The 72,089-nt window shown below is 45.8% G+C and overlaps 3 protein-coding genes and 2 non-coding genes across 5 annotated transcripts; 1 reads left to right on the forward strand and 4 right to left on the reverse strand.

Moving 5' to 3' along the window:
* The first annotated feature begins 2,568 nt into the window (after positions 1-2,568).
* On the forward strand, positions 2,569-5,573 carry LOC141020734 (uncharacterized). The gene is made up of 6 exons (XM_073495674.1): positions 2,569-3,415; positions 3,893-4,087; positions 4,331-4,918; positions 5,003-5,174; positions 5,263-5,343; positions 5,504-5,573. The coding sequence occupies exons 1-6, from the start codon at positions 2,569-2,571 to the stop codon at positions 5,571-5,573; spliced, it is 1,953 nt and encodes a 650-aa protein (XP_073351775.1).
* Positions 5,574-11,832: 6,259 nt separating this feature from the next.
* LOC141020735 (F-box protein At2g34280-like) lies at positions 11,833-13,518 on the reverse strand. The gene is made up of 2 exons (XM_073495675.1): positions 13,383-13,518; positions 11,833-12,323 (listed from the first exon to the last, which is right to left on the reverse strand). Exons 1-2 carry the CDS (start codon positions 13,516-13,518, stop codon positions 11,833-11,835), a joined length of 627 nt encoding a protein of 208 aa, XP_073351776.1.
* Positions 13,519-19,593: 6,075 nt separating this feature from the next.
* Positions 19,594-19,673, reverse strand: TRNAL-CAG (transfer RNA leucine (anticodon CAG)). The gene has a single exon. It is a non-coding gene; the product is annotated as a tRNA-Leu (tRNA).
* Positions 19,674-36,981: 17,308 nt separating this feature from the next.
* Positions 36,982-38,673, reverse strand: LOC141020736 (F-box protein At5g49610-like). The gene is made up of 2 exons (XM_073495676.1): positions 38,538-38,673; positions 36,982-37,505 (listed from the first exon to the last, which is right to left on the reverse strand). The coding sequence occupies exons 1-2, from the start codon at positions 38,671-38,673 to the stop codon at positions 36,982-36,984; spliced, it is 660 nt and encodes a 219-aa protein (XP_073351777.1).
* Positions 38,674-44,752: 6,079 nt separating this feature from the next.
* Positions 44,753-44,832, reverse strand: TRNAL-CAG (transfer RNA leucine (anticodon CAG)). Its single transcript has one exon. It is a non-coding gene; the product is annotated as a tRNA-Leu (tRNA).
* Between the last annotated feature and the right edge of the window lie 27,257 nt (positions 44,833-72,089).

A 72,089-nucleotide genomic window follows, 5' to 3' on the forward strand; every position in this document is an offset into this window, starting at 1 on the left:
ACTCCTCCGCTACGACCTACTTCAATAAGATGAAGGTGCTAGCGTACACGCTCACCTCTACTGGTCGGCCGCTTAGTGACGAGGAGTTCGCCGGCTTCGTCATCAAAGGCCTCGACGCCGACTACGACAATGTCGCCGAGGCCGTCCACAACGCCAAGCCAGCGATGCCTCCTCACGAGCTCTACTCACGCCTCCTCTTCATCGAGCAACGCGTCGAGGCTCGTCGCTCCTCCACCATCATCACCGCCCAGCCGGCGGCCTTCTGGGCCTCTCGTGGCCAGCGCCCACCTGCCCCGTCACCTGGCAAGGCAGCCTCGCCCCTGCATCAACCCTGGGTGGGGGCCCTAACACTAGGATCGTGTGCCAGCTATGTGGTCGTGAACGCCATGTCGCCTCCAAGTGTCACCGCCGCTTTTAGAGGAGCTTCCTTGGCATCGGCAATGACGGCAAGGGCAACGAGCGCCAGTTTGCCATGGCAGACTTTGTTCCTCCCGCCGCCGCCCTGGCTGCCCACATCACTGCTGCCCCGTCTGCCCACATCGCCGCTAAGGGCAAGGACCCGCGCGTCGAGCAGGGATACACACCTTCCTTCCTGTTGATTCAGCCTGGTACATGGACCCGGCGCCACGGATCACATGACAAACGAGCTCAACAAACTCTCCACCTACCAGCCCTACTACGGGCACGATCAGGTTCACACCGCCAATGGTGTAGGTATGCCCATCTCTCATATTGGCCAAGCATCTCTTTTAACTAGTCATCCCTCTAGGCAGCTCCATCTTCGTAATGTTTTACGGGTACCCTCGGTAACTCATAATCTTTTATCTGTCCATAAGCTCACCCTTGATAATCATGTCCTATGTGAATTTCACCCTTTTAATCTTTTTGTTAAGGATCGAGCAACCCGGGACGTTCTGCTTAGTGGCCGGTTGAGCCAAGGCTTGTACCGTTTGGAGGATCCATCCGCCCCGTGCGTCTTCAGCGGTGTTCGTGTGTCGCCTTCCCGGTGGCACTCTCGCTTTGGTCACCCTGCCACACCCATTGTTCGCCACATAATCCACCGTCATGAGCTGCCATTAGTGTCTAGCAATAAAGAGATGTCCGTGTGTGATGCCTGTCAGCAAGGCAAGAGTCATCAGCTACCTTTTGTTTCATCTACTAGAGAAGTAAAGAACCCTCTTGAAATTGTGTTTTCTGATGTGTGGGGTCCGGCACAAACATCTGTTAGTGGTCACAACTATTATGTCAGTTTTGTTGATGCCTATAGTCGCTTCACTTGGCTTTATCTTCTTAAGCGCAAATCTGATGTGTTTGATATATTCATACAGTTCCAACTGCATGTTGAATGTCTACTCAAGCATAAAATTATCCATGTTCAATCAGATTGGGGGGGGGGGCGAATATCGCAACCTCAAAACCTTCTTTAATAAGCTTGGGATCTCTCATCGTATATCACGCCCGCATACACAACAGCAGAATGGCACCGTTGAGCGCAAACATCGCCATATAGTTGAGACCGGCCTCACACTTCTTGCTCACGGTTCTGTACCCTTTCGTTTTTGGAGTGATGCTTTTGCTACCACGTGTTTTCTCATTAACAGATTACCTACGCGTGTTCTTAATATGAAAACTCCGATTGAGCTTCTCTTAGGTGAAACTCCTGACTATACATTTTTTAAGGTGTTCGGGTGTGCCTGCTGGCCTCATCTTCGTCCTTATAATGATCGCAAACTTGAATTTCGCTCCAAAAAGTGTGTGTTCTTAGGGTATAGTTCTCTCCATAAAGGCTACAGCTGTCTCCATGTCCCAACCAATCGAGTCTATATATCTCGGGATGTTGTTTTTGATGAGACCGTCTTCCCCTTTTCTGCCATGCCTCAGTCATCCACCACAACACCTTCTATGCATTCATCTCCTCTTATGCCTGGCCAATTTGAAAATGTTGCATATTCGCCTGTGTTGTTACCTAATCATGGTGCAGGAATTGGACGTGGAGCTCGCCTGGAACTCCTCCCTGACGGACCCGCTACGTCGCCTGTGGTGCACGTCGATCGGCCGGTGCATGCACCGCCTCCCGCCCTCGACCCCGCACCGGGCGCCCCGTCTCCAACCGCGCCTGGGCCGGAGCCCATGCTGGCTACTGCGACCGGGCCAGAGCCTGCGACGGCCTCCTCTGAGCAGTCTCCGTAGCCACCTCCTCGCCCGGACTCCCCTCCATCGTCGCCCTCGCCATCCACGCGGGCGTCCTTGGTGCCTACATCGCCCGGGTCTGCAGCGGCTCACACGCCGCTGGGGCCTACGTCGCCTGGCCTGCTGTCGCCTGGTCCGCCGTCGCCCGGCCCGACGTCACACGGACCTTCTTCGCCGGAGTCCCCTGGACCAGCCTCACCTGCTCCGGACATCCAGCCGGCCCCGGTGTTTGCTCCCCCGCGGCGTCCACACACTCACAGCCGCAGTGGCATTGTTTGTCCCAAGGAGCGCATCGATGGCACGGTCACCTATCTTGCTGCTTGCCTGGCTCATGCTGTGGATGATCCAACCGCCGAACCACACAGTTATGAAGCCGCTATGAGTATTCCACACTGGAGGGCTGCTATGGAACAAGAATACCATGCTCTTATGAAGAATAAGACCTGGACACTTGTTCCCCCTCCGTCTCGTGTCAACATCATTGATTCGAAGTGGGTGTTCAAGGTGAAGAAACATGCAGATGGTTCCATGGAGCGCTACAAAGCGCGTCTCGTGGCTAAGGGCTTTAAACAGCGTCAGGGCCTGGATTATGAGGATACATTCAGCCCAGTTGTCAAGCCTACCACTATTCGACTTCTTCTATCTCTGGCAGTTTCTCGCGGATGGTCTCTCCGCCAGCTTGATGTGCAGAACGCTTTTCTTCATGGATTGCTTGAAGAAGAGGTTTCCATGCGGCAGCCACCTGGATTTTTTGATCACACTCAGCCTCATCATCTCTGTCATCTGACAAAGGCCATATATGGACTGAAGCAGGCTCCCCGTGCCTGGCATGCTCGCCTGGCTTCAGCTCTACGTACTCATGGGTTCATTCTTTCAAGGGTTGATACTTCACTGTTCTTGTTTCAGCGACCGAGTGTGACCATGTACCTCCTTGTGTATGTGGATGATATTGTCCCGGTGAGCTCATCTCCGACGGCTGCTGATGCTCTTGTGACTGCACTTGGTCGTGATTTTGCAGTTAAGGATTTGGGACAGCTTCATTTCTTCCTGGGTATTGAGGTCGCTCATCAGTCTCGTGGCAGTTTGGCTCTCACCCCGAAGAAGTACTCTCTTGATCTCTTGCACCATGCTGGTATGCTCAAGTGCAAGCCATCACCTACGCCCATATCCTCCACTGACACCCTTTCTGCTGCTGATGGTGCTCTTCTCTCTCCTGAGGATGCTACTGAGTACAGGAGTATTGTTGGTGCCCCGCAGTATCTGACGATCACGCGTCCTGATCTCTCATTTGCGGTTAACTGGGTGTGCCAGTATCTTCATGCTCCCACTGATGTACACTGGTCTGCTGTGAAGCGCATATTCCGTTATGTGCGTCTCACTATCTCCTTTGGTCTTCACCTGCGCCCCAGTTCCTCCGGAGTTCTTTCTGCATTCTTTAATGCTGATTGGGCTGGGTGTCCAGATGACAGGCGATCCACGGGGGGACATGCTGTGTTCTTGGGTCCTAATCTGATCGCCTGGAGTGCACGCAAGCAAGCCACTGTTTCCCGCGGCAGCACAGAAGCTGAGTACAAGTCGGTTGCCAATGCAACTGCTGAACTTATATGGATTGAGTCCCTACTTCGAGAGCTAGGAGTTGCTCAGCCACATCCTTCGGTCCTTTGGTGTGACAACATCGGTGCTACGTTTATGTCTTCAAACCCGGTGTTCCATGCACGGACTAAACACATTGAGATTGACTATCATTTTGTGAGGGAACGTGTTGCACAGAAGCTACTACAAGTCAGGTTTATCTCTTCAAAAGATCAACTTGCGGACATCTTCACCAAGCCTCTACCATCTCCCATGTTTGAGGTCCGTAGGCGCAATCTCAACCTCCTAGATACTTCAGGAGTGAGTTGAGATTGAGGGAGGGTGTTAGACTTCGTATTGTAGCCCTACCGTGTAAACCATACCTTATTGGTATTGGACTTGTATGTCATCATTATATATGTGTGATAGGCCACCCCTTTGAGCGTTGAGCCAGTTCCCCCAAAACCTATGTTTTACACACACAAGCAGAGCAGGATGAGCTCCCAGCCGGCGACCACGGCGGCGGCCGCATGAGCAGCAGTGACGCATCTCCTCCCTGGCCTCCCAGATGAGGTCGTGATCTGGAAGATCCTGGTCCGCCTGCCCCCCAAAGCCATCCTCCGCTGCCGCGCCGTCCGCCGCGCCTGGCGCCTCGCCACATCCACCTGCGACTTCCTCCTCGCCCACCACGCCCGCCAGCCCACCACCCCCCTCGTCTACGGCTACAACTGCGCCAGCGACGTCGTCGAGTCCCTAGACATCATTCCGTTGGACAACGTGGCAGGGTCGATCAGCTCCAGTACAGCGCGCGACTTGGCATTCGCAGCGTTTATGGCCACGGCCTCCTACGATGGACTCCTTCCCCGCTCCCTCTACAACACGCACTTCTCCATCTACAACCCGTCAACTCGTCAGTATGCTCCCCTCCAGCAGCTTCGTGGCTTTTTGCCCTTGGGGATGTATCGGCACGACCCTACCGGCGAGTATCGACTGCTTCTGCGCTCGTTCACAAGGTCGACGTGTGATGGACCGCTGCCAGACGCTCAACATGGCGCCTATGTCTTCTCGTTAGGCTCCGGCCAGCAGCCAAGGTGCATCGGGTGCTCTGATGCGGAGGATTTGATATACCTTTCATCTGGATCTGTCCTGCTTCATGGTAGCCTGCATTAGTACGTAAACAATTACATAACGGTATTTGACACCATTGTTGAGTCGTTCCGGTTGATGCGATGTCCAACAGTTATTGGCTGCGGTGACCTGTTTGAGATGGGTAGCATGCTTGGCATGTTTGGTCTTAATTATGAAGGGACAAGCGTTGAAATATGGGTGATGCAGGACTACGAAGCCGAGATCTGGGCCTTAAAGTATCGGGTCGAATTGCCGGTGGCGGACATCAGCTTGCAATGTGGAAAGTTTGACCATCGTTGGGAGGTGATTGTCACGTCGTCTTGGGACGGTGATGTGCTTGTGCTGGTCCATTTTGATGGTTGGCTACTTCAGGTTGGCATGGAAGGCCAGTTGGTTGCCAGTTTCCATCGCAAAGGCCTCCGTCCTACTCGACTTCGACTCAAAGAAAGTCTAGTTTCACATGCCTTCTGTCCGACACTAGAGGGTTATGTTGTCAACGACTCACCTTTCATCAGATGATAATGTGGTGAGCACACATATCCATTCATCTGAGGCTTGTTGAGTGTGGTGGTGCTTCTTACATCCTAACTCTCTGTATTCACATTAGCTGCAGTATTTGGGGCCAGTTTGTTTCAGCTGCAGATTCTGCAGGAGTGGATTTAGCTGAACTGGACGCACTATGAGCCTGCTGCTTGCTAGCTTCTTTGTTGAAGGATAAAAACTTATGATCAAGAAGCTCTGACTCTTACATGGATGAGTTATATTTCTTTGAATATCCTGATGTGTCTGCCATCAATGTTGAAGCCAAAATTACAAGTCATTTGGGTAAGTAGTTAAAGGTTTCCTGTTTCTGTGTTTTATTTTAGCTGAAGAAGAAATGAGGTAGATTACCCTCCTTGTTGACTAGCAAGTGGCACCTTAGTTTGAACCAGAACTCTGAGCACTAGACCACTAGTTAACCTGAAAGATTGCATTATAATTATGGTTAAGTATTGATATTATAAATCTACCTTTGCTTTGCATCATTTGGAATTGTATTTATTATTCATGTTAGCTGCTGACCATTTCAAGGAATTAAACACTTCTTGTGATGTCCAATCTTAACAGAAGCTTGTGAAATGATACTTGCACTGATAAGAAGAAGTATTTATCATTGCTCAGCTCAGGTTCCAAATTCCCCTTCAGATTCTGTAACTGCAATGTTCATTTTTATTTATTTTTTGTAAGTGGAGCAAGACCATCTTGAGTACCATTAGCCGAAATCAGATTTGCCTCAAACAGAACATCACCAGGAACTGTGTCTCAACCAGATTGTCTCAACTTCACTCCAATCATATGCTCTGGATGTACTATGTGACATTGGTGATTGCTCAGCTACCCACATTCAGTTTTCTGTACCATGCACATTTGCATCTGTGTATCTGAGTTTTTTGTGTGTGTGGGTGACATGTTATAGTTTACACTGTCCCTGGAATATACAACACCCATATTGTTAATGGGGTCTGAAACCGGTGAAAAGTATCTTGGATCTCAAACTGTATTCTCAGCAGGGCTCCTTCTATGTTCTTTTAGCTGACGATGAAATGAAGCGGATAATCCTCCTTGTTTAGCAAGTTGCACCCGATTTTGTTAAAGAGTTCAGAACACTAGTTAAACTGAAAGAAATATTGCATTATAACTCTGGCTAAGTATTGAAACATAATACAATTCTGCTTATGTGTTGCATCTTTTGGAACTATATTTATCATTACCATTTCAAGGAATCCGCACTTCATGTGATGTTCGATCTCAACTTCGGCTTGAGAAAATGTACTGATAAGCAAATTATCATGGTCCGACTCATGTTGAAGATTGTGCACCCCGGTTGAAAGCAGATTGCCTCAAGCAGGAAATCACTAGGAATGTGCTTCTGGATGTAGTATGCGCCATTGGTAATTGCTCAGCTACCTACATTCAGTTTTGTGTGGCATGCGCGTTGGCATCTGCGTGTGTGTGAGTTCCTTTTCCTGTGATGAATGTACATACTGGCGAATTGTGTGTGTTTGGGGTTACAATTTACACTTCGATGGAATATAGTACTCCAGCCCACATCAGATCCCACAACATTAGTGTTTCTACAGTCTGCGGCAAAAAGTATCTTGATCTCAGACTATATTCCCTGCTTTTTCGTTGGAGGGTTTCAGTTTTTCTACCTGAGATGATCGACTGATTGCACACGGCCAATGCAGGAGTAACCATGAAGAAAACTAGCATGTGCATGTAAGCAGGATACCAACCAGCTTTTGATTTGACCATGAGCAACTTGTTCCATCTATCGCCTTGAGTTTTTTTTGAACTTATCTATCGCCTTGAGTTAATTAACAACAGGATCATTAGCGCTGGAGAGTTAACTTTTACTCCAGGTTGCACGCTCAGTAATCCATGCATAAATTGTATTGTTTCGAAACAGGGATATACAATAACGTCAGCTGAGATATATTACATCCTTGGGAATACATACTCATATACATATTATTTTTGTCAATTACGCTGCTCCATTTCATCCGAACGGTGAAGCCCTTTATTGAAAGTACAAACACATGAGGTTATACACACAACAAGTTGGGCTCCATATTTAGTTTAACACATGACGAAGACAATTAAGGTTTGGCATTGCCAAACCCGGACCCAGAGCCGCTGCCACCACCGCTACCACCATTTGCGCCATATCCACCGCCACCGCCGCCACCATTATAATTTGCATTTGCAGTACCTTGTGCATAGCGGTAGTTACTAACTGCATCACTAGAGCCAGATCCACAACCATTACCAGATCCATAATATAAATTTCAAATGACAGTTGCTTTTTATAATGTAAATCTTCATGCATGCCCAAGGTCTTGTAACAATACAGCGCATGCCTTAGTTGCGCATTGAACTAGTTTAGGGAATGGCACTTATGAATTCTGGTTAGGCAAATTCCTTGATGTTGTAATGAACTCTGTAGCTAGTGATTTAACCAGCAGGTTACTGTAATGGAATAGTATGTGTTCCTTTCAAAAAAAATGGAAACTGTTATTTTACTATATGTTTGAAATCTGCAGTGGCATCTATCTATAACCGTGGATGGCTCGCAAGTACAGAGGTGCATTGAAATAACCCAGAAATGTGTGTCTTTTAACATGGGGCACAGCCAGGACATTTTGTCAATTGATTCACTATGAATTTGGGTATGAACTAACTATTGTATGCAGTGGCAGAGCTCGCTAAAAAATCCAACCTAAGCTGGCCGCAAAAAAATTCCTTCACAACTTGATTTAAGGCTGGGGTCCAATGCCCCTCCCCCCCCCCCCCCCCCCCCCCCGATATGTGCATAGCTCTACCTTGGTTGTTTGTACATGCTCATACTATCTCGCAAATTACAACACATAGAACACAGAAATAAGGAACCAAATACTTATAATTTTTCCTTTGTTGCAGATAAGTCTCATAAATATGACTGGAAAACACAGTACCAAATGATTAGGGGAATTTGTCAGGCTTTGAACTGTGTAGACAACCACCGCATTAATCAATTGGACTTAAAACCCGACAATATTGTATTGGATGCTTGTTTGGAGCTTAAAATTACGAACTTCGGGATATCAAGATGCTTTGATAAAGGAATATCAAGATTTACACTAAAATCGTTCGTTGGAAACTATACGCTAAGATTATCAAAGTTTTTCCTTGATCCTACTCGGTATGTCATATTGCTTTACGAAAACATATTAAAATTTGCCCTCATATTGTCATACAGGGGGAGCATTGCACCAAAGATCATCAGCAATGGAGAAATAACATTCAAGTCAGACATGTATGGTTTGGGTATCATAATCATAAAAATATTAACAGGGGATAACAATTATGATTTTGAAAATGTAAGAACAATTTAATTTTTCATTTCAGTCATTTTTTTAGCAAACTTAAATTTTGTAGTTCCAGACTATATAGTTCAAGTTCTAACATAATTGCCGTCGTTAAAATTGCAGTCGTCGTTATTTCACACAAAGCAGTTTTACCATATTTGTCCCTAATGATGTATGGTTTAGTAGGTATCCCTGGATCGACAGGTACTCGGTCAAATGTAACGGTGAGCTACTTGAGGCTTTTACACCGTCGAGAGGCCTACAACAGGGGGACCCGCTCAATCCCTATCTCTTTCTCTTTGTGGCTGGCGGTCTGGTTAGTCTAATGAAGGAGATAGAGGATGGTAACCTGACCCCCATCAAAATCGCTAGAAATAGCCCAGGCATATCCAACCTTCTCTTTGCTGATGACAGCTTAATTTTCTTCAAGGCTACGGTAAAGGAAGCTGAGATGGTGAACAGGATCTTGGCCTCTTTCCATAGCTGTACGGGCCAGTTGCTGAGTGAAAGTAAATGTTCCCTCCTCTTTAGAGAAGCTTGCCCGCAGGAAACCAGAGAAAACATCAGAAGGACTCTAGGGGTGGTCCCATCATCGTTTGGAAGTAAGTATTTGGGACGGCCTGAAGGAAGAATGAAAGATGACAACTTCCAACCAATCATGGACAGATTCCGGAAAAGGTGCAGCGATTGGTCGGAGAGGTTCATGTCGTACGCAGCCAAAGAGGTGCATGTCAAGTCTGTGGTACAAGCTCTTCCATGTTTCACCATGGGTGTTTTCTCGCTATCGAAGGGATACTGTGAGAAGTATGAGAAAATGATTCGGGATTTTCGGTAGGGCGATGAGGAGGGGCATCGTAAGGAACATTGGATGTCGTGGGAGCACATGATCCGCCCCAAACGTGCGGGAGGTATAGGATTCAGAGATATGCATCTTTTCAATATCGCACTTCTTGCAAAACAATGTTGGAGACTTTTGCAGAAACCGAAGAGTTTGTGTGCGAGAGTGCTCAAGTCAAAATACTACCGGCATGGAAACTTGCTTGATACGGTGTTTGCATCGGATGCATCACCTGTTTGGAGAGGCATTGAGGCGGGACTAGAACTAATAAAAAAAGGCGTCATCTGGAGAGTTGGGGACGGCCGGAAAATCCAAATCCAAAGAGATCAATGGATCCCGCGTAATGAAGGGCTTAGGATAACAGCCCTTGTGAGAAGGTCAAGACTCTTCTAGGTGAATCAGCTTATGCGTGCAGACAGCAAAGAATGGAACACAAATCTGATTAAGCAAATTTTTCATAGTTTTGATGCAGATGAGATTTGCAAAATCCCCATTCCATCCTCAGCAGCAGAGGACCGCCTGGCATGGCACTATGAGAGGAATGGCATCTTCACTGTGAGAAGTGCCTATAAATTGGCCGCCTCTATCCATGGACAAGTGCGGCAGATCCCGTCCAGCTCCTCTAGTGAGCCAAATGAGAGGAGCATATGGGATATCATCTGGAAGTCTAGCGCCCCGCCCACCAAAAGTAAAGATTTTTGGCTGGCGGGTTGCGACTAACACCCTGGCCACAAAGCAGAACAAATTTAGGCGCACCCTTGAGCTTGACTCTACCTGCAATATATGTGGAAATGGTGAGGAAACGGAATTCCATGCGGTAGTTGAGTGTACCAAAAGCAAGGCCCTCAGGAACTCAATGAGAGAAGTTTGGGAGCTCCCCGAAGAACTTTCTTTCAGGTACACCGGCGCTGATTGGCGGCAGATGCTCCTCAGCACTGAATGTGAGGACATTTTTTCGACAAAGTGAATGTGAGGACATGAGGAGAAGAATTTTATTGCTGCTCTGGAGATGTTGGTATCTCCGTGATGATTGTGCTCACAGCCTTGGGAAAGAATCGGTCCATCAGTCTGTTAGTTACCTGATGCGGCTCGAGGAAGATGCTGCAGATGCTGGCCTGCAGGGGAGTTCATGGAAGGGGAAAGAAAAGCTGGCACCGTCGATACCCATGGAATCAATCGAGCCAGCATTAACATCCGTGCAGTCGGTTCCTCCGGCTCAAGGGATGGTTAAATTGAATATGGATGCTAGTTTTCAACAGGACAGCGGACGGGGTTGGGCAGGCGCTGTGGCCAGAGATCACCTGGGCAGAGTGTACCTGTCGAAGTGCCCTGACTTGGGCAGTGTGCAAGAAGCTTGGCCAAAGTTTACAGGGACCAGTGACACTGGAGATGGATTGCAAATGGGTGAATGAGTACTTGAACTCGGATATAACCAGCCTTGCCACATGCTATGGAGTGATCCAAGACATCAAGGAGGCCCTATCTGTTTTCTCCTCAGCCAAAGTTGTTTTTGCCGGGAGGAGATGCAACGCTCTGGCCCATGAGATGGCTGCCGAGGCGAGACAAAACGGAGAAGTGCTGCTAATTGCAAGGGTCCCAGACAGATTAAGATAACTGATGCAGGCTGGGTGTAGCCTTCCTACTTGAGTATCTATATATACTGTTGTATTCTCAAAAAATAAAAGTATTCAATAGTGTAGCGCTGCGGTATGCCTCGCACCCACAGTTTAGGATGAAGAGAATGTTCGCTGGTTTCAAATCGCAGACACACTGAGATACATTTATCCAAGTGTTAAACTTCATACTGAATCGACAATGTAAACTGTAACACGCACTCTGGTTTATTTTGGTCTTCAGTACGAATATTTATCACAAACACAGGGCAGAAGTCCGAAGGGGCATGCACACAGAGATAATTAACCATGAGTAGCCTACAAGTGAAGTGAGCGGCTGAGCAGATTACCATGCAGAAATGGCACATCACATGTGCTGTACTCAACATGGCCTTCCAACAGTTACAGAGAAAAAAGGAACATGATCGTGCAGTTAAGAGTGACTGAGGAGTGTGTGATCTGGGACCTAAGCCTGACCATTAAAGAGATACGGAGTACTTTCAAACAATGCAACAGCAATGATGGATTTATAACAGAAGAATTAAAATACCTAACCAGATGCAATGAACACACACGGAAGAATGAATTGCAACATAACATTACACTAATGAGTTGACAATGTGTAGACATAGCAGCCATCTTGAGCTTCAGGTCCTAGCAATAACCGGTACTCGCCCGTAGGGCCGTGCGGGTACATACCCAAGAAAATGAAGTCAGAAAGCAGAGGAAGTGGAGCATACTGACGAGTTGTCGGATTGCAGACGATGAAGCGGGCGTAGTTCATGGTGAGGACGACCAAGCCGTCGCAGGAGGCCAACGGACGGAAGAAGGCGCGTCGAAGTTGTGCGACGGACCGGAGCTGGTCGGTGGGGGCGATCCCTGCCCGGTGGTCGAAGGGGATGATGTCTAGGGACCCGATTTTGTCGCCGACAAAGTTGTAGCCATAGAGGAGGGGGAGGCTGGGCTGCCGGCCATGGTGGGCGAGGAGGAAGTCGCGGTTGGAGGTGGCGCGACGCCAGGCGTGGCAGACGGCGCGGCAGCGGAGGAGGGCTATGGGGGCCAGGCGGACGAGGATCTCCCAGATGACGATCTCATCTGGGAGGCCATGGTGTGGAGGAGGCGATGCTGCTGCACTTGCGGCTCAAGATGGCAATGGGGCCCCGAAACCCGCGTCCCCGTGGGTTTTTACCCTATTAGGGGACGGGGATGGGCACCTTTTCATCCCCGCGGGGCTGTTATTGGGCACATTTTACAACCCGACACGTTTCATGGGTTTACACCCGTTTCGATAGTCTCCGTCCCCGAAACCCGACAAAACCCGGTAAAATACATATGCATTGATCCGGCCCAGCCCAAAGCCACACAGCCCAACCCCCTGCGTCGAGGCCAAACCAACCCCTCGCTGTGCCTCAAGATGGCAATGGGCCCCCGAAACCCGCGTCCCCGTGGGTTTTTACCCTATTAGGGGACGGGGATGGGCGTCTTTTTAACCCCGCGGGGCTGCTGTTGGGTAAACTATGAAACCCGACACGTTTCACGGGTTCAAACCCGTTTCAACAATACCTGAACCCAAAACCCGCCATCCCGTTCAAAATACTACAATAAGCATATTCGAGGAGTAAAATCTTGAGAGTGATGATGATCATGGATAACCATCTTGCTCATTCTCTTCTTTGCAAGCACCATTCCTTATGTCACTCTTCAATGAACGTGTTGCTCCAAAATGGCCAACATCTTTTAGGATGAAATCTGAGCTATACCGTTACTTGGAAGAAGAGCTAGTTCCATTGTCCAAAGATAAATTAAGTGTGTTAGATTGGTAGAAAGTTGGTGGAACACGCTATCCAACTTTGAGGCTGCTATCATGTGATATTTCTGCAACTCCGGTAAGCACGGCTGCCTCAGAATCAACATTTAGCACAAGTCGTAGAGTTCTAGTTCTAAGTGGTAGAACTCTAGTCCTTATGTTCGCTTAAATATGCCGATTTCCCCGTGGGTTTCCCGTGGGTTTAGAAAACCCGATGGGTTTAGGGGACGGGCAAAAGCCTATCGCCGCGTACGGTGACGGGGACGGGGACGGGCTTCCTAATTTTTCGTGGGGATGGGTTTGGGAAGGCAAAACCCGGTGGGTTTCGTCCCCGTTGCCATCTTGACTTGCGGCCGCCGCCATGGTCGCCGGCTGAGAGCTCTGGGTCCGCGGTGGAGCTGTGCTCTGTGTTGGTAGTGAGATGGCGGCGGCGGCGGATGGAGGTCTTTTTGCAGATGCATTTGGGCTAAGCCCATCTCCCATTCTCATTCTCAAACAAGCTGGGCCTGGCCTGGACCATGTCAGAACCATGCACGCTAGAGATTTGTGATCAGCTTTGAATTTTGAGCAGTTTTTAGTCTTATCATACTCCTGCCAAGTTTCATTGTATTTGGTGAGTCAAAAAAAAAAGTTTCATTGCAATTACATTTGTTTTCAAATAATTTTTCCAATCTTATACAACAGGCGCCAATCTGATGCGGAAACTTTGGAATTGATATTTGTTTTTTCAGTACTTTGTCTCAAAAAAAAGTTTCATTGTAGTTGGAGAGTAAAAAAACGTGTTATTGCATTTATATTTTTTCCAAATATTTTTTTCTCATATTGTACAACAACCGCCCGTCTGATCCAAAAAACTTTGGAATTGATATTTGCTTTTTTGTTAGTAGCTCGAATTAAATCTTCTATTGCGCTAGATTTATAATCAACAACTATGAGATTTCAGATTAAGAAAATACTAATAGGTTCACATTCGGGGTCGAGGCATCCACGGGGTAGCAGGATGAGGGCAGATAAACTAATCCTGCGCTTTAATCTTTTCTTTTTTTGGGGGGGGGGGGGGGGGGTGGATTTTTTGAGGGATATCCAAGCGGCAAGAAAGGAACACGGACCAAATTCACCTCATATACCACCCAAACAAATGCATCCGGGGCGAAAATAATTGGCAAATCTCAAATCTGATGCCCGTGAAACCCATAATTGTAACTGATGTCTGCAACTTTACCAAGGTTTATTTGCAAGTTCAAAATTATATTCATGTTTCGTGCTTTCAAAAACCCTAAAAATAAATAAATTTGCATGCAGATGCTCACAATGGACCTACACAGTATTTTACACAGAAAATAATCTTTAATATTAGCTGACACAAACTATAAATAGGTGAATCTATAATGGATTTACCACTCGCCATTATACATCCACACATTTAAGTTTTCGTGTAGCAAACAAACTAGAAAAATTATTAATTAACTTTTAAAAATATGTAGCGCATGCTCAAGTGTACATGTGGGATGTTTTTAAAATTTCTAAACTTTTATTCTTATTACTTTTGATAAATTTCAAGCATCACAGAGCCCAAGAGTCGAAAGTCTTGGTCCTCTAGGATCATTCTGAGAGGCAATACTCTCTCCGGCCAGGTTTATAAGTTTCGCAGATATTTGAATGAAAGCTTTGATCATTAATATGGTCACTAAAATATTGTGTGTATGTCTATATCATCATATTAATATTTCAACTGTATAATTTGCAACCCCGCTCCTCCCTTTGCCTCTTCCACATCTATTTCTGAATCTTGATTTGGGTGGCATATAACTCATATTTTGTTGACTAAATTAGTGGTCATACTTACAAACCAAGGTAGATGGAGTAGTAAAGATGGCTCTTTATGCTCTATAACAGAAGAAGCTCTTTGATTATTCATTGTCTAATGCATGTTTTTTTTACCATAAATTTCCCACTTCTAAAATGCCAACAACACTACTAAAAGGACAAGTGATACAAAACTATTTTGGAAGACAATTAAAGCGATATGATAGATGTCCATTCCATATTTCAAGATGGCACTGGGCCAGGTTCGTCTCGGGTTGACCAATGTCAAGTCCATCCCAAATCCATGAAGTCATTCTCTGTCTGTCCACAAAAAAACCCATGGGCGGAAAATTATGCCCATGTCAAAACCTGATGAATATCCATCGGGTTATCTCAACACGTATACATAAGACATAGCCCAGAATTCACATAAGCTCTCGAACTCTCACAAAATGACATAGCAGATGTGCACACCATCAAAAGCTCTTGGATTGTCACAAAGTGACATAGGATAAATGCACATCACCAAATAAGCTCTCAAATTCTCACAAAAATGACAAAACATCAAATAAGCATATACGTAAACAATTCTCAGCCCTCACATAATGACATAGCAATAGCACAAAATCATTTCTCGATCTTAGTTTCTTACAAAATGGCATACCATAACTTCAAACAAGCAGGGGTTGAGGTACAACCATAAGTGTGTCTCAAGATCTCATTATAACTAAAGAAAGGTATAGTTTTAGGCATCATCTTCCATTCTTCACATCAATGTTCTAAGCATCATCTTCTAGGATTTAGTTATCATGGACTCGGGCTCGTCCTTAAAGTGAACAGATCAAAAGCATAAGAGTGTGGGCCAGATGTCTGACTTACATAGAGGAGCTGATAGAGATCATTCAAGAAGAGGACTCCTTTTCAATCATGGAGATGTGGGCACATGGCCCTACAACAGATACGGACGACGCTCTCCGCATGCAAGCATGCTTGTGATGAGATGAGAGCCGTGTTTGAGGCAAAAATTGTGCAGCATTTCGGAGACATAATGGATGAGTCCCGAGGAGCAACGTTGGAGCCTGGAGGGAAACTTGCAGGACATGCTTGCCAAGGACACAATGGTGGTCGTATCACTCAACAAGGCATGACGGTCAAGTAACTAGCAGTATTGCTCGCCATGGGAATCTTTGTTGTGTTAGCCATCTCTCTAAGGTTCTTCAACTCTAGGAACATCAATGGACGTTCTACTGCAAGCTTGTTTTGTTATCTTTGTTTCATAACAAGCTTGCGAATGTAAATGTATACATTTGATGCTACTCCTGTGATCTTGCATCTGTTTGGTGTAGGCCTGATGTTGTCGTGCCTTAACATTGTGTTTGGGTCTTGTCATAATTTAGTCGTCGAAACACTTTGGGTGTTCTAATTTGTTTTATACATAACAACACGATGGTTAGTTAGCTATATTATAAATAAATATCCAAGTTTCTCTTTTCCCGTTGCCATTTTATGTTCCTTCCAACCACAATACCTGAAGGAGTTTTCTCAAAGCAGTGCGAAAAACTCAAGTTCAAGTCCTTGTTTTTTTTCCGACCAAGGGCAATATAATAATATCAAGATGACACCCCCATAGCGATCTGGCTAAAGGGAAAATGGTGGTAACTTAAGGACAACGCCGCCGACAATCCATGGTGAGAAGCACGCCGAGTTCCTGCACACGGCTGCCGGAGCGTTGGACAAAGCCTCCTGCTGGATGGATTAAAGTGAATGTTGATGGAGCTTGGAGGGAGTCAGACAGTACCGTGGGTGCTGGCAACTATCTATTCATCATGCAGGTTCATTATTTCCTGCGCTAGCCCACTTGAGGCGGATGTACAAGCATGTAGGGAGGGAATTGCCCTCGCATTGGAGTGGAGCGACAACGAACCATTCATACCGGAAACTGATATCACCACTACTACCAACATGATCAATGAGACGGACCAGAACAGATCACCTGTAGAGTATGTGATATCACATGTGAGTAGGAGTAGAAATAAAGTTAGTCATATGTTAGCCCAAATGGGACATTCAATCCCCCGTACTGCTGTTTGGTTGTGGAATGGACCAGCAGGATTGTAATGAGCTACCCTGATTAATACAATCATTACTGTTCTAAAAAAAATGACACTCATAATACCCAGACTTTGCAACAATGCATTATGAAGACTTAGTCCAGCAATTAAAGATGCAAACAACCATAAAAATAAAAATAAAGAAAGGCGGCAAAACCAACAACATGCAACAAACAAGTAACAACACAATCATTCACCATTCTCGCCAACTTGTGAACTACGAGAAAGGTTCTCCGAAAGCCACACCTGCTTCATTTTCTAAGAAAGGTTGACAGAAAGAAAAAGGAAAGGAAAAGCCACAGGGCTTATCCTATTGGGCCGAAAGCAAATAATAATGGGGCCTTGGGAAGCTGGGCGTCAAACTGAATCACTCCGACTCAACATAAGAAACAACACTGTATTACTTACAACTGGACATTAGGAACAACGAATATATTCCATGAAAATCAAAGGCAAAGACGTTTTAGAGACTAAGTTGGGCCTTAACTTTGTGTTCGAGTCTAGTCAAAATTTATCCGTAGCAATACTCTGGGTGTTCTAATTCGTTTTATCCATAGCAAAACGAGTGTACTTAGCTATATTATCAAGAAATGTCCAATTTTTTTGTTCCTTCCAATCACAATACATGAAGGAGTTTTCTCAAAGCAGTATGAAAATTCAAGTGCAAGTCCTTGTTTTTTTTTCAACAAAGGGCAATATAATAATATCAAGAGGATACCACTAATACCTAGCCTTTGCAACGATACATTATAAAGACTTAGTCGAGCCATTAAGGTTGCACACAAGCATAAAATTTAAAATAAAAAAAGGCGACGCAACCAACAACAAGCAACAAACAAGCAGCAACAACATCATTCACCATTCTCAACAACATGTGAACTACGAGAAAGGTTCTCCGAAAGCAAAGTCTGCTTTATTTTCTAAGAACTCTTTTTGTACGAAATATTTTCTAAGCAAGATTGACACTGCAGAGCTACGGCTCGCTTATAGCGAGACCATAGCTCCTCTCATCGAAGGAAATCTTCATCCCGCATAGACTTGGGCCAGCCCGTTTGCCCTCTCTTTTTCGATCAATGGCACACGACGGTCGCTCGCTCGCGAGTGTTTTCTAAATCCATTTTTTTCTCTTTCGGTTTTTTCTTTTTTCTCTATTTTCCATTGGGTTTTCTGCTTGTCCTTTTTGTTTTCATCAGTTTTCTTTCATTTATTCATGGTTTTTGTTGTTTTTTCATTTTCCTTGTGGCTTTTTTGTTTCTTTCTCAGTTTTCGTTGGTTTTCTTTGTTTCTTTCTCAGTTTTCACTGGTTTTCTTTGTTCTTTCTCAGTTGTCACTGGTTTTTTGTTGTTCTTTGTTTTTAATTGTTTCTTGCTGTTTTCACTGATATTTTTATTGCTTTTAATCGCTTTTCTTTGTTTTTCCTTATTTCTTTTTTTGGTTCTCTTGGTTTCATTCTTTTGCATTCGTTTCGTTGGTTTTCTTTGGTTTTCATTCTTTTGCTTTGTTTTATTTTTTAATTGGTAATTTTCTTTTTCTTTGTTTTTATGTCGATTTTCATCGGTCTCTTTTTTTGTTCAACACATGTTAACTATTTCAAAACACATTCAACAATTTTTTCTTAAACATCAGAAAAAATATTTCATGTAGATGCTTGACATTTTGCAAATGCATGAGTTACATTTTTTGAAAACTTATTTTTATGTCTACTTTTATTCCATATTGATTGTAATTATTTTGGTATATATGTAATACATTTTCCTAAAACATGTTCATCATCTTTCAATACTAGTTTAATATTTTTAGTACATAGCCAATATATTATCTATGGACATTCAATATTTTTAAATGCTTTATTGACATTTTTCAGGTATAAGATTAACATTTTCTTAATACATGGTCAAAAAATTCTATACACATTTAAATTTTTTCAAATGCTTGATTACATTTGTCAAATACAAGACTTATATTTTTTAATACATGGTCAACATTTTTTCTATACACATTTACCATTTTTTGAATGCTCGATTAATACTTTTCAAATACTTGTTTTTAAAAATGCTTGACTAACAGTTTTTAAATACATGATCTCTTTTTTTTCTCACCAATTCTTTTTTTGTATGCATTTTTAGTATACATGAGAAATATTTTCTCTATACGCATTTAATATTTTTCAAAGGTTTGGTCAACATTGTTTTCAATGTTTGATGTAAAGTGTTTTTGTAATATGCACCTTCCGCACTAAAATAAGGTGTACTAAAGTTGAGACACTTACTTTTGAACAGGGGGAGTATTTATTTAGAATATTTGGAAGTATAAAAAAAAGAAAGGAAAAAACAAAAACATGAGAAAACAACAAAACAAAAATGAAGTTGGGGGTTCCGCGTGCCTGGACCAGCCAATTCACTCTCGCCTTCAGCAAGGCTTCCCGATTGACAGAAAAAAAAGGAAAGGAAAAGATAGAAAGCCTTTTCTATTGTGCCGAAAGCAAATAATGGAGGCCTTGGGAAGCTGGGCCTGCAACTGAATGACTCCGGCCCAACATAAGAAACAATTTCGGATTACTTACAGCTGGACGTTTCGAACAAAGAATAATCCATCGAGGAAATGAGGATAAAAAATTATTCGAGAAAAAGAAAATTTAATTTGTTGAGAGTGGGATTTGAACCCACGACCTTACGAAACACACCCTGAATGTGCCGCCTTAGACCACTCGGCCATCCCAACAATTTTTAGGAATAAGATATTCTATTTAATAAATAATTTAGCGTAAGACGCTTCATCTATCTTGTGAACCAGAGGAAATAATAAGTTGTACCTGGAAGAAAAACTCTCCACAATGCATGAGTAGTATATAAACTGGGAGGGGCTGCAAGCACATGCGTTTTATCAGCTACTCCTAGGATCTTTGTCAATAGACACAAGCGTCTGCATCACACAATTGGCGAACGCCCCACTACTAGAAATGAAAAAACTGAACCAAGGCACGTAGTGATGAACCACACGTAGTGACGAACCAACCGACACGGTTAGTACATGTCTTGACATATTCAGCTGGAGGCCTGCGTCCATGCAACATCAGGTGCTTTCCACCCCTAAGAACTCCCATCAGGTTTCAGCTTCATTTCTCAGTTGTTGATGTTAAAGCATGCATATACTCCTATTATACCTCCTTGACCAGTCGTCTGTTCGACAAAGGAGCCAGCCCTCAATGCTGAGCTTGATCCACCCCTCACCATTTTCCATCTGGGAAACTGTCTGATGTATCCTCCGCCGCCTTGCTTCACCATACATCTTCTGCTTACCTTCCTTTTCCTTATTACGGTCACACACACATGGTAATCAGGATGTGCAGAGACGAAATAATTCTGGACAAAGGCACCAATGGTACCATTACCTTTGCTGCAAGTAAATAACGCCATTCCTCACTGTACCCACAACATAAGCAAGGCTTTGCTCATGATCACTTCCCTACAGGACGCCAACAGAACTAACAACCAGTCATGGCCTGAATTTCTGAGCATCAGCATGCTTGCTCATAGAAAGTACAAGGAATCGGTAGCCTCGTGCTCTGTGCCAAAGGGAGGTTAAATAACAAGACCAACAACTGCACGGATCATCAATTCCTTACAAACCTACTAGGAATCTGGCAACCAGTTAGGCACTTGGCCTGCGCACACGTCTCCACGAACAAAATGTCGACAACCACAACAATTGATGAGCTCACCGACACACACAGACTCAACTCATCTTCTTTCTTTCTTGCAAACTACATGCACTGTGGTGCAAGAGGAAACACATGAGTATACTGTTTTTTTCCTTGACATACCTGACAATGAACTATTTTCCTTGACATAACGGACAGTGAACTATTCTGACAAACTAGCAAGGGAAAGTTGTAGCTGAGCACTGCACCCTGTTATCCAGCCCATTCAATATCTCCAAGATTCGTGCTACTGACACTGCCTTTTGGGCCCATACGGGGTAATTAGCAGCAAGCAATAGATGTCCTCCACAGCTCAATACATAGTTTGAACTGCGAGCATACCTGGCAGTGAACTATATTTTCCTTGTGATAGATGGCAGCCGATTGCTTGCATAGCCTAATAAGAATACATCTTTTAGGTAAGTTATCTTGTGTGGGGATGGAAATCAGGTGCCATAGTTTCTTGAATACAGTGAGCAGCAAGTAATCCCTCATGGTCAAATCAATAAGCAGAAACTGCAGTTAAAAAAACACCAGTGAGAAAGGCACCACAAATACCAGCCCTACTTAGTCCATTATCATCTATACATAGGTGATCCTAATTGCCACAGGAATAGTGCCAGTATAGTATTCATTCCTTAAAATGGTTACATCCCAAGTGAAATGATAATTCCAAATGACGCAACAAGAACCTGGAATCATAACAGGATATTCCAAATGATGCAATGGATTTATGAAGAATGAAATGTGGCAGCATATTTCTGAAAAGGTGACTATAATGTAATCACTTAATATAACAAAGGTAGTGCTCCAAGCTCTTCTGAAATTGGGTGCAACTTGCTAGTCAACAAGTGGATAAACGGCCTCATTTCAGCGATGATTACAGCCAATAGACATCGTTAATTCTTCAGTTTGATAAACAGAGACACGTGGCAGCTAGATTGCTAACTATTGAGTACTGAGAAGAACATGCCCTTGGGCTAAACACAAGACGAAATTCAAAGTTTGCAAGTCTAACAAGGAATGCTGCTTCACGAAACAGTGAAGACCACAATCTCATCCTGCCATACATATATTCCATCTAAGTCCCACAATTGGTCTCGTAAATGACATGCCAAACTGTTCAGCTAAACTAATGCTGCTGTTGATTAGTGCCACTGCATCAGCATGCAAAGCAACAGCACCATCACCGCCCGAACCGCTTTTATCATAAGATAAGAGACTAACTGTCAAGATTCTCTTCACCGGGAGCAGCTGACAAATTTCTTTCATGACAAGCTGGCTAACCTTCATGATTCAGAAATAGACAAACACAAGTATGAATCCGGATGTAGAACTTCCATCCCGAATCAACAATATAAACTGTAACCACACACAATCTGGACCTCAGTCTGTCCATGATAGATCTTTCTTCTGCTCATTAGTACAAGTTTCATTGCTGGAGCATGAAGCATTGATTCCTAAAAATAATTAGCAGCTAAAGTGAAATTATAAATATAATTCCAAATTGATGCAACGACAAAGGCAAAACTATAATATGTCTCAATACCTAACCAGAACTATAATCAAGCTTTTAAATCTAAGCCGATACGACCGATATATAGGCCGATATATCACTTTTAGGGCTCCACCGATATCAACATAACATATCATTTTGCAAATATCATTTTCCAACATATCATCCGATATGGACCGAAATATCGACCGATATGGCCGATATCTAGCCCGATATGTCCAGCGATATAGAACGATACGTACATGAAAACAATTATTTATTGGATAGTACTGAAATAAGATTGTGCATTTACAACTTCATTATATATTATCGAAGTCATTCACAATGTTTCATACAAATGCATATATATCGTACTGTTTTTAATCATAGAATAAGGATTTTGTGAATCTTTCCTTAATAGTTTCTTAATAAACAAATCAATAAACTAGGAATCTAAAAGTGCTATGTTAAAGCATTGACATCATACATTTTCTTTTACTAAAAAATGTTTTGAACAAGAATAATGAAAAAAACTAGAGACCGATATATCTACATGTCGTCCGATATATCACCCGATATCCGACATCCGATATGTCAAAGCCAAAGCGATACGGACCCGATATCCGATATTTTGAAGCTTGACTATAATGCAATCTTTCAATTTAACTAGTGCCCCGAACTCTCGTAAAAATTCAGGTGCAACTTGCTAGTCGACAAGGAGGATAATCTGCCTCATTCATCATCAGCTAAAACAAAACACGGAAAGATAAAACATATGTATATTTGCAAAATTTTAGTGTTACAAGAGGACTACCCGGTAATCTCTAAATAAGGAAACCTTATAAAAGGGCATGTCAGTTCTTCAATTCAATAAACAGATACAAGAGGCAGCTAGATTGCTAACTATTGAGTGCTATAAAGACCGCCATATATATAATATAGAGAAAATAAGCATAGTCCATTCTCCAGTTCAAGAAAACAGAAACACGGGTCAGATCATCAACACTCACAGCAGATACTTCAGCCCAAAGGAATATTCCACAAAATAGAGCACAACCATGAAATAATTCTAGTTTCTTCATCATAATTTTTAATACATCAACAAAGAAGGTAGCGGGTTCATAGTGGATCGGATTAATAGATACTGCAGCTCATGTGGATATAGAGTGCTAGGCCCATAAGAAGCTCCACCACGCTCAACAACCCTTGGATGAAAGTCTAAGTGTTGACAACATAATCTTCTGGTCAGATTAAAGGTGGAGCCCGACGACAGTGCGTGACCTGCAGTGTTTGGCACAAACACTACTGAAATTTTCACGTACGCCGGGTGTAATGCTCTTCGCCGAGTGCTAAAACACGGACACTCGGCAAATCAAGCTCTGCCGAGTGTCACTCTCGGCAAACCCACCTTCACGGCAAACTGCCATCTTTGCCGTCACTGCCTCACGGCAAAGAGGCACCGCACGGCAAACCCTGCAGACGCCGAGAGCCGCTCACGGCAAAGAGGAGCCACGTGGCATGCCCGTCCGCAACAGACGGCTCCGTCACTTACTGCGTACTTTGCCGGGTGTCACTCTCGGCAAAGCATATGCAACATCCTATTTTTTTTGTGTGTGTTCTTTCTAACTGACATGTGGTCCCGCTGGTCACATTTATTAGTAAAAGTTTTAAATAACTTGCTATTTTTGTTTAAAATGACGATATCTTTGCCGAGAGCGGCTCTCGGCAATCCTTCCCACCAGTACGACAACATGGCCCACATGGGGGCCGACAGTTTACATAGCTTTGCCGAGAGCTATTCTCGGCAATGCTCGCCTTCTTTTCCGAGAGCTGCTCTCGGAAAAGTTGTGGCACAACAGTAGTGTCCCAGACGACCATGTTTCCGAGAGGAGCTCTCGGTAGTATATCGTTTTCCGAGTGTTGCTCTCGGAAATCTTTCCCATTGATTCTGCTGTCAAGCTATTTCTTTTCTGATCCCTGCAGATAAAAACAACTACAGTGCAATTTGATCATATATAGGCATAATTTGATCTAGTCCACACATATATAGGCATAATTTGATCATATATAGGCATAATTTGATGTAGTCCACACATATATAGGCATAATTAGGGATAGTCCACATATTGTCACACACAAGTCGAATGTATTATCCTAGTAGACGTCACACACAAGTCGCAAATTCATACATATTGTCACTACTTGCAAAACACGTGCACATCACAATAGAAGTACACTTGTTCATATATAGATCATCTTGAGGAGGAGAGGCCATGGGGTTAACATTCCGGAGGAGGGGCATCACTTGCACTGCGTCGAGATTGCATAAGAACCTATAAGAGTAGAGTCACGTGAGGGTGGTTCGTCCCTATGTAATGAATCTTCTACTCTAGTTTGGATAATGTGCTACCTGTAGTTGATCCTCAAGCAACTTCAACCTCTTGTTCGTGTCTTCCCGTTCCTTTTCTCTGGACTCCTGCTCATCCTGCCGCCTTTGCTCCTCTTCAATAGTCCGCTGCGCCATTAAATCTTGTAACATGGCATTAGGCTCATATAGGTTGGAACGGTGCTATTTCGAGGCATGGACATAAATGAATGGTTAGGATGCTAACCTTGAGACGCGCTATCTCACGTGATGTGGCGGTTGGGCGACTCCGTATGGATGGAGTTGAGCTGGTGCTCGACGCGCGTATCTCGTGCAGCTTGCGATGCGAGGAGGTGGCGATCGCCCCGTTCCAAAGGAGGTGGCAGCTACTTGATCGCCATCCGACTCACGCCGGACAACTACTTGTTCTGGCGCGCCAAGGTCCTACCGCTGCTACGCAGCCGGTCTCTCCTCGGGTTTGTTGATGGTTCGCTATCGTGTCCTCCGCAGGTCATCCCTACCGTCCATGGCCCGGCCATCAACCCGGAACACCGTATGTGGGTGCAGCAGGACCAGGCGATCCTCTCTGCCATCCAGGGTTCCCTCGGCGACGGGGTCGCTGGCCTTTGTCTCTTCGCCGCCACCTCCATGGACGCCTGGACGACCCTGGAGCACACCTTTGCCTAGGTCTCTACCTCCCGCTCGATGGCCCTTCACAGCGAACTCGGCGACATCAAGAAGGTGGACTCCTCCGCTACGACCTACTTCAATAAGATGAAGGTGCTGGCGGACACGCTCACCTCTATTGGTCGGCCGCTTAGTGACGAGGAGTTCGCCGGCTTCGTCATCAAAGGCCTCGACGCCGATCATCAAAGGCCTCGACGCCGACTACGACAATCTCGCCGAGGCCGTCCACAACGCCAAGCCAGCGATGCCTCCTCACGAGCTCTACTCACGCCTCCTCTTCATCGAGCAACGCGTCGAGGCTCGTCGCTCCTCCGCCATCATCACCGCCCAGCCGGCGGCCTTCTGGGCCTCTCGTGGCCAGCGCCCACCTGCCCCGTCACCTGGCAAGGCAGCCTCGCCCCTGCATCGACCCTGGGTGGGGGCCCTAACACTAGGATGGTGTGCCAGCTATGTGGTCGTGAACGCCATGTCGCCTCCAAGTGTCACCGCCGCTTTCAGAGGAGCTTCCTTGGCATCGGCAATGACGACAAGGGCAACGAGCGCCAGTTTGCCATGGCAGACTTTGTTCCTCCCGCCGCCGCCCCGGCTGCCCACATCACTGCTGCCCCGTCTGCCCACATCGCCGCCAAGGGCAAGGACCCGCACGTCGAGCAGGGATACACACCTTCCTACCCTGTTGATCCAGCCTGGTACATGGACCCGGCGCCATGGATCACATGACAAACGAGCTCAACAAACTCTCCACCTACCAGCCCTACTACGGGCACGATCAGGTTCACACCGCCAATGGTGTAGGTATGCCCATCTCTCATATTGGCCAAGCATCTCTTTTAACTAGTCATCCCTCTAGGCAGCTCCATCTTCGTAATGTTTTACGGGTACCCTCGGTAACTCATAATCTTTTATCTGTCCCTAAGCTCACCCTTGATAATCATGTCCTATGTGAATTTCACCCTTTTAATCTTTCTGTTAAGGATCGAGCAACCCGGGACGTTCTGCTTAGTGGCCGGTTGAGCCAAGGCTTGTACCGTTTGGAGGATCCATCCGCCCCGTGCGTCTTCAGCGGTGTTCGTGTGTCGCCTTCCCGGTGGCACTCTCGCTTTGGTCACCCTGCCACACCCATCGTTCGCCACATAATCCACCGTCATGAGCTGCCATTAGTGTCTAGCAATAAAGAGATGTCCGTGTGTGATGCCTGTCAGCAAGGCAAGAGTCATCAGCTACCTTTTGTTTCATCTACTAGAGAAGTAAAGAACCCTCTTGAAATTGTGTTTTCTGATGTGTGGGGTCCGGCACAAACATCTGTTAGTGGTCACAACTATTATGTCAGTTTTGTTGATGCCTATAGTCGCTTCACTTGGCTTTATCTTCTTAAGCGCAAATCTGATGTGTTTGATATATTCATACAGTTCCAACTGCATGTTGAATGTCTACTCAAGCAGATTGGGGGGGGGGGGGCGAATATCGCAACCTCAAAACCTTCTTTAATAAGCTTGGGATCTCTCATCATTTATCATGCCCGCGTACACATCAGCAGAATGGCACTGTTGAGCGCAAACATCGCCATATAGTTGAGACCGGCCTCACACTTCTTGCTCATGGTTCTGTACCCTTTCGTTTTTGGAGTGATGCTTTTGCTACCACGTGTTTTCTCATTAACAGATTACCTACACGTGTTGTTAATATGAAAATTCCGATTGAGCTTCTCTTAGGTGAAACTCCTGACTATACATTTTTTAAGGTGTTCGGGTGTGCCTGCTGGCCTCATCTTCGTCCTTATAATGATCGCAAACTTGAGTTTCGCTCCAAAAAGTGTGTGTTCTTAGGGTATAGTTCTCTCCATAAAGGCTACAAGTGTCTCCATGTCCCAACCAATCGAGTCTACATATCTCGGGATGTTGTTTTTGATGAGACCGTCTTCCCCTTTTCTGCCATGCCTCAGTCATCCACCACAACACCTTCTATGCATTCATCTCCTCTTATGCCTGGCCAATTTGAAAATGTTGCATATTCGCCTGTGTTGTTACCTAATCATGGTGCAGGAATTGGACGTGGAGCTCGCCTGGAACTCCTCCCTGACGGACCCGCTACGTCGCCTGTGGTGCACGTCGATCGGCCAGTGCATGCACCGCCTCCCGCCCTCGACCCCGCACCGGGCGCCCCGTCTCCAACCGCGCCTGGACCGGAGCCCATGCTGGCTACTGCGACCGGGCCAGAGCCTGCGACGGCCTCCTCTGAGCAGTCTCCGTAGCCACCTCCTCGCCCGGGCTCCCCTCCATCGTCGCCCTCGCCATCCATGCGGGCGTCCTTGGTGCCTACATCGCCCGGGTCTGCAGCGGCTCACACGCCGCTGGGGCCTACGTCGCCTGGCCTGCTGTCGCCTGGTCCGCCGTCGCCCGGCCCGACGTCACACGGACCTTCTTCGCCGGAGTCCCCTGGACCAGCCTCACCTGCTCCGGACATCCCGCCGGCCCCGGTGTTTGCTCGCCCGCGGCGTCCACACACTCACAGCCGCAGTGGCATTGTTTGTCCCAAGGAGCGCATCGATGGCACGGTCACCTATCTTGCTGCTTGCCTGGCTCATGCTGTGGATGATCCAACCGCCGAACCACACAGTTATGAAGCCGCTATGTGTATTCCACACTGGAGGGCTGCTATGGAACAAGAATACCATGCTCTTATGAAGAATAAGACCTGGACACTTGTTCCCCCTCCGTCTCGCGTCAACATCATTGATTCGAAGTGGGTGTTCAAGGTGAAGAAACATGCAGATGGTTCCATTGAGCACTACAAAGCGCGTCTCGTGGCTAAGGGCTTTAAACAGCGTCAGGGCCTGGATTATGAGGATACATTCAGCCAAGTTGTCAAGCCTACCACTATCCGACTTCTTCTGTCTCTGGAAGTTTCTCGCGGATGGTCTCTCCGCCAGCTTGATGTGCAGAACGCTTTTCTTCATGGATTGCTTGAAGAAGAGGTTTACATGCGGCAGCCACTTGGATTTGTTGATCACACTCAGCCTCATCATCTCTGTCATCTGACAGAGGCCATATATGGACTGAAGCAGGCTCCCCGTGCCTGGCATGCTCGCCTGGCTTCAGCTCTACGTACTCATGGGTTCATTCTTTCGACGGCTGATACTTCACTGTTCTTATTTCAGCGACCGAGTGTGACCATGTACCTCCTTGTGTATGTGGATGATATTGTCCTGGTGAGCTCATCTCCGACGGCTGCTGATGCTCTTGTGACTGCACTTGGTCGTGATTTTGCAGTTAAGGATTTGGGACAGCTTCATTTCTTCCTGGGTATTGAGGTCGCTCATCAGTCTCGTGGCAGTTTGGCTCTCACCCCGAAGAAGTACTCTCTTGATCTCTTGCGCCATGTTGGTATGCTCAAGTGTAAGCCATCGCCTACGCCCATATCCTCCACTGACACCCTTTCTGCTGCTGATGGTGCTCTTCTCTCTCCGAGGATGCTACTGAGTACAGGAGTATTGTTGGTGCCCCGCAGTATCTGACGATCACGCGTCCTGATCTCTCATTTGCGGTTAACAGGGTGTGCCAGTATCTTCATGCTCCCACTGATGTACACTGGTCTGCTGTGAAGCGCATATTGCGTTATGTGCGTCTCACTGTCTCCTTTGGTCTTCACCTGCGCCCCAGTTCCTCCGGAGTTCTTTCTGCATTCTTTAATGCTGATTGGGCTGGGTGTCCAGATGACAGGCGATCCACGGGGGGACATGCTGTGTTCTTGGGTCCTAATCTGATCGCCTGGAGTGCACGCAAGCAAGCCACTGTTTCCCGCAGCAGCACAGAAGCTGAGTACAAGTCGGTTGCCAATGCAACTGCTGAACTTATATGGATTGAGTCCCTACTTCGAGAGCTAGGAGTTGCTCAGCCACATCCTTCGGTCCTTTGGTGTGACAACATCGGTGCTACGTTTCTGTCTTCAAACCCGGTGTTCTATGCACGGACTAAACACATTGAGATTGACTATCATTTTGTGAGGGAACGTGTTGCACAGAAGCTACTACAAGTCAGGTTTATCTCTTCAAAAGATCAACTTGCGGACATCTTCACCAAGCCCTACTGTGTAAACCATACCTTATTGGTATTGGACTTGTATGTCATCATTATATATATGTGATAGGCCACCCCTTTGAGGGTTGAGCCTGTTCCCCCAAAACCTACGTTTTACACACACAAGCAGAGCAGGATGAGCTCCCAGCCGGCGACCACGGCGGCGGCCGCATGAGCAGCAGTGACGCATCTCCTCCCTGGCCTCCCAGATGAGGTCGTGATCTGGAAGATCCTGGTCCGCCTGCCCCCCAAAGCCATCCTCCGTTGCCGCGCCGTCCGCCGCGCCTGGCGCCTCGCCACATCCACCTGCGACTTCCTCCTCGCCCACCACGCCCGCCAGCCCACCCCCCCTCGTCTACGGCTACAACTGCGCCAGCGACGTCGTCGAGTCCCTAGACATCATTCCGTTGGACAACGTGGCAGGGTCGACCAGCTCCAGTACAGCGCGCGACTTGGCATTCGCAGCATTTATGGCCACGGCCTCCTACGATGGACTCCTCCTGCTCTCCCTCTACAGGACGCACTTCTCCATCTACAACCCGTCAACTCGTCAGTATGCTCCCCTCCAGCAACTTCGTGGCTTTTTGCCCTTGGGGATGTATCGGCACGACCCTACCGGCGAGTATCGACTGCTGCTGCGCTCGTTCACAAGGTCGACGTGTGATGGACCGCTGCCAGACGCTCAACATGGCGCCTATGTCTTCTCGTTAGGCTCCAGCCAGCAGCCAAGGTGCATCGGGTGCTCTGATGCGGAGGATTTGATATACCTTTCATCTGGATCTGTCCTGCTTCATGGTAGCCTGCATTAGTACGTAAACAATTACATAACGGTATTTGACACCATTGTTGAGTCGTTCCGGTTGATGCGATGTCCGACAGTTATTGGCTGCGGTGACCTGTTTGAGATGGGTAGCATGCTTGGCATGTTTGGTCTTAATTATGAAGGGACAAGCGTTGAAATATGGGTGATGCAGGACTACGAAGCTGAGATCTGGGCCTTAAAGTATCGGGTCGAATTGCCGGTGGCGGACATCAGCTTGCAATGTGGAAAGTTTGACCATCGTTGGGAGGTGATTGTCACGTCGTCTTGGGACAGTGATGTGCTTGTGCTGGTCCATTTTGATGGTTGGCTACTTCAGGTTGGCATGGAAGGCCAGTTGGTTGCCAGTTTCCATCGCAAAGGCCTCCGTCCTACTCGACTTCGACTCAAAGAATGTCTAGTTTCACATGCCTTCTGTCCGACACTAGAGGGTTATGTTGTCAACGACTCACCTTTCATCAGATGATAATGTGGTGAGCACACATATCCTTTCATCTGAGGCTTGTTGAGTGTGGTGGTGCTTCTTACATCCTAACTCTCTGTATTCACATTAGCTGCAGTATTTGGGGCCAGTTTGTTTCAGCTGCAGATTCTGCAGGAGTGGATTTAGCTGAACTGGACGCACTATGAGCCTGCTGCTTGCTAGCTTCTTTGTTGAAGGATAAAAACTTATGATCAAGAAGCTCTGACTCTTACATGGATGAGTTATATTTCTTTGAATATCCTGATGTGTCTGCCATCAATGTTGAAGCCAAAATTACAAGTCATTTGGGTAAGTAGTTAAAGGTTTCCTATTTCTGTGTTTTGTTTTAGCTGAAGAAGAAATGAGGCAGATTACCCTCCTTGTTGACTAGCAAGTGGCACCTTAGTTTGAACCAGAACTCTGAGCACTAGACCACTAGTTAACCTGAAAGATTGCATTATAATTATGGTTAAGTATTGATATTATAAATCTACCTTTGCTTTGCATCATTTGGAATTGTATTTATTATTCATGTTAGCTGCTGACCATTTCAAGGAATTAAACACTTCTTGTGATGTCCAATCTTAACAGAAGCTTGTGAAATGATACTTGCACTGATAAGAAGAAGTATTTATCATTGCTCAGCTCAGGTTCCAAATTCCCCTTCAGATTCTGTAACTGCAATGTTCATTTTTATTTATTTTTTGTAAATGGAGCAAGACCATCTTGAGTACCATTAGCCGAAATCAGATTTGCCTCAAACAGAACATCACCAGGAACTGTGTCTCAACCAGATTGTCTCAACTGCACTCCAATCATATGCTCTGGATGTACTATGTGACATTGGTGATTGCTCAGCTACCCACATTCAGTTTTCTGTACCATGCACATTTGCATCTGTGTATCTGAGTTTTTTTTGTGTGTGTGTGACATGTTATAGTTTACACTGTCCCTGGAATATACAAGTTTAACACCCATATTGTTAATGGGGTCTGAAACCGGTGAAAAGTATCTTGGATCTCAAACTGTATTCTCAGCAGGGCTCCTTCTATGTTCTTTTAGCTGACGATGAAATGAAGCGGATAATCCTCCTTGTTTAGCAAGTTGCACCCGATTTTGTTAAAGAGTTCAGAACACTAGTTAAACTGAAAGAAATATTGCATTATAACTCTGGCTAAGTATTGAAACATAATACAATTCTGCTTATGTGTTGCATCTTTTGGAACTATATTTATCATTACCATTTCAAGGAATCCGCACTTCATGTGATGTTCGATCTCAACTTCGGCTTGAGAAAATGTACTGATAAGCAAATTATCATGGTCCGACTCATGTTGAAGATTGTGCACCCCGGTTGAAAGCAGATTGCCTCAAGCAGGAAATCACTAGGAATGTGCTTCTGGATGTAGTATGCGCCATTGGTAATTGCTCAGCTACCTACATTCAGTTTTGTGTGGCATGCGCGTTGGCATCTGCGTGTGTGTGAGTTCCTTTTCCTGTGATGAATGTACATACTGGCGAATTGTGTGTGTTTGGGGTTACAATTTAAACTTCGATGGAATATAGTACTCCAGCCCACATCAGATCCCACAACATTAGTGTTTCTACAGTCTGCGGCAAAAAGTATCTTGATCTCAGACTATATTCCCTGCTTTTTCGTTGGAGGGTTTCAGTTTTTCTACCTGAGATGATCGACTGATTGCACACGGCCAATGCAGGAGTAACCATGAAGAAAACTAGCATGTGCATGTAAGCAGGATACCAACCAGCTTTTGATTTGACCATGAGCAACTTGTTCCATCTATCGCCTTGAGTTTTTTTTTGAACTTATCTATCGCCTTGAGTTAATTAACAACAGGATCATTAGCGCTGGAGAGTTAACTTTTACTCCAGGTTGCACGCTCAGTAATCCATGCATAAATTGTATTGTTTCGAAACAGGGATATACAATAACGTCAGCTGAGATACATTACATCCTTGGGAATACATAGTCATATACGTATTATTTTTGTCAGTTACGCTGCTCCATTTCATCTGAACGGTGAAGCCCTTTATTGAAAGTACAAACACATGAGGTTATACACACAACAAGTTGGGCTCCATATTTAGTTTAACACATGACGAAGACAATTAAGGTTTGGCATTGCCAAACCCGGACCCAGAGCCGCTGCCACCACCGCTACCACCATTTGCGCCATATCCACCGCCACCGCCGCCACCATTATAATTTGCATTTGCAGTACCTTGTGCATAGCGGTAGTTACTAACTGCATCACTAGAGCCAGATCCACAACCATTACCAGATCCATAATATAAATTTCAAATGACAGTTGCTTTTTATAATGTAAATCTTCATGCATGCCCAAGGTCTTGTAACAATACAGCGCATGCCTTAGTTGCGCATTGAACTAGTTTAGGGAATGGCACTTATGAATTCTGGTTAGGCAAATTCCTTGATGTTGTAATGAACTCTGTAGCTAGTGATTTAACCAGCAGGTTACTGTAATGGAATAGTATGTGTTCCTTTCAAAAAAATGGAAACTGTTATTTTACTATATGTTTGAAATCTGCAGTGGCATCTATCCATAACCGTGGATGGCCCGCAAGTACAGAGGTGCATTGAAATAACCCAGAAATGTGTGTCTTTTAACATGGGGCACAGCCAGGACATTTTGTCAATTGATTCACTATGGATTTGGGTATGAACTAACTATTGTATGCAGTGGCAGAGCTCACTAAAAAATCCAACCTAAGCTGGCCGCAAAAAAATTCCTTCACAACTTGATTTAAGGCTGGGGTCCAATGCCCCTCCCCTCCCCCCCCCCCCCCCCCCCCCCCCCCCCGATATGTGCATAGCTCTACCTTGGTTGTTTGTACATGCTCATACTATCTCGCAAATTACAACACATAGAAGACAGAAATAAGGAACCAAATACTTATAATTTTTCCTTTGTTGCAGATAAGTCTCATAAATATGACTGGAAAACACAGTACCAAATGATTAGGGGAATTTGTCAGGCTTTGAACTGTGTAGACAACCACCGCATTAATCAATTGGACTTAAAACCCGACAATATTGTATTGGATGCTTGTTTGGAGCTTAAAATTACGAACTTCGGGATATCAAGATGCTTTGATAAAGGAATATCAATATTTACACTAAAATCGTTCGTTGGAAACTATACGCTAAGATTATCAAAGTTTTTCCTTGATCCTACTCGGTATGTCATATTGCTTTACGAAAACATATTAAAATTTGCCCTCATATTGTCATACAGGGGGAGCATTGCACCAAAGATCATCAGCAATGGAGAAATAACATTCAAGTCAGACATGTATGGTTTGGGTATCATAATCATAAAAATATTAACAGGGGATAACAATTATGATTTTGAAAATGTAAGAACAATTTACTTTTTCATTTCAGTCATTTTTTTAGCAAACTTAAATTTTGTAGTTCCAGACTATATAGTTCAAGTTCTAACATAATTGCCGTCGTTAAAATTGCAGTCGTCGTTATTTCACACAAAGCAGTTTTACCATAATTGTCCCTAATGATGTATGGTTTAGTAGGTATCCCTGGATCGACAGTTACTCGGTCAAATGTAACGGTGAGCTACTTGAGGCTTTTACACCGTCGAGAGGCCTACGACAGGGGGACCCGCTCAATCCCTATCTCTTTCTCTTTGTGGCTGGCGGTCTGGTTAGTCTAATGAAGGAGATAGAGGATGGTAACCTGACCCCCATCAAAATCGCTAGAAATAGCCCAGGCATATCCAACCTTCTCTTTGCTGATGACAGCTTAATTTTCTTCAAGGCTACGGTAAAGGAAGCTGGGACGGTGAAGAGGATCTTGGCCTCTTTCCATAGCTGTACGGGCCAGTTGCTGAGTGAAAGTAAATGTTCCCTCCTCTTTAGAGAAGCTTGCCTGCAGGAAACCAGAGAAAACATCAGAAGGACTCTAGGGGTGGTCCCATCATCGTTTGGAAGTAAGTATTTGGGACAGCTTGAAGGAAGAACGAAAGATGACAACTTCCAACCAATCATGGACAGATTCCGGAAAAGGTGCAGCGATTGGTCGGAGAGGTTCATGTCGTACGCAGCCAAAGAGGTGCATGTCAAGTCTGTGGTACAAGCTCTTCCATGTTTCACCATGGGTGTTTTCTCGCTATTGAAGGGATACTGTGAGAAGTATGAGAAAATGATCCGGGATTTTCGGTAGGGCGATGAGGAGGGGCATCGTAAGGAACATTGGATGTCGTGGGAGCACATGATCCGCCCCAAACGTGCGGGAGGTATAGGATTCAGAGATATGCATCTTTTCAATATCGCACTTCTTGCAAAACAATGTTGGAGACTTTTGCAGAAACCGAAGAGTTTGTGTGCGAGAGTGCTCAAGTCAAAATACTACCGGCATGGAAACTTGCTTGATACGGTGTTTGCATCGGATGCATCACCTGTTTGGAGAGGCATTGAGGCGGGACTAGAACTAATAATAAAAGGCGTCATCTGGAGAGTTGGGGACGGCCGGAAAATCCAAATCCAAAGAGATCAATGGATCCCGCGTAATGAAGGGCTTAGGATAACAGCCCTTGTGAGAAGGTCAAGACTCTTCTAGGTGAATCAGCTTATGCGTGCAGACAGCAAAGAATGGAACACAAATCTGATTAAGCAAATTTTTCATAGTTTCGATGCAGATGAGATTTGCAAAATCCCCATTCCATCCTCAGCAGCAGAGGACCGCCTGGCATGGCACTATGAGAGGAATGGCATCTTCACTGTGAGAAGTGCCTATAAATTGGCCGCCTCTATCCATGGACAAGTGCGGCAGATCCCGTCCAGCTCCTCTAGTGAGCCAAATGAGAGGAGCATATGGGATATCATCTGGAAGTCTAGCGCCCCGCCCACCAAAAGTAAAGATTTTTGGCTGGCGGGTTGCGACTAACACCCTGGCCACAAAGCAGAACAAATTTAGGCGCACCCTTGAGCTTGACTCTACCTGCAATATATGTGGAAATGGTGAGGAAACGGAATTCCATGCGGTAGTTGAGTGTACCAATAGCAAGGCCCTCAGGAACTCAATGAGAGAAGTTTGGGAGCTCCCCGAAGAACTTTCTTTCAGGTACACCGGCGCTGATTGGCGGCAGATGCTCCTCAGCACTGAATGTGAGGACATTTTTTCGACAAAGTGAATGTGAGGACATGAGGAGAAGAATTTTATTGCTGCTCTGGAGATGTTGGTATCTCCGTGATGATTGTGCTCACAGCCTTGGGAAAGAATCGGTCCATCAGTCTGTTAGTTACCTGATGCGGCTCGAGGAAGATGCTGCAGATGCTGGCCTGCAGGGGAGTTCATGGAAGGGGAAAGAAAAGCTGGCACCGTCGAGACCCATGGAATCAATCGAGCCAGCATTAACATCCGTGCAGTCGGTTCCTCCGGCTCAAGGGATGGTTAAATCGAATATGGACGCTAGTTTTCAACAGGACAGCGGACGGGGTTGGGCAGGCGCTGTGGCCAGAGATCACCTGGGCAGAGTGTACCTGTCGAAGTGCCCTGACTTGGGCAGTGTGCAAGAAGCTTGGCCAAAGTTTACAGGGACCAATGACACTGGAGATGGATTGCAAATGGGTGAATGAGTACTTGAACTCGGATATAACCAGCCTTGCCACATGCTATGGAGTGATCCAAGACATCAAGGAGGCCCTATCTGTTTTCTCCGGGAGGAGATGCAACGCTCTGGCCCATGAGATGGCTGCCCAGGCGAGACAAAACGGAGAAGTGCTGCTAATTGCAAGGGTCCCAGACAGATTAAGATAACTGATGCAGGCTGGGTGTAGCCTTCCTACTTGAGTATCTATATATACTGTTGTATTCTCAAAAAATAAAAAAGTATTCAATAGTGTAGCGCTGCGGTATGCCTCGCACCCACAGTTTAGGATGAAGAGAATGTTCGCTGGTTTCAAATCGCAGACACACTGAGATACATTTATCCAAGTGTTAAACTTCATACTGAATCGACAATGTAAACTGTAACACGCACTCTGGTTTATTTTGGTCTTCAGTACGAATATTTATCACAAACACAGGGCAGAAGTCCGAAGGGGCATGCACACAGAGATAATTAACCATGAGTAGCCTACAAGTGAAGTGAGCGGCTGAGCAGATTACCATGCAGAAATGGCACATCACATGTGCTGTACTCAACATGGCCTTCCAACAGTTACAGAGAAAAAAGGAACATGATCGTGCAGTTAAGAGTGACTGAGGAGTGTGTGATCTGGGACCTAAGCCTGACCATTAAAGAGATACGGAGTACTTTCAAACAATGCAACAGCAATGATGGATTTATAACAGAAGAATTAAAATACCTAACCAGATGCAATGAACACACACGGAAGAATGAATTGCAACATAACATTACACTAATGAGTTGACAATGTGTAGACATAGCAGCCATCTTGAGCTTCAGGTCCCAGCAATAACCGGTACTCGCCCGTAGGGCCGTGCGGGTACATACCCAAGAAAATGAAGTCAGAAAGCAGAGGAAGTGGAGCATACTGACGAGTTGCCGGGTTGCAGATGATGAAGCGGGCGTAGTTCATGGTGAGGACGACCAGGCCGTCGCAAGAGGCCAACGGACGGAAGAAGGCGCGTCGAAGTTCTGCGACGGACCGGAGCTGGTCGGTGGGGGCGACCCCTGCCCGGTGGTCGAAGGGGATGATGTCTAGGGACCCAATTTTGTCGCCGACAAAGTTGTAGCCGTAGAGGAGGGGGAGGCTGGGCTGCCGGCCATGGTGGGCGAGGAGGAAGTCGCGGTTGGAGGTGGCGCGGCGCCAGGCGTGGCAGACGGCGCGGCAGCGGAGGAGGGCTATGGGGGCCAGGCGTACGAGGATCTCCCAGATGACGATCTCATCCGGGAGGCCATGGTGTGGAGGAGGCGATGCTGCTGCACTTGCGGCTCAAGATGGCAATGGGGCCCCGAAACCCGCGTCCCCGTGGGTTTTTACCCTATTAGGGGACGGGGATGGGCACCTTTTCATCCCCGCGGGGCTGTTATTGGGCACATTTTACAACCCGACACGTTTCATGGGTTTACACCCGTTTCGATAGTCTCCGTCCCCGAAACCCGACAAAACCCGGTAAAATACATATGCATTGACCCGGCCCAGCCCAAAGCCACACAGCCCAACCCCCAGCGTCGAGGCCAAACCAACCCCTCGCTGTGCCTAAAGATGGCAATGGGGCCCCGAAACCCGCGTCCCCGTGGGTTTTTACCCTATTAGGGGACGGGGATGGGCGTCTTTTTAACCCCGCGGGGCTGCTGTTGGGTAAACTATAAAACCCGACACGTTTCACGGGTTCAAACCCGTTTCAACAATACCTGAACCCAAAACCCGCCATCCCGTTCAAAATACTACAATAAGCATATTCGAGGAGTAAAATCTTGAGAGTGATGATGATCATGGACAACCATCTTGCTCATTCTCTTCTTTGCAAGCACCATTCCTTATGTCACTCTTCAATGAACGTGTTGCTCCAAAATGGCCAACATCTTTTAGGATGAAATCTGAGCTAGACCGTTACTTGGAAGAAGAGCTAGTTCCATTGTCCAAAGATAAATTAAGTGTGTTAGATTGGTGGAAAGTTGGTGGAACACGCTATCCAACTTTGAGGCTGCTAGCATGTGATATTTTTGCAACTCCGGTCAGCACGGCTGCCTCAGAATCAACATTTAGCACAAGTCGTAGAGTTCTAGTTCTAAGCGGTAGAACTCTAGTCCTTATGTTCGCTTAAATATGCCGATTTCCCCGTGGGTTTCCCGTGGGTTTAGAAAACCCGATGGGTTTAGGGGACGGGCAAAAGCCTATCCCCGCGTACGGTGACGGGGACGGGGACGGGGACGGGCTTCCGAATTTTTCGTGGGGATGGGTTTGGGAAGGCCAAACCCGGTGGGTTTCGTCCCCGTTGCCATCTTGACTTGCGGCCGCCGCCATGGTCGCCGGCTGAGAGCTCTGGGTCCGCGGTGGAGCTGTGCTCTGTGTTGGTAGTGAGTTGGCGGCGGCGGCGGATGGAGGTCTTTTTGCAGATGCATTTGGGCTGAGCCCATCTCCCATTCTCATTCTCAAACAAGCTGGGCTTGGCCTGGACCATGTCAGAACCATGCACGCTAGAGATTTGTGATCAGCTTTGAATTTTGAGCAGTTTTTAGTCTTATCATACTCCTGCCAAGTTTCATTGTATTTGGTGAGTCAAAAAAAAAGTTTCATTGCAATTACATTTGTTTTCAAATAATTTTTCCAATCTTATACAACAAGCACCAATCTGATGCGGAAACTTTGGAATTGATATTTGTTTTTTCAGTACTTTGTCTCAAAAAAAAGTTTCATTGTAGTTGGAGAGTAAAAAAACGTGTTATTGCATTTATATTTTTTCCAAATATTTTTTTCTCATATTGTACAACAACCGCCCGTCTGATCCAAAAAACTTTGGAATTGATATTTGCTTTTTTGTTAGTAGCTCGAATTAAATCTTCTATTGCGCTAGATTTATAATCAACAACTATGAGATTTCAGATTAAGAAAATACTAATAGGTTCACATTCGGGGTCGAGGCATCCACGGGGTAGCAGGATGAGGGCAGATAAACTAATCCTGCGCTTTAATCTTTTCCTTTTTTTTGGGGGGGGGGGGGGGGGGGGGCTGGATTTTTTGAGGGATATCCAAGCGGCAAGAAGGGAACACGGACCAAATTCACCTCATATACCACCCAAACAAATGCATCCGGGGCGAAAATAATTGGCAAATCTCAAATCTGATGCCCGTGAAACCCATAATTGTAACTGATGTCTGCAACTTTACCAAGGTTTATTTGCAAGTTCAAAATTATATTCATGTTTCGTGCTTTCAAAAACCCTAAAAATAAATAAATTTGCATGCAGATGCTCACAATGGACCTACACAGTATTTTACACAGAAAATAATCTTTAATATTAGCTGACACAAACTATAAATAGGTGAATCTATAATGGATTTACCACTCGCCATTATACATCCACACATTTAAGTTTTCGTGTAGCAAACAAACTAGAAAAATTATTAATTAACTTTTAAAAATATGTAGCGCATGCTCAAGTGTACATGTGGGATGGTTTTTAAAATTTCTAAACTTTTATTCTTATTACTTTTGATAAATTTCAAGCATCACAGAGCCCAAGAGTCGAAAGTCTTGGTCCTCTAGGATCATTCTGAGAGGCAATACTCTCTCCGGCCAGGTTTATAAGTTTCGCAGATATTTGAATGAAAGCTTTGATCATTAATATGGTCACTAAAATATTGTGTGTATGTATATATCATCATATTAACATTTCAATTGTATAATTTGCAACCCCGCTCCTCCCTTTGCCTCTTCCACATCTATTTCTGAATCTTGATTTGGGTGGCATATAACTCATATTTTGTTGACTAAATTAGTGGTCATACTTACAAACCAAGGTAGATGGAGTAGTAAAGATGGCTCTTTATGCTCTATAACAGAAGAAGCTCTTTGATTATTCATTGTCTAATGCATGTTTTTTTTACCATAAATTTCCCACTTCTAAAATGCCAACAACACTACTAAAAGGACAAGTGATACAAAACTATTTTGGAAGACAATTAAAGCGATATGATAGATGTCCATTCCATATTTCAAGATGGCACTGGGCCAGGTTCGTCTCGGGTTGACCAATCAAGTCCATACCCAAATCCATGAAGTCATTCTCTGTCTATCCACAAAAAAACCCATGGGCGGAAAATTATGCCCATGTCAAAACCTGATGAATATCCATCGGGTTATCTCAACACGTATACATAAGACATAGCCCAGAATTCACATAAGCTCTCGAACTCTCACAAAATGACATAGCAGATGTGCACACCATCAAAAGCTCTTGGATTGTCACAAAGTGACATAGGATAAATGCACATCACCAAATAAGCTCTCAAATTCTCACAAAAATGACAAAACATCAAATAAGCATATACGTAAACAATTCTCAGCCCTCACAAAATGACATAGCAATAGCACAAAATCATTTCTCGATCTTAGTTTCTTACAAAATGGCATACCATAACTTCAAACAAGCAGGGGTTGAGGTACAACCATAAGTGTGTCTCAAGATCTCATTATAACTAAAGAAAGGTATACTTTTAGGCATCATCTTCCATTCTTCACATCAATGTTCTAGGCATCATCTTCTAGGATTTAGTTATCATGGACTCGGGCTCGTCCTTAAAGTGAACAGATCAAAAGCATAAGAGTGTGGGCCAGATGTCTGACTTACATAGAGGAGCTGATATAGATCATTCAAGAAGAGGACTCCTTTTCAATCATGGAGATGTGGGCACATGGCCCTACAACAGATACGGACGATGCTCTCCGCACGCAAGCATGCTTGTGATGAGATGAGAGCCGTGTTTGAGGCAAAAATTGTGCAGCATTTCGGAGACATAATGGATGAGTCCCGAGGAGCAACGTTGGAGCCTGGAGGGAAACTTGCAGGACATGCTTGCCAAGGACACAATGGTGGTCGTATCACTCAACAAGGCATGACGGTCAAGTAACTAGCAGTATTGCTCGCCATGGGAATCTTTGTTGTGTTAGCCATCTCTCTAAGGTTCTTCAACTCTAGGAACATCAATGGACGTTCTACTGCAAGCTTGTTTTGTTATCTTTGTTCCATAACAAGCTTGCGAATGTAAATGTATACATTTTATGTCCTGTGATCTTGCATCTGTTTGGTGTAGGCCTGATGTTGTCGTGCCTTAACATTGTGTTTGGGTCTTGTCATAATTTAGTTGTCGAAACACTTTGGGTGTTCTAATTTGTTTTATACATAACAACACGATGGTTAGTTAGCTATATTATAAATAAATATCCAAGTTTCTCTTTTCCCGTTGCCATTTTATGTTCCTTCCAACCACAATACCTGAAGGAGTTTTCTCAAAGCAGTACGAAAAACTCAAGTTCAAGTCCTTGTTTTTTTTTCCGACCAAGGGCAATATAATAATATCAAGATGAGACCCCCATAGCGATCTGGCTAAAGGGAAAATGGTGGTAACTTAAGGACAACGCCGCCGACAATCCATGGTGAGAAGCACGCCGAGTTCCTGCACACGGCTGCCGGAGCGTTGGACAAAGCCTCCTGCTGGATGGATTAAAGTGAATGTTGATGGAGCTTGGAGGGAGTCAGACGGTACCGTGGGTGCTGGCAACTATCTATTCATCATGCAGGTTCATTATTTCCTGCGCTAGCCCACTTGAGGCGGATGTACAAGCATGTAGGGAGGGAATTGCCCTTGCATTGGAGTGGAGCGACAACGAACCATTGATACCGGAAACTGATATCACCACTACTACCAACATGATCAATGAGACGGACCAGAACAGATCACCTGTAGAGCATGTGATATCACATGTGAGTAGGAGTAGAAATAAAGTTAATCATATGTTAGCCCAAATGGGACATTCGATCCCCCGTACTGCTGTTTGGTTGTGGAATGGACCAGCAGGATTGTAATGAGCTACCCTGATTAATACAATCATTACTGTTCTAAAAAAAATGACACTCATAATACCCAGACTTGGCAACAATGCATTATGAAGACTTAGTCCAGCAATTAAAGATGCAAACAACCATAAAAATAAAAATAAAGAAAGGCGGCGCAACCAACAACATGCAACAAACAAGTAACAACACAATCATTCACCATTCTCGCCAACATGTGAACTACGAGAAAGGTTCTCCGAAAGCCACACCTGCTTCATTTTCTAAGAAAGATTGACAGAAAGAAAAAGTAAAGGAAAAGCCACAGGGCTTATCCTATTGGGCCGAAAGCAAATAATAATGGGGCCTTGGGAAGCTGGGCGTCAAACTGAATCACTCTGACTCAACATAAGAAACAACTCTGTATTACTTACAACTGGACATTACGAACAACGAATATATTCCATGAAAATCAAAGGCAAAGACGTTTTAGAGACTAAGTTGGGCCTTAACTTTGTGTTCGAGTCTAGTCAAAATTTATCCGTAGCAATACTCTGGGTGTTCTAATTCGTTTTATCCATAGCAAAACGAGTGTACTTAGCTATATTATCAAGAAATGTCCAATTTTTTTGTTCCTTCCAATCACAATACATGAAGGAGTTTTCTCAAAGCAGTATGAAAATTCAAGTGCAAGTCCTTGTTTTTTTTTTCAACAAAGGGCAATATAATAATATCAAGAGGATACCACTAATACCTAGCCTTTGCAACGATACATTATAAAGACTTAGTCGAGCCATTAAGGTTGCACACAAGCATAAAATTTAAAATAAAAAAAGGCGACGCAACCAACAACAAGCAACAAACAAGCAGCAACAACATCATTCACCATTCTCAACAACATGTGAACTAGGAGAAAGGTTCTCCGAAAGCAAAGTTTGCTTTATTTTCTAAGAACTCTTTTTGTACGAAATATTTTCTAAGCAAGATTGACACTGCAGAGCTATGGCTCGCTTATAGCGAGACCATAGCTCCTCTCATCGAAGGAAATCTTCATCCCGCATAGACTTGGGCCAGCCCGTTTGCCCTCCCTTTTTCGATCGATGGCACACGACGGTCGCTCGCGAGCGAGTGTTTTCTAAATCCATTTTTTTCTCTTTCGGTTTTTTCTTTCTTCTCTATTTTCCATTGGGTTTTCTGCTTGTCCTTTTTGTTTTCATCAGTTTTCTTTCATTTATTCATGGTTTTTGTTGTTTTTTCGTTTTCCTTGTGGCTTTTTTGTTTCTTTCTCAGTTTTCGTTGGTTTTCTTTGTTTCTTTCTCAGTTTTCACTGGTTTTCTTTGTTCTTTCTCAGTTGTCACTGGTTTTTTGTTGTTCTTTGTTTTTAATTGTTTCTTGCTGTTTTCACTGATATTTTTATTGCTTTTAATCGCTTTTCTTTGTTTTTCCTTATTTCTTTTTTTGGTTCTCTTGGTTTCATTCTTTTGCATTCGTTTCGTTGGTTTTCTTTGGTTTTCATTCTTTTGCTTTGTTTTATTTTTTAAATGGTAATTTTCTTTTTCTTTGTTTTTATGTCGATTTTCATCTGCCTCTTTTTTTGTTCAACACATGTTAACTATTTCAAAACACATTCAACAATTTTTTCTTAAATATGAGAAAAAATATTTCATGTAGATGCTTGACATTTTGCAAATGCATGAGTTACATTTTTTGAAAACTTATTTTTATGTCTACTTTTATTCCATATTGATTGTAATTATTTTGGTATATATGTAATACATTTTCCTAAAACATGTTCATCATCTTTCAAATACTAGTTTAATATTTTTAGTACATAGCCAATATATTATCTATGGACATTCAATATTTTTAAATGCTTTATTGACATTTTTCAGGTATAAGATTAACATTTTCTTAATACATGGTCAAAAAATTCTATACACATTTAAATTTTTTCAAATGCTTGATTACATTTGTCAAATACAAGACTTATATTTTTTAATACATGGTCAGCATTTTTTCTATACACATTTACCATTTTTTGAATGCTCGATTAATATTTTTCAAATACTTGTTTTTAAAAATGCTTGACTAACAGTTTTTAAATACATGATCAACTTTTTTTTCTCACCAATTCTTTTTTTGTATGCATTTTTAGTATACATGAGAAATATTTTCTCTATAGGCATTTAACATTTTTCAAAGGTTTGGTCAACATTGTTTTCAATGTTTGATGTAAAGTGTTTTTGTAATATGCACCTTCCGCGCTAAAATAAGGTGTACTAAAGTTGAGACACTTACTTTTGAACAGGGGGAGTATTTATTTAGAATATTTGGAAGTATAAAAAAAGAAAGGAAAAAACAAAAACATGAGAAAACAACAAAACAAAAACGAAGTTGGGGGTTCCGCGCGCCTGGACCAGCCAATTCACTCTCGCCTTCAGCAAGGCTTCCCGATTGACAGAAAAAAAAGGAAAGGAAAAGATAGAAAGCCTTTCCTATTGTGCCGAAAGCAAATAATGGAGGCCTTGGGAAGCTGGGCCTGCAACTGAATGACTCCGGCCCAACATAAGAAACAATTTCGGATTACTTACAGCTGGACGTTTCGAACAAAGAATAATCCATCGAGGAAATGAGGATAAAAAATTATTAGAGAAAAAGAAAATTTAATTTGTTGAGAGTGGGATTTGAACCCACGCCCTTACGAAACACACCCTGAATGTGCTGCCTTAGACCACTCGGCCATCCCAACAATTTTTAGGAATAAGATATTCTATTTAATAAATAATTTAGCGTAAGACGCTTCATCTATCTTGTGAACCAGAGGAAATAGTAAGTTGTACCTGGAAGAAAAACTCTCCACAATGCATGAGTAGTATATAAACTGGGAGGGGCTGCAAGCACATGCGTTTTATCAGCTACTCCTAGGATCTTTGTCAACAGACACAAGCGTCTGCATCACACAATTGGCGAACGCCCCACTACTAGAAATGAAAAAACTGGACCAAGGCACGTAGTGATGAACCACACGTAGTGACGAACCAACCGACATGGTTAGTACATGTCTTCACATATTCAGCTGGAGGCCTGCGTCCATCCAACATCAGGTGCTTTCCACCCCTTAGAACTCCCATCAGGTTTCAGCTTCATTTCTCAACTGTTGATGTTAAAGCATGCATATACTCCTATTATACCTCCTTGACCAGTTGTCTGTTCGACAAAGGAGCCAGCCCTCAATGCTGAGCTTGATCCACCCCTCACCATTTTCCATCTGGGAAACTGTCTGATGTATCCTCCGCCGCCTTGCTTCACCATACATCTTCTGCTTACCTTCCTTTTCCTTATTACGGTCACACACACATGGTAATCAGGATGTGCAGAGACGAAATAATTCTGGACAAAGGCACCAATGGTACCATTACCTTTGCTGCAAGTAAATAACGCCATTCCTCACTGTACCCACAACATCAGCAAGGCTTTGCTCATGATCACTTCCCTACAGGATGCCAACAGAACTAACAACCAGTCACGGCCTGAATTTCTGAGCATCAGCATGCTTGCTCATAGAAAGTACAAGGAATCGGTAGCCTCGTGCTCTGTGCCAAAGGGAGGTTAAATAACAAGACCAACAACTGCACGGATCATCAGTTCCTTACAAACCTACTAGGAATCTGGCAACCAGTTAGGCACTTGGCCTGCGCACACATCTCCACGAACAAAATGTCGACAACCACAACAATTGATGAGCTCACCGACACACACAGACTCAACTCATCTTCTTTCTTTCTTGCAAACTACATGCACTGTGGTGCAAGAGGAAACACATGAGTATACTGTTTTTTTCCTTGACATACCTGACAATGAACTATTTTCCTTGACATAACGGACAGTGAACTATTCTTACAAACTAGCAAGGGAAAGTTGTAGCTGAGCACTGCACCCTGTTATCTAGCCCATTCAATATCTCCAAGATTCGTGCTACTGACACTGCCTTTTGGGCCCATATGGGGTAATTAGCAGCAAGCAATAGATGTCCTCTACAGCTCAATACATAGTTTGAACTGCGAGCATACCTGGCAGTGAACTATATTTTCTTTGTGATAGATGGCAGCCGATTGCTTGCATAGCCTAATAAGAATACATCTTTTAGGTAAGTTATCTTGTGTGGGGATGGAAATCAGGTGCCATAGTTTCTTGAATACAGTGAGCAGCAAGTAATCCCTCATGGTCAAATCAATAAGCAGAAACTGCAGTTAAAAAAACACCAGTGAGAAAGGCACCACAAATACCAGCCCTACTTAGTCCATTATCATCTATACATAGGTGATCCTAATTGCCACAGGAATAGTGCCAGTATAGTATTCATTCCTTAAAATGGTTACATCCCAAGTGAAATGATAATTCCAAATGACGCAACAAGAAGCTGGAATCATAACAGGATATTCCAAATGATGCAATGGATTTATGAAGAATGAAATGTGGCAGAACATTTCTGAAAAGGTGACTATAATGTAATCACTTAATATAACAAAGGTAGTGCTCCAAGCTCTTCTGAAATTGGGTGCAACTTGCTAGTCAACAAGTGGATAAACGGCCTCATTTCAGCGATGATTACAGCCAATAGACATCGTTAATTCTTCAGTTTGATAAACAGAGACACGTGGCAGCTAGATTGCTAACTATTGAGTACTGAGAAGAACATGCCCTTGGGCTAAACACAAGACGACATTCAAAGTTTGCAAGTCTAACAAGGAATGCTGCTTCACGAAACAGTGAAGACCACAATCTCATCCTGCCATACATATATTCCATCTAAGTCCCACAATTGGTCTCGTAAATGACATGCCAAACTGTTCAGCTAAACTAATGCTGCTGTTGATTAGTGCCACTGCATCAGCATGCAAAGCAACAGCACCATCACCGCCCGAACCGCTTTTATCATAAGATAAGAGACTAACTGTCAAGATTCTCTTCACCGGCAGCAGCTGACAAATTTCTTTCATGACAAGCTGGCTAACCTTCATGATTCAGAAATAGACAAACACAAGTATGAATCCGGATGTAGAACTTGCATCCCGAATCAACAATATAAACTGTAATCTGGACCTGAGTCTGTCCATGATAGATCTTTCTTCTGCTCATTAGTACAAGTTTCATTGCTGGAGCATGAAGCATTGATTCCTAAAAATAATTAGCAGCTAAAGTAAAATTATAAATATAATTCCAAATTGATACAACGACAAAGGCAAAACTATAATATGTCTCAATACCTAACCAGAACTATAATCAAGCTTTTAAATCTAAGCCGATACGACCGATATATCACTTTTAGGGCTCCACCGATATCAACATAACATATCATTTTGCAAATATCATTTTCCAACATATCATCCGATATGGACCGAAATATCGACCGATATGTGGCCGATATCTAGCCCGATATGTCCAGCGATATAGAACGATACGTACATGACAACAATTATTTATTGGATAGTAGTGAAATAAGATTGTGCATTTACAACTTCATTATATATTATCGAAGTCATTCACAATGTTTCATACAAATGCATATATATCGTACTGTTTTTAATCATAGAGTAAGGATTTTGTGAATCTTCCCTTAATAGTTTCTTAATAAACAAATCAATAAACTAGGAATCTAAAAGTGCTATGTTAAAGCATTGACATCATACATTTTCTTTTACTAAAAAATGTTTTGAACAAGAATAATGAAAAAAACTAGAGACCGATATATCTACATATCGTCCGATATATCACCCGATATCCGACATCCGATATGTCAAAGCCAAACCGATACGGACCCGATATCCGATATTCTGAAGCTTGACTATAATGCAATCTTTCAATTTAACTAGTGCCCCGAACTCTCGTAAAAATTCAGGTGCAACTTGCTAGTCGACAAGGAGGATAATCTGCCTCATTCATCATCAGCTAAAACAAAACACGGAAAGATAAAAGACATGTATATTTGCAAAATTTTAGTGTTACAAGAGGACTACCTGGTAATCTCTAAATAAGGAAACCTTATAAAAGGGCATGTCAGTTCTTCAATTCAATAAACAGATACAAGAGGCAGCTAGATTGCTAACTATTGAGTGCTATAAAGACTGCCATATATATAATATAGAGAAAATAAGCATATTCCATTCTCCAGTTCAAGAAAATAGAAACACGGGTCAGATCATCAACACTCACAGCAGATACTTCAGCCCAAAGGAATATTCCACAAAATAGAGCACAACCATGAAATAATTCTAGTTTCTTCATCATAATTTTTAATACATCAACAAAGAAGGTAGCGGGTTCATAGTGGATCGGATTAATAGATACTGCAGCTCATGTGGATATAGAGTGCTAGGCCCATAAGAAGCACCACCACGCTCAACAACCCTTGGATGAAAGTCTAAGTGTTGACAACATAATCTTCTGGTCAGATTAAAGGTGGAGCCCGACGACAGTGCGTGACCTGCAGTGTTTGGCACAAACACTACTGAAATTTTCACGTACGCCGGGTGTAATGCTCTTCGCCGAGTGCTCAAACACGGACACTCGGCAAATCAAGCTTTGCCGAGTGTCACTCTCGGCAAACCCACCTTCACGGCAAACTGCCATCTTTGCCGTCACTGCCTCACGGCAAAGAGGCACCGCACGGCAAACCCTGCAGACGCCGAGAGCCGCTCACGGCAAAGAGGAGCCACGTGGCATGCCCGTCCGCAACAGACGGCTCCGTCACTTACTGCGTACTTTGCCGGGTGTCACTCTCGGCAAAGCATATGCAACATCCTATTTTTTTGTGTGTTCTTTCTAACTGACATGTGGTCCCACTGGTCACATTTATCAGTAAAAGTTTTAAATAACTTGCTAATTTTTCTTAAAATGACGATATCTTTGCCGAGAGCGGCTCTCGGCAATCCTTCCCACCAGTACGACAGCGTGGCCCACATGGGGGCTGACAGTTTACATAGCTTTGCCGAGAGCTATTCTCGGCAATGCTCACCCTCTTTTCCGAGAGCTGCTCTCGGAAAAGTTGTGGCACAACAGTAGTGTCCCAGACGACCATGTTTCCGAGAGGAGCTCTCGGTAGTATATCGTTTTCCGAGTGTTGCTCTCGGAAATCTTTCCCATTGATTCTGCTGTCAAGCTATTTCTTTTCTGATCCCTGCAGATAAAAACAACTACAGTGCAATTTGATCATATATAGGCATAATTTGATCTAGTCCACACATATATAGGCATAATTTGATCATATATAGGCATAATTTGATCTAGTCCACACATATATAGGCATAATTAGGGATAGTCCACATATTGTCACACACAAGTCGAATGTATTATCCTAGTAGACGTCACACACAAGTCGCAAATTCATACATATTGTCACTACTTGCAAAACACGTGCACATCACAATAGAAGTACACTTGTTCATATATAGATCATCTTGAGGAGGAGAGGCCATGGGGTTAACATTCCGGAGGAGGGGCATCACTTGCACTGCTTTGAGATTGCATAAGAACCTATAAGAGTAGAGTCACGTGAGGGTGATTCGTCCCTATGTAATGAATCTTCTACTCTAGTTTAGATAATGTTCTACCTGTAGTTGATCCTCAAGCAGCTTCAACCTCTTGTTCGTGTCTTCCCGTTCCTTTTCTCTGGACTCCTGCTCAGCCTGCCGCCTTTGCTCCTCTTCAACAGCCCGCTGCGCCATTAAATCCTGTAACATGGCATTAGGCTCATATAGGTTGGAACGGTGCTATTTCGAGGCATGGACATAAATGAAAGGTTAGGATGCTAACCTTGAGACGCGCTATCTCACGTGATGCGGCGGTTGGGCGACTCCGTATGGACGGAGTTGAGCTGGTGCTCGATGCGCGTATCTCGTGCAGCTTGCGATGCGAGGAGGTGGAGATCGCCCCGTTGCAAAGGAGGTGGCGGCCATGGCCCTTCCCCTCGCCAGCAATGATGAGAAGCTCAGGATCAAGGGGCTTGGACATAGGTTCGGCTTCCTGCCCGTGCACCTCCTGGAAGACCTCTTTGAAGGTCCCCCACTTCTCCTCCACCGACTCGCTGCAGAACTCGGCACCATCCTTCCCCTTGTGGCCTTCTCTCCAGGCTTCCAGGATGTGGACCGGGCGACCAACCTTCGCCTCCTGCAAAATTAACCATCAAGTTGAATGAACCAATATGCACCATGCGAAAAAGTTAACATCTTAATCCACATACCATGTGTTGCTTGAGAGAGGTTAGGTTCCGGCTCCCCTGGACATGAGCCAGGCCTGGCATTTTGGCTCGTTCGTTTCCCTTCTCCACATGCTGCGCCTGCCATGCTGGGTCACACCACATGTCAACCAGGGCCTCCCAACAATCGTCCTTCATCCAGGGTTCCTTCACCTAGTCAGACAAAATCGAATAATTGAGGAACAAGAGGGATGAATCAAAGTACTAGCAACCGATGTAGTCACTTACCACTGACATGTATTCTTCTCGTGACAAGTTGGTCTGGCATGCAGTCTTCCTTGTCATCTTCTCTCCCTTCTCATCGAGTAGCCGACACTGCATCACGGCTTTGTACCGCAGCGTGTGCTTGGTGTCAGAGAGTATCTTTCGGGCAGATTTCACGATGCCTTTGATCGCCTTCTGCTGCTCACCATCCACGCAAGAAAATGTTTGCTACAAGAAAGCATATGGCATCTTCTCACCATCCACACAAGCAAGGATTTGGATATGGAAAAATGCAGTGGTCGGAGCGAAGATACTTACAAAAAAAGCATTGATGACCCGAGTGGCCATGGTGACATTGTGCTCATCCTTGTTGTGTAGGTAATGCTCCCAGGTTAAACCTGGCGACGGCGGATCGTCATCACCCGGCTTGGAAAATCCAGGGAAGTGCTTCCTCAAGAGGGAGCCGATGACGTGGTTCGGCGGGTGTGCCCCCTTAGGTTGTGTCGGGATAAATTCCCACTGACTGCATGATATAAAAGACAAGCATATGTGAGTGTCAAAGCTGTGGCATCCAAAATATGATGCAAATGAAATGCTTTCTTATCCCTCTCCTGCCGGGCAAATGACAGGACGGTTGCTGGCAGCAGTTGGTTCCGGGACCTTCCCCGGACCACGCCCGGATTTCTTCCTCTTGGAAATGTTGCTGGAGGTAGACCCCGAGCCGTCCGAGGCCTCCATGTCGCCCGACTCAGTAGCGAGCGGATCTGGTGTATCTAAGTCCACTCCAACATCGCCATCCGATGATGACGATGCCTCGGTTGTGGCCTGATGGGAGGCGGACGACTCGGTCCTACCAATCGGGACTCTCCGGTACTTATTACCAGTGCTCCCATCAGAACCTGAAAAACAAAATATATATGGTTACTCTCGGTTCCAAAGAAAAATCTTCGTAATCTAAGTGTCATATCATATATGGCAAAAAATAACACAAATAGCTCAATCAAGTCTCAGATATATAGTTCCATTTACTAATGCCATAGCACTGACAAGGAAACAAGCACAAGTATATAGTTTCATTGATCTACTCTAGTATTTATCTAAAAAGCACAAGCATAGAGGTGGTGATCCTTCGGCAAAAACAAAGCATCCACAGCCTTATCCCCATGCCAAACCACTTACCGATGACAAGCATTAGTTTAGAGACAAGAAGTTCAGAGAACTAGTTTCAACTGAAACTAAATACTTCGAGCACTCATTCGGTTTAACTAAAACTAAACCAGTCAAACATAGGAGTCAAAACCAAAGCATCCACAACCTTATTCTCCATGGCAAATCACTTACCGACGACAAGCATATGCAGTGCTGAATCTGTTCTATATATATTGGCCGTAGCACATTACTAGTATTTACAATGATCATCAGTCGTAAAATTAAACCAGAACAGTAGCAACTAAACTCTTATTACTCGTTTAGTTAAACTAAAAGTCAAACAAACACTCTAGGCATTACTCCAAACTTCCATACTACTCTAGGCATTACTAAACAGGACCATCTTCCTCTACTACTTTTAATCACATTTGTGCATAGTTGCTACATTTTTGCAAAATATCCTACTCTAGGCATAGAATCTGATACTAACCTGAGGGCATCTCCAGCTGCCGCGCTACCGGAGAAGCACTGCTGCGGCGGCCGTCCTTGGGCCGCATCGAAGAACCGCCGCGCCGGCTGCCGGCCATGAAGCTTGGGGGCGGTGGACGCTGTTGGGGGTGGTGGAGGAGGGGGTGGCGGTGGCCGCAGTGGGGAGCGGTGGAGGAGGGGTGGCGGCCGCAGTTGGTGGCGGTGGAGGGCGGTGGAGGAGGGGATGGCAGTGTAGGAGGGGGTGGCGGTGGCCGCAGTTGGGGCCGGTAGAGGAGGGGGTGGCGGTGGCCGCAGTTGGGAGCGGTGGAGGAGGGGTGGCGGCCGCAGTTGGTGGTGGCGGCAGCGGTGGCGCAGGGAAGAGAGGAGGGGAATGAAGATACAAACGAAAGGGGAAAGGTTAAGATCTAGGTTAGATGATTTACCGAGAGCTTCACTCGGAAAAGGTGGCCATTACCGAGAGCCGAGAATCGACCCTCGGTAACCACTGCTCTAATTTTTCCCCTTCTCTTTTTGTTTTTGTTTTGCACTATCTTTTTTGTATCTCATATTTCATATGCTTTTACGACCAAAGTTTGTAAATTCCATGACTTTTGATGAATTATTTCAAAACTCAAATTTAAAGAGTGTAAAGTAAAAAACATGAGAAGAAGCAGTTGTTGACCGTGGCCTACCCCCTCTCTCGGTGCCGGTCAACTTTCTAGACCGGCACCGAGAGAGAACTTTAAAGAGTGTAAAGTAATAAACATTAGAAGAAGCAGTTGTTGACCGTGGCCTACCCCCTCTCTCGGTGCCGGTCAACTTCCTAGACCACCGGGGCCACCGGATAGCCCATGCATATACATGTGATGGCCTCCTTTGAGAGCACAAGAAGTTTCGAGGCCAACGGAGCAACAGGACCCGCAGTTCCTACACAAACCAGACACATTCCCTCTCGATACCCATAGACTATCTTGAAGAACGGGCCTAGACTTGGTCTGTCATCTCGCGATGACATGCACTAACGCGGAGAAGCAGTTATTCACCGTGGACTACACCCTCTCGGTGCCGAATAATGCCCTAGACCGCCGGGGCCACCGGATGGGCGCTCGATATAGAGACCGCCCGGGGGGGGAGGGACCCCCCTACATGCGTGTAGCCCATGCATATGCATGCAGGGGTGGTGTGCTATTTGAATAAGCAATGCACGTCATTGACGTGACACGTGCCTCACAAACCACACACACGGGCCGGAACGTCGAGGACCGGCTGCGTCCGTCCCCGAGACAGAATCTTCGGTGGGTGATCCCGTGACAGAACGAGCCTAGACTTGGTCTGTCATCTCGCGATGACATGCACTAACATGGAGAAGCAGTTATTCACCCTGGACTACACCCTCTCGGTGCCGAATAACGCCCTAGACCGCCAGGGCCACCGGATAGGTGCTCGATGTGGAGACCGCCCGAGGGAGGGGGGAGGCACCCCTACATGCGCGTGGCCCATGCATATGCATGCAAGGGTGGTGTGCTATTTGAATAAGCAACACACGTCCTTGACGTGGCACGTGCCACACAAACCACACACACGGGCGGGAACGTCGAGGACCGGCTGCGTTCGTCCCCGAGTCAGAGTCTTCGGTGGGCGATCCCGTAACAGAACGGGCCTAGACGTGGTCTGTCATCTCGCGATGACATGCAACTAACACGAAGAAGCAGTTATTCCCCGTAGCCTAACCCCTCTAGGTGCCGAACAATGCCCTAGACCGCCGGGGCCACCGGAGGGGTGCCGGTTTCTAGAACCTGACGAGGCCCATCCGAAGTAGAAAACACAAGACGGTAATTATGATGTGCTAAGGTTGTTTGCTAAGCATGGAAGAAAACAACAAAAAAAGTATAATACATATTATCGAGAATGCACAAGAAGGAAAGAGATCTAGGTTAGATGCTTTATCAAGAGCAACTCTCAGAAAAGGTGGCCATTACCGAGAGACGAGAATCGACCCTCGGTAACCACTGCTCTAATTTTTTCCCCTTCTTTTTTTGTCTTTGTTTTGCACTATCTTTTTTGTATCTTATATTTCATATGCTTTTACGACCAAAGTTTATAAATTCCATGACTTTTGAAGAATTTTTTCAAAACTCAACTTTAAAGAGTGTAAAGTAAAAAACATGAGAAGAAGCAGTTGTTGACCGTGGCCTACCCCCTCTCTCGGTGCTGGCAAACTTTCTAGACCGGCACCGAGAGAGAACTTTAAAGAGTGTAAAGTAATAAACATGAGAGGAAGCAGTTGTTGACCATGGCCTACCCCCTCTCTCGGTGCCGGTCAACTTCCTAGACCGCCGGGGCACCGGATAGCCCATGCATATACATGCGATGGCCTCCTTTGAGAGCACAAGAAGTTTCGAGGCCCACGGAGCAACAGGACCCGCACTTCCTGCACAAACCGGACACATTCCCTCTCGACACCCATAGACTATCTCGAAGAACGGGCCTAGACTTGGTCTGTCATCCCACGATGACATGCACTAACACGGAGAAGCAGTTATTCACCGTGGACTACACCCTCTCGGTGTCGAATAGTGCCCTAGACCGCCGGGGCCACCGGATGGGTGCTCGATATAGAGACCGCCCGAGGGGGGGGGGGAAGGGCACCCCTACATGCGTGTGGCCCATGCATATGCATGCAGGGGTGGTGTGCTATTTGAATAAGCAACACACGTCCTTGACGTGACACGTGCCTCACAAACCACACACACGGGCGGGAACGTCGAGGACCGGCTGCGTCCGTCCCCGAGACAGAATCTCCGGTGGGTGATCCCGTGACAGAACGAGCCTAGACTTGGTCTGTCATCTCACGATGACATGCACTAACACGGAGAAGCAGTTACTCACCGTGGACTACACCCTCTCGGTGTCGAATAATGCCTAGACCGCCGGGGCCACCGGATGGGCGCTCGATATAGAAACCGCCGGGGGGGGGGGGGGGGAGGGACCCCCCTACATGCGTGTAGCCCATGCATATGCATGCAGGGGTGGTGTGCTATTTGAATAAGCAATGCACGTCCTTGACGTGACACGTGCCTCACAAACCACACACACGGGCCGGAACGTCGAGGACCGGCTGCGTCCGTCCCCGAGACAGAATCTTCGGTGGGTGATCCCGTGACAGAACGAGCCTAGACTTGGGCTGTCATCTCGCAATGACATGCACTAACATTGAGAAGCAGTTATTCACCCTGGACTACACCCTCTCGGTACCGAATAACGCCCTAGACCGCCAGGGCCACCGGATAGGTTCTCGATGTGGAGACCGCCCGAGGGAGGGGGGAGGCACCCCGACATGCGCGTGGCCCATGCATATGGATGCAAGGGTGGTGTGCTATTTGAATAAGCAACACACGTCCTTGACGTGGCACGTGCCACACAAACCACACACACGGGCGGGAACGTCGAGGACCGGCTGCGTTCGTCCCCGAGTCAGAGTCTTCGGTGGGCGATCCCGTAACAGAACGGGCCTAGACTTGGTCTGTCATCTCGCGATGACATGCAACTAACACGAAGAAGCAGTTATTCCCCGTAGCCTAACCCCTCTAGGTGCCGAACAATGCCCTAGACCGCCGGGGCCACCGGAGGGGTGCCGGTCTCTAGAACCTGACGAGGCCCATCCGAAGTAGAAAACACAAGACGGTAATTATGATGTGCTAAGGTTGTTTGCCAAGCATGGAAGAAAACAACAAAAAAAGTATAATACATATTATCGAGAATGCACAAGAAGGAAAGAGATCTAGGTTAGATGCTTTATCGAGAGCAACTCTCAGAAAAGGTGGCCATTACCGAGAGACGAGAATCGACCCTCGGTAACCACTGCTCTAATTTTTTCCCCTTCTTTTTTTGTCTTTGTTTTGCACTATCTTTTTTGTATCTTATATTTCATACGCTTTTACGACCAAAGTTTATAAATTCCATGACTTTTGAAGAATTTTTTCAAAACTCAACTTTAAAGAGTGTAAAGTAAAAAACATGAGAAGAAGCAGTTGTTGACCGTGGCCTACCCCCTCTCTCGGTGCTGGCCAACTTTCTAGACCGGCACCGAGAGTGAACTTTAAAGAGTGTAAAGTAATAAACATGAGAGGAAGCAGTTGTTGACCATGGCCTACCCCCTCTCTCGGTGCCGGTCAACTTCCTAGACCGCCGGGGCCACCGGATAGCCCATGCATATACATGCGATGGCCTCCTTTGAGAGCACAAGAAGTTTCGAGGCCCACGGAGCAACAGGACCCGCACTTCCTGCACAAACCGGACACATTCCCTCTCGACACCCATAGACTATCTCGAAGAACGGGCCTAGACTTGGTCTGTCATCCCACGATGACATGCACTAACACGGAGAAGCAGTTATTCACCGTGGACTACACCCTCTCGGTGTCGAATAGTGCCCTAGACCGCCGGGGCCACCGGATGGGTGCTCGATATAGAGACCGCCCGAGGGGGGGGGAAGGGCACCCCTACATGCGTGTGGCCCATGCATATGCATGCAGGGGTGGTGTGCTATTTGAATAAGCAACACACGTCCTTGACGTGACACGTACCTCACAAACCACACACACGGGCGGGAACGTCGAGGACCGGCTGCGTCCGTCCCCGAGACAGAATCTCCGGTGGGTGATCCCGTGACATAACGAGCCTAGACTTGTTCTGTCATCTCACGATGACATGCACTAACACGGAGAAGCAGTTACTCACCGTGGACTACACCCTCTCGGTGTCGAATAATGCCCTAGACCGCCGGGGCCACCGGATGGGCGCTCGATATAGAGACCGCCCGAGGGAGGGAGGGACCCCCCTACATGCGTGTAGCCCATGCATATGCATGCAGGGGTGGTGTGCTATTTGAATAAGCAATGCACGTCCTTGACGTGACACGTGCCTCACAAACCACACACACGGGCTGGAACGTCGAGGACCGGCTGCGTCCGTCCCCGAGACAGAATCTTCGGTGGGTGATCCCGTGACAGAACGAGCCTAGACTTGGTCTGTCATCTCGCGATGACATGCACTAACATGGAGAAGCAGTTATTCACCCTGGACTACACCCTCTCGGTGCCGAATAACGCCCTAGACCGCCAGGGCCACCGGATAGGTGCTCGATGTGGAGACCGCCCGAGGGAGGGGGGAGGCACCCCTACATGCGCGTGGCCCATGCATATGCATGCAAGGGTGGTGTGCTATTTGAATAAGCAACACACGTCCTTGACGTGGCACGTGCCACACAAACCACACACACGGGCGGGAACGTCGAGGACCGGCTGCGTTCGTCCCCGAGTCAGAGTCTTCGGTGGGCGATCCCGTAACAGAACGGGCCTAGACGTGGTCTGTCATCTCGCGATGACATGCAACTAACACGAAGAAGCAGTTATTCCCCGTAGCCTAACCCCTCTAGGTGCCGAACAATGCCCTAGACCGCCGGGGCCACCGGAGGGGTGCCGGTCTCTAGAACCTGACGAGGCCCATCCGAAGTAGAAAACACAAGACGGTAATTATGATGTGCTAAGGTTGTTTGCCAAGCATGGAAGAAAACAACAAAAAAAGTATAATACATATTATCGAGAATGCACAAGAAGGAAAGAGATCTAGGTTAGATGCTTTATCGAGAGCAACTCTCAGAAAAGGTGGCCATTACCGAGAGACAAGAATCGACCCTCGGTAACCACTGCTCTAATTTTTTCCCCTTCTTTTTTTGTCTTTGTTTTGCACTATCTTTTTTGTATCTTATATTTCATATGCTTTTACGACCAAAGTTTATAAATTCCATGACTTTTGAAGAATTTTTTCAAAACTCAACTTTAAAGAGTGTAAAGTATAAAACATGAGAAGAAGCAGTTGTTGACCGTGGCCTACCCCCTCTCTCGGTGCTGGCCAACTTTCTAGACCGGCACCGAGAGAGAACTTTAAAGAGTGTAAAGTAATAAACATGAGAGGAAGCAGTTGTTGACCGTGGCCTACCCCCTCTCTCGGTGCCGGTCAACTTCCTAGACCGCCGGGGCCACCGGATAGCCCATGCATATACATGCGATGGCCTCCTTTGAGAGCACAAGAAGTTTCGAGGCCCACGGAGCAACAGGACCCGCACTTCCTGCACAAACCGGACACATTCCCTCTCGACACCCATAGACTATCTCGAAGAACGGGCCTAGACTTGGTCTGTCATCCCACGATGACATGCACTAACACGGAGAAGTAGTTATTCACCGTGGACTACACCCTCTCGGTGTCGAATAGTGCCCTAGACCGCCGGGGCCACCGGATGGGTGCTCGATATAGAGACCGCCCGAGGGGGGGGGGAAGGGCACCCCTACATGCGTGCGGCCCATGCATATGCATGCAGGGGTGGTGTCCTATTTGAATAAGCAACACACGTCCTTGACGTGACACGTGCCTCACAAACCACACACACGGGCGGGAACGTCAAGGACCGGCTGCGTCCGTCCCCGAGACAGAATCTCCGGTGGGTGATCCCGTGACAGAACGAGCCTAGACATGGTCTGTCATCTCACGATGACATGCACTAACACGGAGAAGCAGTTATTCACCGTGGACTACACCCTCTCGGTGTCGAATAACGCCCTAGCCCGCCGGGGCCACCGGATGGGTGCTCGATATGGAGACCGCCCGAGGGGGGGGGAGTGCACCCCTACATGTGTGTGGCCCATGCATATGCATGCAGGGGTGGTGTGCTATTTGAATAAGCAACGCACGTCCTTGACGTGGCACGTGCCTCACAAATCACGCACACGGGCGGGAACGTTGAGGACCGGCTATGTTCGTCCCCGAGACAGAGTCTTCGGTGGGCGATCCCGTGACAGAACGGGCCTAGACTTGGTCTGTCATCTCACGATGACATGCACTAACACGAAGAAGCAGTTATTCCCCGTGGCCTACCCACTCTAGGTCCGGAACAACGCCCTAGACCGCCGGCGCCACCGGAGGGGTGCCGGTCTCTAGAACCGGACGAGGCCCATTCGAAGAAGAAAACACAAGACGGTAATTATGATGTGCTAAGGTTGTTTGCCAAGCATGAAAGAAAATAATAACAAAAAAAGAATAATACATATTATCAAGAATGCACAAGAAGGAAAGAGATCTAGGTTAGATGCTTTACCGAGAGCAACTCTCGGAGAAGGTGGCCATTACCGAGAGCCGAGAATCGACCCTCGGTAACCACTGCTCTAATTTTTTCCCTTCTCTTTTTCTCTTTGTTTTGCACTATCTTTGTTTTGTATCTCATATTTATATGCTTTTACGACCAAAGTTTATAAATTCCATGACTTTTGATGAATTGTTTCAAAACTCAACTTTAAAGAGTGTAAAGTAAAAAAACATGAGAAGAAGCAGTTGTTGACCGTGGCCTACCCCCTCTGTCGGTGCCGGTCAACTTTCTAGACCGGCACCGAGAGAGAACTTTAAAGAGTGTAAAGTAATAAACATGAGAAGAAGCAGTTGTTGACCTTGTCCTACCGCCTCTCTCGATGCCGGTCAACTTCCTAGACCACCGGGGCCAACAGATATCCCATGCATATACCTGCGATGGCCTCCTTTGAGAGCACAAGAAGTTTCGAGGCCAACGGAGCAACAGGACCCGCACTTCCTGCACAAACCGGACACATTCCCTCTCGATACCCATAGACTATCTCGAAGAACGGGCCTAGACTTGGTCTGTCATCTCGCGATGACATGCACTAACACGGAGAAGCAGTTATTCACCGTGGACTACACCCTCTCGGTGCCGAATAATGCCCTAGACCGCTAGGGCCACCGTATGGGTGCTCGATATAGAGACCGCCCTAGGGGGGGGAGGGCACCCCTACATGCGCGTGGCCCATGCATATGCATGCAGGGGTGGTGTGCTATTTGAATAAGCAACGCACGTCCTTCACGTGACACGTGCCTCACAAACCACACACACGGGCGGGAACGTCGAGGACCGGCTGCGTCCGTCCCTGAGACAGAGTCTTCGGTGGGTGATCCCGTGAAAGAACGAGCCTAGACTTGGCCTGTCATCTCACTATGACATGCACTAACACGGAGAAGCAGTTATTCACAGTGGACTACACCCTCTCGGTGCCGATCAACGCCCTAGACCGTCGGGGCCACCGGAGGGGTGCCTGTCTCTAGAACCGGGCGAGGCCCATCATTTGAAAAAGAAACACAAGACGATAATTATGATGTGCTAAGGTTGTTTGCCAAGCATGGAAGAAAACAACAAAAAAAAGTACAACAAAAAAGATTATAATACATATTATGGAGAATGCAGAAAAAGGATGCTTTACCGAGAGTCCCTTTCGGAAAATGCGGCCATTGCCGAGTGCCTCTGGACGACCCTCGGTAACCACTATCGGTGCATCTCTCGGAAAAGCCCCCGAGATCTAGGTTAAGCCTTTTACCGAGTGTCGCCGAAAGTTGGCTCTCGGAAATGTTTCCCGTGGGGACTTATGCAAAATTTCCCCCTCGTGCGCGCTCACTCCTCTGTTCTCTCTGTTTCTCTCGCCCCTGCCGCCTCTGTCCGCCGCCGCCCCATCCGGCTTGCTCTGCCGCCGCTGCCGCCTCCGCCGCCGCCGCCGCCACCGGGAGTGCCTCCCCGACCCCTCCACCTCCACCGAGCCCCCCACCGCCACCTCCACCGAGATCGTGCACCGCCACCCCGTCCGCCGCCCCCTACGCCGCCACCCCGTCCGTCGTCGCTGCCGCCACCTCGTCCGCCGTCGCTCCTGCCACCCCGTCCGCCCTCAGCGCCCAACCCGGCCGCCCCTCCGCGCCCCACCCCGTCCGCCACCGCCTCCGCCGCCAGCCCATCCGCCGTCGCTGCCGCCACCCCGTCCGCCCCTCAGCGCCCCGCCCCGTCCGCCAAGGTCCACCATAGCCGCCGCCCCTCACCGCTACGGCCACGGCCACCGAGCTCCACGGTTGGTTTTTTATATTTAGGTGTGTATATATGTGCATATATAATGAATGGTGTATGTGAGTGTGTGTGTGGGAGAGGGGTGCTATTGATGTGTGTGTGTGCATGTGTGACTGAGTGTGTGATGTGTGTGTATGCATGGATATGTGAGTGTGTTTGTGTGTGGGGGGTGTGAGTGAGTGTTATTGATGTTTGTGTGTTTGATATATGATTGACACAACTTCATTCTTTCATGCAGGACATGCATCTATTTTGACAATAGAGAGAGTAAATTCTATTGCACCCTTCAAGGGTAAGCTCTTCCCGTTCATGTGTAGGTTTTCATTATTTGTAGATCACCTAAATAGTCGCGTAACCTAGGTGTCTCCCGTTCGGAAGGGTTGTATCTATAAATATGCAAGTCTTTGCATATTTATAACCTCAACTCTTTCGAATTGTCCATGTTTTCCATGGACAACCCGAGGATGTGTAGGCGGGTCGTTTTCATGATGCACTTAGATACGAGACAGAATTTCGACAGTGTCTCCTTGTTGTTCTCTAGATACACATCCTCTTGGCTTATTGCTGAGACGTGTATTAGGAGAACAGCGGGGAGGTGCTGCCGAAATTTTGTCTCGGGTCGGAGTATGTCATGAAAGCGGACCCAGCCTACACATTCTCGGGTGGTATTAGGACCTATCTTTACCTATTACATAGCTCAGTGCATGTCGTAAAACTTGATGGAACCACTTGTTACAAAAAAAAATTATGTGTGTGTTTCACTTTATATCAGAGGATGGAAGAACGTGAGTGGATGTACACCAGACATCCAAGCATGGAGGGTATGACCCCTGAGTGGAGGTCGAAGACCAATGATTTCCTGGAATTAGTATTTGCTGGAGAAACGCCAGTTCGTGGAATTTGGTGCCCATGCACGGAGTGTGATAACCAGACTGAAAGAGATAAGATTACTATGAGTAAACACTTAGGCAAATATGGGTTTACGCTAGGCTATTACCGGTGGATCTTTCACGGTGAGACAGAACGGTCCAGGGCGGAGGTGGTGCGACAACGCACCAGCGAATATGATACTCGGATTGAAAACCTGTTAGATGACATCTGCCGTGCGGATCCGCGGGAGGACCCGAACTCCGAGGAGCCGCCGGAAAGCCCTGAAGAGTATCATGCAGCTTTGTTTGTGGCACAAAAACCCCTTCATGCCCATACAGAGGTTACTCAACTAGATGGCATTACACGCCTAATGGCCCTGAAGGCAAACCATAACATGAGCATAATTTGCTTCAATGAGTTATTGTCAGTTATTGCTAGCATGTTGCCTAAAGAAAATATATTGCCAAATAACATGTACGAGTCGAACAAAATCCTCGGTTGACTTAAGATGCCGTATGAGGATCCAGAGGCTTTATATGACCGATGAAACTGCCCAATATATGAGATGGGCCGCCGAAGGGAAGATGTACACTACAACAAAGATGCAACATCCACGGGATGGTAAAGCATGGAAGAAATTTGTTGAAATTCATAAGAAAACAGATGACTGGAAGAGTGTAGCTGTTGGGATAACAACCGACGGGTTCAATCCATATGGTTTGATGGCTGCCATATACAGTTGTTGGCCAGTATATGTTATCCCCCTGAATCTGCCCCCTGGCGTTTGCATGCAACGGAATCACATGTTCCTGACGCTGATAATTCCAGGTCCTAACTATCCCGGGAAGCATATGAGTGTGTATATGGAGCCATTGGTGGACGACTTACTTGTTGCTTGGAACAACGGGGTCCGGACATACGATGCCGTTTCAAAGAAGCACTTCAATATGCATATCTGGTACCACACATCGCTACATGACCTACCGGCACGTGCGATATTTTGTGGTTGGTGTGTAAAGGGGAAGTGGCCTTGCCCAATGTGTCGACAGCGTGTGACTTTCATTTGGCTGGCTAAGGGTCACAAGTATGTATGCTTTGACCAACATCGGCAGTTCCTTCATCTTGATCACCCATACAGGCAAGACGCTATGCACTTCCAAAAAGGTGTTATTGTTGATGACCCGCCACCACCTATTATGACCGGTGCCCAGCTTAAGGATGAGTTAGATGCTCTCGAGGAAAAGCTCGATGGGAAAGGTTTTGTGGGATATGGAGAGACACACCAGTGGACTCACATTCCAAGCTTATGGAGGCTCCCTTACTCACTAGTGCAGAACCGGGCTTTAGCGCCGGTTCGTAAGGGCCTTTAGTGCTGGTTCTGCAACCGGCACTAAAGAGTGGAGACTAAAGCCCCCCCTTTACTGCCGGTTCGGCACGAACCGGCGTTAAAGTGCAACCACGTGGCACGAGCCAGGCCCGGGTGCTGGTAGACCATTAGTACCGGTTGGTAGCACCAACCGGTACTAAATGTTTGGGGGGGGGGGTTTCGTTTTAATTTTTATTTTTCCATTAATTTTGTGTTTTCCATTTAATTCTTTTTTGTTTGCTAGTATTTTACGATACTACATATTGTACACGTGATGCATATATATAAATAGATTTTCTCGTAGAACCGATCATATATATATAATCGAATGTCTCACAACCATCATTAATTATTCACACATACACATGTATATATATACAATTTCTCCTACATGTTGCCTTGGTGCCTTCGGAGCACGATGACAAGTGGTTCATGGGGGCGGTAGCGGGTTATAGTATTCTCCTTTGGGATCTATGACCTGGTCGAGCAAAAATCCTGCTATTTCCTCTTGAAGTGCTCGTATGCGCTCTGTTCATAGGAGCTGGTCCTGCACCTCTTTGGACTGTTAAGAAGGAGATCAATATGCATGTGTATTAGTTGTGTGACTAGATATCGACAATCATGTAAGATTTGTGAATAGTGTTCTCGCAAACGTACCCAGTCCTGTCTATCAGATCTGCTCCTTTCGGACGCTATCATGCGAATTTTCTCGCAAACGTAGTATGCACACACTTCAGTCCCCGGCGCCTGCTTCAGGGCATTTACGAGAATAGAATTTAATCAGATAATTATTAATCAAGCATGTTAATTAATTAATGGTATTGAATCAAGAATTAAAGAGATGGTAGCTAGCTAGCTAGTACTACTTAATTACTTACCTTGGGTCGATACCAACATAGGTTTTGTCGCCATTTTCCTGGAGTCACCTTCTTGTACTTTGCCCAAGCCCTGCGCGCCGGCAAAGAAAATTAATAAAGCGGTTATTAAAAATAGTTCATATCAGGAAATGACGAACTAAATAGGCCGAGATATAGTTAATAATGATTGAAATAACCTGTCGACTATCCCCTTCACGATGCTGTAGTCACTATCTTTTTTAAGTAGTGAGTCCAGTACTTCAACTTTTCCTTCGTCAACTTTAATGTCTAACAAGATCCAGTGGAAGCTGCATGCGCATACGTTTGCATGTATAAATTAAGCGGGCATGTGCATAACACCAATCAACTATAACCCTAAACCCTATACACTTATTAACATCTAGCTAGTAAGCAAAAACAGAATTTGTAGTACAAGACAGTGTGACTCACTCGAAGTTGTAAGGAAGTAGTATATCTTCATTGCTATTGAGGCGCTTCAAGAACTCTAGCATGCATTTATCTACATCTTGTCTACACCATTCCAATTTCCATGTGTATTCATTAACAGTATTTGGGTCAATGAACCCAATGCCATAGCATCCAGCTTTTTTCATTTCATACATCTTCATCCTGCATAATACCACAAAAAAGAATATATAGTGAGGATATATAATTACAGGTAATTAATGATCAATCAATGAGCACTAGAGCTAGCTTGAGACTTAAATTACAGAAAGATATCACTTACAAACAATAGCAACTGACGATAGATTTGTCGAGTGCACCTTGATTGAATAACTGAAATAGTTCTGAATACTCAACGGACAGAGCTTTCTTATTGAAGTAATGATCTTCCTCGACTTGCACCATGAGGGACACTCGATTGGAAATCTTGGTAATTTTCATGTACCAATCATGCAATTCATACATTCTCGTTGGGAGGTTCTTGACCTCCTCGGGCTCGACCAAAGGTTGGCCCCGGACATATTTCCGTTTTATTTCCTCCTCTCTAAGCGGAGACATGGGCTCGATCTCGAGGAGTTGTCCAACAGTGATCTTGAGCATTTCAACCTGCATTATATGCTCCTCGGTTATTACCACATCGCCCAGCTTGAGAACGTAAACGGTTTGCCCACAATAATATTGGCCGCGCGTACTCTTATGTGTTGTTGGCACAACAAGCGGGGGGGTCGATTGCGCCGCCTGTTCTCCCAGCCGGGGAACGGTTTTCCTGCATTTTTTGACAGCTGCTTGTTGGCTCGAGCTCGAGCTCGCTTCTTTCTGTAGTCGTGCTCGATGTGCCTTCCTGATTTGGCGCTCATAGTCTAAGTCAACAGGCTTGGGAGCTGGTGGTCTACCCATGCGAATGAAGTGGTCAATCTTTTCCTTAGGCACTTTCTCCCTCGGCGGCGTTGCCGGTTTCGGTCGAAAATGAGTGTCCACTTCGGCCCGCACTATTGCATCGTTTTGCTCCTCGGTCATGTCGTAAGGCCTCTGAGGAAGAGGAGCAAGGCTGCTTGGACCATATTTATATCGCTTGTCTCCGCCTGTACTTTCTGTACTACCTCGACTCGTACCGCTACGCACCATAGCTGCGGCGTGTCTCTTCTGCGATTGCTTAGGCGGCGAGACGGCTGACCTGGCTTAGTTGGAGTAGGAGGAGTGGCCTGACGCTGTGCCGGACTTGAAGCAGCAGGTGTGGCCTGACACGGTGTCAAACTTGAAGCAGGAGGTGTGGCCTGACGGTGTGCCGGACTTGAAGCAGGAGGTGTGGCCTGACACGGTGTCAGACTTGAAACAGGAGGAGTGGCCTGACACTGTGTCGGACTTGAAGCAGGAGTCTGCTCACGCGTTCATGGACTTGGAGGAGCGGGAGTCTACTGACACGGTGGCGGACTTTGAGGATGATTCGACAGACGCGGTGTTGGTGGACTTTGAAAGATGATGCAATCCTTTCTCCATAGGATGATACGATGTATGGCCTCTCCCAGTGTGTGCTCGTCGTCACCTCCAGGAATGTCAAGATCTAGCCCCGAATATGGGTCCACCACCTCATCAACCAAGACACGAGCATAGCCCTCTGGAATCGGGACGCAATGGAAGGTTGCTTCGGGGGTAATTGTAAAAGCAACGGCGTCCGCCACCTTCATGGATATGTTCTTCATTTTGAAGTGTAGCTCACAGTTAGTGTTCTCTATGATGTCATCCACAGGGTATGTATCCAGCAGTGCGTCGCCCGGGGCGGAACCAACGCTGCTTCTCGACATGGATGGGACGGTGCTATCCAATGTTGGATGATCATCCGCTTGCTGCTGCCGCTGCTGAGACCCCCTTTCCTGGCTAAGTGAGTCGATCTGCTGCTGCTGCTGCTGCTGGAATTTGAGTGCCAAGTCCACGTGCCTTGCTTCTAGGCCTTGAAGGCGTTCCGCGTCCTGCTTCCTCTGCTCCTCCTCCAGCTTCCTCTTCTTCTCCTCCTCCATCTTCTTTCTTGCATGGGTCCTGCAGTCGTCGTTCCATTCCGAAAAGCCCTCATACCAGGGAATAACGCCCTTGCCTCGTGTTCTTCCTGGGTGTTTAGGATTTCCCAGGGCGCGCGTAAGCTTGTCGTTCTCTCTGTTGGGTGTGAACACCCCCTTCCGAGCATCTTCTATTGCGTCAAGTAACTTTCGTTCTGCTCCTTTTAGACTTGCCTTCTTCGAAACCAGGCCTGTCTTCGGGTCCAACGCCCCCCATGCGCATAGAACCAAGTTCTGCACCTGGGGGGCCAGCTCCTAGTAACCGGAGTGACCCCTGCATCCTCCATCTCCTGCTCACACTTATCCCACTTAGGCATAGCCACCGCGTAGCCACCTGGACCCAGCCTATGGAACTGCGTCTTTTTTGCGGCATTGGCCTTGCTTTTTCTCGACCGTTCCTTAGATAATTCTGATTCCTTGAATTTCATGAAAGCGGGCCAGTGTTCTCTTTTCTTCTCCAGTGTTCCCTTGAATTCTGGAGTCTTCCTTTCTGCAGCGAGGTAGTTGCCCATACAGTTTTCTTGTGGGTGTTGAATGCAATTGCTATCTTCTTAAGAGCAGTGTCCTTGATTTTCTGCACATCTGCATCAGTGAAATAACCTGGTAGGGTGAAATGTTCCATCAGAGATTCCCAAAGCTTTTGTTTTGCTCTGTCGTCGACCCAAGTAACATCTGGGTGTTTAGTTTTTGGCTCTTTACATTCTTGAATGGAGATCGGGAGTTGGTCCTTCACAAGAACTCCGCACTGACAAACAAACTTGTTCGCAATGTTCTTAGGCGTGAGGGGTTCACCACTAGCTTTGATGGAATCGATGTTGTACTTTACACCCTCCTTCAACTTTTTGCCCGGGCCGCGCTTTGTCCTGCTGTCTGTAGAAGCAGATTTGCTCGATCCGGAGGGCTGAAAGAAGAAAGATCGATTCGTTAATATATCTTCAAATAAAAAAACATGTGATGATCACTAGATGCCTGCTTATACAAATATACCTCGCCGGTAGTCTTTGTTATTTCAAGATCAACATTGTATTCGTCATCATAATCATTGTCTGCGTCATCATAATCATAATCATAGTTCATGACTTCATCAGCTCGGTCGTCGAGATCGAATATCTTATCATCACCCTCCCCGGTATTGTTCAGATATTGGGAGCCGTCATTTGCTTCATTCAGATCATCTGGCCTGCTAGGGCTGCGTATGATCTCGAACAGGGCCTCTTCTCCCTCTCTGCCGGTATTGTCTGCCATAGCTTTTATTTAACTAATACCGAAGAAATATAAAACAATTTAGTATTCAAATTACAATGCATGGATGCAATCAATAAGGAAAAACTGAATCATATAGTACATAATATGCATCGTCTCGAATAATATATAATCTCGAATACAACATCTCGAATAATATATAATCTTGAATACATCACTGGCTAGGTAGCTAATAAAGATCGAATACTATAGAAGAATCTAGGCCACTCGCGGTTCCTGGGGCGCGGGAGGTGGACACCCAAAGACAAGGAACCATCACAGGATCATATCTCCGGTCATCTGCCCAAAGAACCTGCCAGGTATTGGAGAACCTGACGTCCATAGCAGTCATGTAGCGATGGACGTGCTCGTCCTCCTCCCTGACACGACGACGCACCACCTCCGGCGGGGCCGTCTCCCTCTGCACCAAATGTGGCCCATGCGAACGCCACCAAAGGAGATCAGGGTCGACGACGGGACCTGAGGCCGGGTTCCTCACCAAGCGGCGCGCCCCTCCAGGTAGCACCTCCCAGTGCCAGCCCGGCGTAGCCCAATCCCGGACATGGGTCAGCCGGACGTCCTCGCGAACGGGTCGACGGCGAGGATGCGGGCCGGGCATCGTCGAGAACAAATACTATATGCCCGCAAAAAGTAACATTTTTTAAATGACTGGATTGTGATAACTAAAATTATAAGAAACTGAAAAAAACATCGATCATCGTCTAACAATTTGACATTAATCTAATTCATCTAGCTAAAACTAATTCTAAAATTTCTAACATTTCTATATATATAACTAACATTTCTATAACATTTCTAATAATTCTATAACCAAAAAACAGAATTATTGCTAACATTTCTATAACTAAAATTATAAGAAACTAAAAACTACCATTTCTATAACATTTCTAACATTTCTATAACAATTTGAAATTAATCGAATTCATCTAGATAAAACTAACATTTCTAAAATTTCTAACATTTCTATATACTATTTGACATTAATCTAATTAATTAATTAATTCATCTAAAACATTTGTATAAAAAACATAAAAAACAGAATCGTGTGTGTGTTTCTGTGTGCCTGTGTGTGTGTGTGGGTGCGTGTGTGTGTTTGCGCGCTCGTGCGCGTGTGCACCCTACGGCGCCGGCGGCGCAGTGGCTTCGATTGGAGGGAGGAGAGGGGCCGGGGAGAGGGGCTCACAGCGCAGGCGACGGCGACGGCGACGGCGACGGGACGACGAGGTAGAGGGGACGGCGACTCGGGTGGCGGCGACGGCGACGGACAGCGACGGGGACGGCGACAGGGGCGGCGAGGAGGGGCGGCGACGGGGGCGGCGACGAGGGGCGGCGGCGACGGGGCAGAGGAGAAGAAGCAGAGGGAGAACGAACTGCTGAATTTTTTTGAAGTGTTTTCTGATATAGAACCCACCTTTAGTACTGGTTGGTGCCACCAACCGGTACTAAATGTCTGTTTTGGCCAGGCGAAGCGGCGGGAAGCGCACACCTTTAGTACCGGGTGGTGGCACCAACCGGTACTAAAGACCCCCCTTTAGTACCGGTTCGAGCCACGACCCGGTACTAAAGGGGTGCGGTGGCGCAGGTGCGGTGCGGGCAAGTTCAGTCCCACCTCGCTAGCCGAAGGGCGCCCGCACCTGCTTATAAGCCCCGCTGCGGCAGCTGTCTCGAGCTCCTCTCTGTTGTAGGCCTTCTGGGCCTACCTGTTCTATGCTGCCCTGTGGGCCTATTGGGCCTTTGCGGGCCTGCATCCTGGCCCAACAACAGGTCGGGTTTCTAGTCGTATGCAGGCCGCTGTGGCGCAGTAGGCGGGCTTTTTTATTTTCTTTTTTTTTTTGCTTTATTTTTTTTGCTTTATTTATTTTTGAGTTGTTTTTTGCTGTATTTAGAGTTTCTTTGTGAATATTTTTGCTTTAGGTACAAAGAATTACAAACTTTCTATTAGTGCCGGTAGTTTACAAATTTGAATAGTTTACATTTTGAATTATTTGAAATTTGTGTGAATCACTAGTTTGTGAATAACTTAACTTTGAAAATAGATTTTCAGTGATTGTTTTTTCTTATGTTTAATATTAGTGTGTTTTATCATTATATTCAATTTGGTAATGCTTAGGTTATTTAAAAAATGAAATGCCATTGTAACGGATGAGTTTTCGTCCGAAACCCTGATACTTCGAAAGAGATTGTCCATTTTATACACGAAGTGCATCCCGTTTTTGCGGTAACCCTCTCTACTTTTTTGCACATGCTATGTGGGTGAAATTATGATACCATGCCAACTTTCAACCTTTTCTGAGTTCATTTAAAATTCTTTTCAATTTCAGGGTCATTTAGCTGAAAAAATCAGTAAATGCATGAAAGAATTTGTTTGCACATAAAATTTCTTCGCGTTTCAAATGCCAAAACACATAACTACCCTAACTATTACAGAGATTCCCTCCTGGGTGTGAAACACAGAAGAAAGTGATGATAGTGAAGCCGATCACATCCCAGATCTTTGGGTGTGAAACTTTTTCTTCGCGTATGTCCCTTTGCGCCTTAGCCATGGAAAATCTTCATCATTTAACTGGATGCTCGGGTCAATATTCACTGTGAATGGAGCAATTTCATCAAACTTTTCATAATCTTCTGAGATGTCTATCTTGTCATCCACTCCCACGATGTTTCTCTTCCCAGAAAGAACTATGTGGCGCTTTGGCTCATCGTATGATGCATTCGCTTCCTTATCTTTTCTTTTTCTCGGCTTGGTAGACATATCCATCACATAGAAAACCTGTGCCACATCATTAGCTAGGACGAATGGTTCGTCTGCATACGCAAGATTGTTGAGATCCACTGTTGTCATTCCATACTACGGGTCTTCCGTTACCCCATATCGTGTCATATTGACCCATTTGCACCGAAACAAAGGGACCTTCAAACCACGTCCATAGTCAAGTTCCCATATCTCCTCTATGTAACAATAATATGTTTCCTTCCCCGTCTTGGTTGTTGCATCAAAGCGGACACCACTGTTTTGGTTGGTGCTCTTCTTATCTTGGGCGATCGTGTAAAATGTATTAACATTTATCTCGTACCCTTTGAAAGTCATTATATGCGAAGATGGTAACTGGGATAGCTAGTACATGTCATCTTCAATAGAGGCGTCATGCATGGTACGTGTCTGCAACCAGCCGGCGAAACTCCTGGTTTGTTCACGTGTAATCCAGTCATCAGACCGCTCCGGGTGTTTGGAGCGTAGAAAATTCTTGTGTTCGTCCATATACGGAGCCACCAAGGCGGAATTCTGTATAACTGTGTAGTGTGCTTCAGTGAGAGAATGTACGTCCATACATATTTTTTGATTCCCTCCTAGCGTGCCTTTTCCATCTAGTCTGCCCTTATGCCGCGATTCAGGAACACCAATCGGCTTAAGGTCAGGAATAAAGTCAATACAAAACTCAATGACCTCCTCATTTTCATGGCCCTTGGAGATGCTTCCTTCTGGCCTAGCACGGTTATGAACATATTTCTTTAAGACTCCCATGAACCTCTCAAAGGGGAACATATTGTGTAGAAATACAGGACCCAAAACGTTAATCTCTTCGCATAGGTGAACTAGGACGTGCGTCATGATGTTGAAGAAGGATGGTGGGAACACCAACTCGAAACTGACAAGACATTGCACCAAGTCATTCTCTAACCTTGGTATGATTTCGGGATCGATTACCTTCTGAGAGATTGCATTGAGGAATGCACATAGCTTCACAATGGCTAATCGAACGTTATCCGGTAGAAGCCCCCTCAATGCAACCGAAAGCAGTTGCGTCATAATCACGTGGCAGTCATGAGACTTTAGGTTCTGGAACTTTTTCTCTGCCACGTTTATTATTCCCTTTATATTCGACGAGAAGCCAGACTGTACCTTAATACTGAGCAGGCATTCAAAGAAGATTTCCTTCTCTTCTTTGGTAAGAGCGTAGCTGGCATGACCCTAATGTATGCCGTCTTTTCCATGCATACATTGCTGGTCCTCCCGTGCCTGAGGTGTATCTTTTGTCTTCCCATACACGCCCAAGAAGCCAAGCAGGGTCACGCAAAGATTCTTCATCACGTGCATCACGTCGATT

Source organism: Aegilops tauschii, chromosome 3 (genome assembly GCF_002575655.3).
Source record: "Aegilops tauschii subsp. strangulata cultivar AL8/78 chromosome 3, Aet v6.0, whole genome shotgun sequence".
Lineage (NCBI taxonomy): Eukaryota > Viridiplantae > Streptophyta > Magnoliopsida > Poales > Poaceae > Aegilops > Aegilops tauschii.

Bases quoted from the DNA above. Each gene is read 5' to 3' on its own strand.
- LOC141020734 (XM_073495674.1), top strand. From the start codon at position 2,569: ATGAGTATTCCACACTGGAGGGCTGCTATGGAACAAGAATACCATGCT. The intron at 5,175-5,262 runs GTTTGACCATCG...TGGCTACTTCAG, and splicing joins ATCAGCTTGCAATGTGGAAA to GTTGGCATGGAAGGCCAGTT. The intron at 5,344-5,503 runs GTTTCACATGCC...CATTAGCTGCAG, and splicing joins TTCGACTCAAAGAAAGTCTA to TATTTGGGGCCAGTTTGTTT.
- LOC141020735 (XM_073495675.1), bottom strand. From the start codon at position 13,518: ATGGGAGATGGGCTTAGCCCAAATGCATCTGCAAAAAGACCTCCATCC. The intron at 12,324-13,382 runs GTCAAGATGGCA...ATGGCCTCCCAG, and splicing joins GACCATGGCGGCGGCCGCAA to ATGAGATCGTCATCTGGGAG.
- LOC141020736 (XM_073495676.1), bottom strand. From the start codon at position 38,673: ATGGGAGATGGGCTCAGCCCAAATGCATCTGCAAAAAGACCTCCATCC. The intron at 37,506-38,537 runs GTCAAGATGGCA...CCGCAAGTGCAG, and splicing joins GACCATGGCGGCGGCCGCAA to CAGCATCGCCTCCTCCACAC.